Source organism: Nicotiana sylvestris, chromosome 5, assembly GCF_000393655.2.
Source record: "Nicotiana sylvestris chromosome 5, ASM39365v2, whole genome shotgun sequence".
In the NCBI taxonomy this organism is placed as follows: domain Eukaryota; kingdom Viridiplantae; phylum Streptophyta; class Magnoliopsida; order Solanales; family Solanaceae; genus Nicotiana; species Nicotiana sylvestris.
The window spans coordinates 48,549,711-48,621,799 of record NC_091061.1 but is presented as its reverse complement, the minus strand read 5'-3'; the positions used below and the strand labels follow the sequence as shown (position 1 = coordinate 48,621,799).

At 37.7% G+C, this 72,089-nt stretch overlaps 2 protein-coding genes, 1 long non-coding RNA gene and 1 pseudogene across 3 annotated transcripts; 2 read left to right on the top strand and 2 right to left on the bottom strand.

Annotated features, from left to right (window-relative positions):
* Nucleotides 1–24,874: 24,874 nt before the first annotated feature.
* LOC138868622 (uncharacterized) lies at nucleotides 24,875–27,092 on the bottom strand. Its single transcript, XM_070146185.1, has 3 exons — nucleotides 26,718–27,092; nucleotides 25,496–25,591; nucleotides 24,875–25,324 (listed from the first exon to the last, which is right to left on the bottom strand). The coding sequence occupies exons 1-3, from the start codon at nucleotides 27,090–27,092 to the stop codon at nucleotides 24,875–24,877; spliced, it is 921 nt and encodes a 306-aa protein (XP_070002286.1).
* Nucleotides 27,093–30,514: 3,422 nt separating this feature from the next.
* LOC138868621 (uncharacterized) lies at nucleotides 30,515–37,595 on the top strand (annotated as a pseudogene).
* Nucleotides 37,596–47,139: 9,544 nt separating this feature from the next.
* Nucleotides 47,140–57,913, top strand: LOC104243056 (chromatin remodeling protein EBS-like). Its single transcript, XM_009798181.2, has 5 exons — nucleotides 47,140–47,525; nucleotides 51,318–51,660; nucleotides 51,782–51,850; nucleotides 52,993–53,119; nucleotides 57,602–57,913. The coding sequence occupies exons 1-5, from the start codon at nucleotides 47,453–47,455 to the stop codon at nucleotides 57,626–57,628; spliced, it is 639 nt and encodes a 212-aa protein (XP_009796483.1). The 5' UTR covers nucleotides 47,140–47,452; the 3' UTR covers nucleotides 57,629–57,913.
* Nucleotides 57,914–59,418: 1,505 nt separating this feature from the next.
* LOC104243055 (uncharacterized) lies at nucleotides 59,419–66,482 on the bottom strand. Its single transcript, XR_715124.2, has 2 exons — nucleotides 65,790–66,482; nucleotides 59,419–59,771 (listed from the first exon to the last, which is right to left on the bottom strand). It is a non-coding gene; the product is annotated as an uncharacterized lncRNA (long non-coding RNA).
* Nucleotides 66,483–72,089: the final 5,607 nt, after the last annotated feature.

Here is a 72,089-nt window from a genome sequence, read left to right as displayed (position 1 = left end):
CACGCTAGATGACGAGCATGGGGTCGTGCACCATTGGGGATTGTGACTTAGTCCATCCCGAATGACGGTTTACCGTGTATTTGATTGAAAACCGTTTTCTATCATCATGTTTTGGGTTGAATGCCATATTCGGGCCTCGTGCCAACTATTTGGACCCGTATGGGATTTTACTGATATTTTCTCACTGCTTTGACTTTATACTTGTACTCAGTCATGCTATTCTACTGTTTTCATAACCCATCCATGTTTAATCTGTTTTAACACATTAAATGATATTTTAAGTGATAGTTTGGGCTGAGCATCATGTTTTACTATTGCCCGAGTGGCTTATGAGATTTTGACCGAGTATGGTCGAGGGCCTGTGTTGTGAGGATATATTGATTTATGATTATGAGGCCGAGGGCCTGAGTTGTACGCCACAAGGTGGCTTGATATGATGCTGAGAGCCTATTTGATTACGCCACGAGATGGGTTGATATTGCGCTTGAGCCGTAAGGGGCCCCTCCCGGAGTCTGTACACCCCCAGTGAGCGCGGGTACCCTGAGTGAGTGATATATTAATTATACTACGAGAAGACTTGTTATTGAGCTTGGGTCGTAAGGGGCCCCTCCCAGAGTCTGTACACCTCCATTGAGCGTGGGTACCTAGTATGAGATGTGATATAGCCCGAAAGGCTAATGTTGTTCCATGTTCTTTCCCGAAGGGTGGTTCTTGATTTATGTTATGCCTGAGGGGCTGATTACGAGTGGTTGTGAGGTAGCCCGAGGGGCTGGTTCTATTGATATTATGCTTGAGGGGCGGTTTATGGTACATGTTTTGCCCGAGAGGCTGTTTATGTTTCCATCCTTTTTACTCACTATTTTATCACTCGTTTGAAACTATTGAAAGTTGTTTTAAAAGGTTTTGCGGAAACTAAGCCTGATTTACGACATAAATGATTTCTGTATAGTTTTGGAAAGGTACTGCATTTGTTGTAGTGTTACGTTGTGTTTTACATGTTTTCTTACTGCTCAGCTTTCATTTACCTTTATTACTTACTGAGTTGGAGTACTCACATTACTCCCTGCACCTTGTGTGCAGATTCAGGTATATTATGAACCCGGTAGCGGGTGTCAATTGCTTAGAGGCAGAGTCATCGGAGTTTAGCAAGGTAGCTGCCCGACGTTCGCAGCACAGCATTTCTCCCTCTTGCTTTCATTAGACTGTATTTAGTATATTTTCAGACTTTTCCGTTGTATTCAGACCTTAGTAGATGCTCCTGACTTGTGACATCCCGATGTCGGGCTTGTATATTATTTCTGCATTATTCATTTAGACTTATATTATGAAATATCTGTTTAAATTAAAGGCTTAAACATGATTCTTATTGATAAATGGTTAATTTGGGAGTTGTGTCGGCTGGCCTAGTTTCACGATAAGCACCATCACGTCCGGGTCGGTTTTAGGGTCGTGACAATGTGCATAATAACTAAATAAATAAAGAAGCTCTCGTAAAAATCCTCAATCATAAGTCAATAATTCAACTTAAAATTTATTTCAGTTTAATAATGTTATAACTTTAATTTCACAAGTTATCACGCTTCCGTTTTCAGTTTCAGCAAGAACAAGTCCTTAAAAACCTAAATATTGCTGAAGGATAACTTAAAATATATAATCAGTTAACTAATAATCTACAACTTTCATATGATCAAAAAATCAAATTAAATAGCAATGAAAAAAAATACATTTAAAAGGATACTAAAGCAAGCTTGCGAGAGAATTTATAATTGAAAGAAGACTTTTCCATGACATATTAACTCCAGAGTCCAGAGAATGACTTAGAATTAGAATTAAAAAAAGGTAATCCGGTGCATAAGTCATCTCGCATAATTTAAGTAAATAATTTATATAAAGTAAACTTTTAATATTTTAAAGTTCTAAGTATTAGAAAGTTTAGTCCAAATAATAAAAAACTAATACATAAAAGTTTTATTAATCTTAAACTTATAAAAATTATAAAAATAATTAAATGAAGTATTTTTATATATAATAATTAACATTAATTTGGAGGGACTTCAAATTTTCTTTTTTGCTTATAAAGATCAAGTTTAAAATGGAAAAAAACGTTAGTTTTAAATTTTAGTCTTTTATTGTAGGTATTTTATTAAATAATCTAGAATTGAAAATATAATGAGCACATTATCTCTTATTAATAAAAGAAATGGAAAACCAAACGTGATAAAAGTAAGTCCTATAAATTAGGATTCATATCTATTTTAAACAAGGAAGTATTTAATATACAAAATATAGTTAAGTTCGAAGCCCTAAATTTTAGGCAAATAACTTAAATTACTATTTTATTCAATATATAATATATTTTTAAAGGGAAAAAAAGGCAAACAAAATTTCGCTAAGGATCTTCGTGCTTTTAATATAGTATAGATAGATATAAATATAGATAAAAGTTTCAGTTTCTCAAAAAAAAAATCAACTGAATTAGCTTGATACCATAATAAGATTGAAAAATCTAGAGAAAGAGTCTTAAAGAAAAACTCAAATTTCTTCTTGTCTTCTGATTTGTACGCATAAACAGTACAATACATACATATATATATATATAATAATAATACATACATATATATATATATATATATATATATGGTTTATAATTTATAACTAATCTAGGAATACTACGTTCCTTTTCTGCAGTATTATTAACATAAAAAATAGAACATGACCAAGGAGATTTTGAGGGTTTTATCAAACCCTTTTGTAACAAGCTGTCAATCTCGTTTTTGCAGAATTCGACCAATTCAGCATTCATCTGGCAAGGTCGAGACTTAGTAGGGATATCATCTTCGGAGAAGTTTTCTTCATAAAGAAGAGTTCCAATATGCCTTTTTCAATTCCAAAAGGCACTAGGGTGATCACCGCAGACATCAACAGTCATCTGTTCAGCAATCAATTTAATCTTTTGCTGAACCTTAGCAGATTATAAAGTATCTAATATATTCATGTTCAATATTTCTGATTGTAATGAATTAACATGCCTTTGTTTCATATTAATCAAGGCGTTAATATCTCTAGTTACGGGATCTGTAACAAAAGAATAACTTATCTCTCTATCTTGATAAGTAGCAGAAAAACCCTGTGCATCTATGTTATTAAAAGGGTAAATAGCATTAATAAAAGGGGTTCCGAGTATAATCGGAGGGTATAACTGGTTTTTTACCAAAAAGAAGAAATGAGGAATACAAACTCTATTTTGGCAAATACGAGTATTTGGTAATTTATACTCTATATCTAAAGCATGACCAGAAGCAGATTTTACCAAATGAGTGGTCTTTTGAAAATATTTAGTAGGAACAAGACCCTCTTGAATACAACTTACATCTGCTCCACTATCAATCATTGCTACATCAGTTAGAGAGAAAGTATTATCAATCAAGATAGTATATTTAATGTACCACTTATGAGCCGTAACAACCTGCATCATTCCTAAAAACATATCAGAATTTTCATTAATCGAATCAATCTGATCAGAAATTTCTTTTCCCTTTTCATTTGACGATTCGAAAATTCCTTTAGCCGAAAAATCAGTTGGAAAATCAGTTAGAGAATTATTTTTCTCAATTTGAGTAATCCGGTGATCACAAATCATTTTATTTTGTTTAAGAGACTTAATATCTTTTTTCAAATTCTCAATTTCGATTTTCAAACCATCAAAAGAAGCATCTCTGCTAGTTGCTATCTAGATTATATGACGCCAATATATTTTCAAAATTCGATTTAAAATCTGGATATTGGCAAATTCAAATTTTTAAGGAGCATACTTATAGAACTGCTTTTAATGTTCCATTTGGGCAATATGAATGGAATGTCATGCCATTTGGTTTAAAAAATGCCCCTTCTGAATTTCAGAAAATTATGAATGATATTTTTAACCCTTATCTAGATTTTATCATCGTTTATATTGACGACATATTAGTATTTTCTAAAACATTAGAGATGCATATTAAGCATCTTGATATTTTTAAGAAAATTGTAATACAAAACGGTTTAGTAATTTCTAAACCAAAAATGAGTCTATTCCAAACAAATGTTCGATTTTTAGGTCATAATATTTGCCAAGGAAAAATTACCCCGATACAAAGATCGATTGATTTTGCCTCAAAATTTCCTGATGTTATTACTGACAGGACTCAATTACAAAGATTTTTGGGAAGTTTGAATTATATATCTCCTTTCTACAAAAGTTTATCTCGTGATCTAGCCCCTCTATACGACAGGCTGAAAAAGGATCATAAGAAGCCTTGGACTGACCAGCATACTACGTTAGTCAAAAATATTAAACAGCGTGTTAAGTCTTTACCTTGCTTAACACTTGCTAATCCTACATGGCAAAAAATTATTGAGACTGATGCGTCTAACATTGGCTACGGTGGGATTTTAAAACAAGTGAATCCCAACAATAAGAGTGAATACCTGATAAGATTTCACTCTGGTAAATGGACCGAAGCCCAGAAGAAATATGCTACTGTGGCTCATGAAATGTTGACTATTGTTAAATGTGTTTTAAAATTTCAAGACGATTTATATAATCAAAAGTTTTTAATAAAAACTGATGCTCAATCTGTTAAATATATGTTTGACAAAGATTTCAAACATGATGCGTCTAAATTAATATTTGCTAGATGGCAAGCTCAACTGGCGCCTTTTGATTTTGAAATTCAATACAAAAAAATAATTGATAATTTCCTTCCGGATTTCTTATCCCGAGAATACCTTGATTAATTATGAATTTTTATACAACTTTTTTAGAGGAAGAATAGTTAATTACTATCCTGAAAGTGGTTAGATTAAATCGAGATCTACAAAGTCTCATAATTGATTTGATAATTGAAGATATCGTTGATAACCTGATTGAAAATCATAATCATGTTGAAATTGTTAGGAATTCATACCTATACTAAAATTATTAGGGATGATATGCTGGAATATTACTTCTCAGAATAAATTGACTTGTTATTTGTGCAGAATAGACCCTTCATGGGCCACCAGAGGCAGAGGTAGGGGAAGATCTTCCCTTAGTAGATCATATTCTCAAGGATCGTCATACGGATCCTCATCAAATTCTCCAGTGATACAAGCAGGAAAAAGGAGTTTAATAAACTCAAAGATTTTTCATAAAGGAGATTCTTCATCAGGTCCATCTATACATCTGGATGATATTCCAGAAGATGATCCATTATCTGGTCATCTACAGGCATATTTGGCTTCGAAAAAGCAAAGTAATACATTTGCTTCAATCGCTAGAGAAGACGACAACGATGATATTAAGTCTTACGAAAAATTACCAAAGAAAAAAATAATATTTCTCCTAGAAAACTCTGAGATTCAGCGAAAAGATGAACCATGGAAGATATTCTAGAGATACCTGATTAATGGATTATACTACCCGGGTGAATCATATAAAACCCGCACTTATTATGAGACTATTCTAATCAGTACAGGTAGTGCAGAATTCCAGCACTTTTCGGGTTATAACACAAATGAGAACGTTTATAACTTCTCAAAAATCATTATCAAACAGATTATATCTGTTGAAGAATGGGGTATTTCAACAATGAAAGAAAGGCATATAAGCCTTAATAAATCACCCATAAATTTTACTTATTGGGATTATATCCAAGCATTTGATAGAGTGCTTTATTATAACAATGAGAGACATAAACATACTTGGTTTATTAAAGTATGTGCAAAAATATTTACAGGACCTATCCCCAACTGGTTTTAAAATTGGTGGTCATATCACGGTCCCACAACGAAAATCCTGCCTGAGCCATTCCTTAAGTTATACAAAGAATGGGCAAAAATTTCACCATTCCTAACCGAGTTATATCACGCAGATCATATCTGTTGCCTAGAAAAAATTGATCAAATTTATTTCTTTATTGAATTCTCTATCCCATGGATTCATAAATGGACTCCTGAATTAGGTTTTACGGAGGAACAAATCTCTTGCTTATACAGGGTATTTTACAATAATTGTTGGGACAAATTGATGAAGAATGATCCCAAAACAAAAATGTTATATGGACAAGAATTATTGGATTCTATTAAAACAAAAATCCAAGTATACTCGTCCACTCCACAGAAGAAAATATTTGATGACAGCTCCGTCAAACATATTGCTCGAAGAATCTCTGTTCAAGACGGAGATAAAACCGAATTAGTAAATAAATATCTGGAAGAAGTAAAAAGAAATTTACTTCAAAATTTGATTCAATGTGAAAGATCAGACACATCAATGCACAGTGAAACAAGTGGCGATGATATCGCAGAAGAAGATTCACAGCCGATACAGCCAGAAATAATATTATCTGACAAAGAGAGTAAAAAGGTGGAAAATTTCCTCCAACAAATGAACGATTTAGACAAAAGAGGACTTTGACTAAAGCCGCCGAAGACCCCACACAACAGTAGATACACTATACCCAACAGTAGAAACACTGTATAAGGGACCCAGATACGCTATTCCCAACAGTAAAAAAACTGTATATGGACCCAGATGTGGGACCCAATCTACTATTTAAAGATTCTTTATGTTTTTTTTCCTTCTTTAAATATAGGACCTCTTCATTTGAAGAGGCAGGTCGTGAGAATCCCCCCTCTCTCTAATATCTCTCTCTAAACTCTCTCCTTCTTGTAAAGCTTTTAGCTTATTAGTTTTGTAAATCAGTTGAAGATTAATAAAAGTTTTGAAGTTCAGTTCATCTTCAGGGCCTTGCTTCTCGGCCTTAAAGGTATTTATTTTATTTTATTATATAGTATTTTTTATACTTAGTTTCTCTCCACATCCGTGACTATGTCCGGCTAAACGGATTCATATCTATGTTGAAAAACTAATTTCTCTTGCATATTAACCATGAATAATCCAGACTCTTTCAAAATATAAATGAATTTTAATATAGTTTCTTGGCTTGGTTCCAAGATTGTGGTACAGTCGACTCTGGTACTACTCTTATTGATTTTGCCTTAGTGGCTACGTCTAGCCAGCTGTGACATTAAAGCCCACTGAAGTTGTCAAAAGGGCTATCCCTTTCACAGTTAGAACTGCTAGATACATGGGCTCAATAAGAGTATGTATCGGACATAGACAGGCCCCTTGGTTGGGTAAAAGGATAGATCCTTCCATACAGTCATTAAAACTATAATAAAATTCTCGTATATTTCGAATCATTACTGGTCGCGCAGACTACCGCCAACCTTCAAAGGTACTGAAACAGCTAGATCTGGATGGCCGTGCGGACTACCGCCCGCCTACCCTGATCCTGGTGAAAATGGTATCAGAGCCTAGGAATTTTCGTGGTAAATATGTAATAGATATGAAATATTCAACATGGATATGAAGCTTTTGGAATGGATCTGGGAGAAACAAGTACTAAAAGTACTAGACTTGAAGAGGTAGATATACCTCAAAACCTTGATTTATTAATAAATGGACAATTCCTAAAGTTTCTATAAAAACCATTTATGATTATGGTTGGTTTGATAAACTTTCTTATAAACAATTGGTAAAAACGACTGAACAGTCTTTGGCATTAAATTCATCTGAACAGACTATTCATTTGTTAAACAAACACGATATAGATTTATATAAACATCATTATCATTATCTGCATATTGGTATGGTTCAAATTACGTTTAAACCATTAACCCTTAAAGGATTACCAGAGACCTTTTTAGCAGCTCTTAGAGATGCTAGAAATCTGAACTTTAGACAGTCTCTGATGGGTTTGATTGAATCTATTGTGGCCTATGGTCCAGTATATTTTAATACTCAACCCAATCTGCAACTATCTCTTTCTGATGTTAATATTCTTGATGCCTTGACTTTAAATGTGAAAATGCATCGTTATAATTATGTGCCTGGTTCTGAACTTATATGTCTGTCTTATAGAATTTATTTTAAATTATTATCTACTTTGAATCCTAGATGTAAGTTATATGATACATCAGATCAGACCATACTGGTAGAAACCAACTTTGCAAGGTCCAAGGTCACCACTAGGAGACCTATTAGGTGGGAAGAAATTAATTTCCCAACTACTTGGACTTTAAATTCGGTTATATCCCCAAGTCAGATTACTAACGACCTGTCGAATACTGAATTTTCGCATGTTACTCAAAATCCGGATGGTAGGATTTGTATTCAATTTGATGATAAGTCTACTATTTATAATAGACATTCGTTTTCTAATCATAGACTTCTACCTGCTATTTAACATATTTCTTCTGTTGAACCAGTCTACGGTCCAGCTCGCAATCGTGCAGCCTCTTTACACACTATTACTAGTAAAGTTAGTAATAAGCCTGTCGAAAGGGTTGAAAGGGTTAAAGTTAACCCTCAAACAAATATTGTTCAGGACAATGACAATATTTCAGATAAGGATATTCCTTCTGTATCCGAGATGGATTTCGACCCCAATAGTACTTAATGATTCCACACCAAATTGATTTTAGCCCCGGTTCTCGGGCACGAAAATATATTCAAAAGGAATTTTTTAGTGATAAATGGAGCCAGTTTAAAACTGGTTTTTGATGCTTATAGCAAAGATGATTTGAATAGTATTTCTCAAGAATTTTATGAAACTTGTGCTTTGCATAATCAAATTATGTATTTTGTTCCTTGGTTTATAACAACTTATTTGCCTCTTTATATAAAGGTACTAGAAAGATCTTATAAAGATGGGAGTGATAATATTACTAAAGCCATTTATCCTCCTCAGGCCCCCTTTATTTTACCTAATAATACTGGTATTACCTTCACTGCCTTTCAAAAATTTATTGATGATAACGTTGCAGTTATTAGTATCGTAGAAATTAATAAATTGATTTCTCAAAACAATTATTTGGGTTTATATGTAAAGATTTTAGGAGAACATATCGGTTCTCTTGATAAAATACTTGATGATTTGACTGTTTTAATAAAAGAAATGAGTACTAAGAGAGGACCAATTGATATTGCCTCCACTTCAGGAAGTAAAATAGTTGATCAAGCTATTCTTACTCATATTCAAAGACCTCCTGAGATTCAGGATTTTAAATTTAAATCTCTTGATGACTTAGCACAACTCCACGATAAAAAGCTTTCTGGTTTGAATGTTAGACCAATTGATTTATCTAAAAATTTTGCTGATAGAATTGTGACCGTTTCTGATTATAAAACTGAGACATGGTCAGAGTTTAATAAACTCAAAGGTATAGTTAAACCCAATAGTGTCACGACCCAAAATCCCAACCCGGTCGTGATGACGCCTCTTGTGAGGACAAGGCCAGCCAATCAACAAAACAGTACATCTCTTTATAATAACTTAGCAGGAATAAGTCTAAATCATGGGCAATATAATCTTAAATGCGAAATATTTTACAAGGCAATATAATCTTACGTGATAGAACAAGGAAAACCCTCCCAACTCAGCCCGAAATCGGGGTGTCACAAGTCATGAGCTACTATAGAGTTTACTAATATTTTACAAAGTCTGGAATTATCATAAATAACAAAGATAAGGGAGAAAACGGGGCTGCGGACGTCAACAGCTACCTCGTTACTCCTAGTCACCGCCTGGTCTGGAAAGAATCAGCGCTCAGGAGCGAACTCAGCTCTGCCTGTATCTGCACACATGGTGCAGGGAGTAATGTGAGTACTCCGACCCAGTGAGTAATAAAAATAAATAACGACTGAAAACATGAAATCTCATAACGGCACAATATAGCGCTATCCCAAGCAGTAAAATCAGTTATACAGTAAAATAGTGAGTATCAGATAATTCTTCTTTTAAAACAGTAAAGACAAATAATTTCCACAGTAAGGATAAATCAAAAGCTTGCCCCTCGGGCTCAATATGTAAATCTCAGTATAGTATCAGCCCCTCGGGCTCACTCCCAACTCACCAGCACACAACATCAGCCCCTCGGGCTCACTCCCAACTCACCACACACAAGCAACGGCCTCTCGGGCCCACTCCCAACTCACCTGGGTACCCTGCGCTCACTGGGGGTGTGTACAGACTCCGGAGGGGCTCCTACAGCCCAAGCGCAATATCAATAGGCCTGAAAGCCTTCACACATCACACACGAGGCCTGAAAGCCTCCTCATATAACACTCGAGGCCTGAAAGCCTCCTCACATCACTCAACATATCCTCACGTATGGCCCTCGGCCTCAATCAGTCCAGAAAATAATCATAAGCCTCTTGGGCATCAGTAAAACAATAGTGCTCAGCTCAACAGCATTATAAATATCATTAAATCTCGAGTTGAGTATAAATGTAGCTGAGTTCACAAAATAATATAATTCAATTGGACTGAGTTCAAATAATATTTCAATTCGTGAGGAAAATAGTGATGTAAATTCACAAAAGATTTCAGATAATTGGCATGAAGCCCAAATATGATAATAAGCCCAATCATAGTGAAAAACAATAAATCTTTATCAATTAAGCGGTAAAAATATCAACTGGGATGGACCAAATCACAATCCCCAATAGTAAATGACACCGCGCTCGTCATACAACGCGTGTCTCATCTCAACATAGCAGTATGTTGTGCAATCCGGGGTTTCAAACCCTCAGTGCATCATTTAAAATCATTTCTCACCTCAAGACGGTCCAACGTCTACTCCGCTATGCCCTTGCCTCTCGAATTTACCTCTTCGCGCATCGAATCTGGGCAAAACCACAATGAATACATTACAATAGGCTAAGGAAATATAACCCGATCGAAAAGACTCAAAAAATATCGAAATTCACGAAATTCGCAAAACCCGAACCCCGAACCCACTTCTCGAAAAATTATGAAAGTAACATCACTGGATTCCTCGTCTCACCACGAGTCCGTACATATAAAATTTACCAAAATCGGAGTTCAAATGACCCTTCAAATCTTCAAATCTTATTTTCAAATCCCTAAGCCTAAATCTTCAATTTACTCCTCAAAAACATGTAATCTAGTCGGATTATTCGATGATAATTCAATATTATGGAGTAGAAATAATCACAAGTGACTTACCTCAAGATTTCCCAAGATTTCTTGCTAAAAATCGCCCAAAATCCGAGCTTGGAAGTCAAAACAAATGACCAAACTCGGACTGCTGGACATTAAATCTGTCCAGAAATTTTCGGTATTGTTCACGCGGGGGGCACTGTTCATGCGCGTGAGGTCTCTGTTCACTGTTCACCCGCGCGGTTACTGTTCATGCGCGGGTACTGTTCACTGCTGCAGAAAATACAGCAGCTTTTAAGAAATTTGCAGCACAGCCATTTTTCACTAAAATGGCTCTATCTCCATCATACGAACTCGGAATTAGACGATTCTTGTTCCTATGAGTCACAAATAATAATACGAACACAACACTTCAATTAAAACTCAATTCGGAGCTTGTTTTCCTAGTTCAATACCCATTTCGCTCGTTAAATAATTAACTCACATTTCAAGTAAAAAACCAAATCGCGACTTGATGAAATTAAACCAAAATTTCCAGATCAGTCCTATAATTAATGATTTAAATTCTAGAAGTCTCGAAATCAAATTTGTATCTCTAGAACTAAAAATGAACCTTTAGATCATTACATTTATGCTCAAAACGGCAAAAATCTTCCAAAAATGACCCGTTGGGCATCTGAAACACACCCGAGGCCCCCGGGACCCCGACCAATAATAACAACCAGTCCCAAAATACATTACGGACTTACTCGAGGCCTCAAATCACATCAAACAACGCTAAAATCATGAATCAACCTCCAATCCAAGTTTTATGAACTTTAGAATTTCCAACTTCTATTTCCGATGCCGAAACCTATCAAAACGCGTCCGATTGGCTTCAAATTTTGCACAAAAGTCCAAAATGACATAACGAAGCTATAGAAATTCTCGGAATTCCATTCCGACTGTCGGATCAAAATTTCACCTATTAACCGGAAATCGCCAAAATACTAACTTCGCCAAAATGAGCTAATTTCTTCACCGGACCTCCAAAATTAATTCCGATTGCGCTCCTAGGCCTTAAATCATCCCCCAAACTAACCGAATCATCGGAATTCATTTCCGATCCCTCTAACTCACACATCAACGTCCGGTTGACTTTTCCAAACTAATTCTTCCTTAAAGATACTAATTGTCCCATTTTATACCAAACTCGATCCGAATTGACTCAAATTCACCAAGTACACATACTGAAACATGAATAAGCATTTAACGGGGAATACGGGACGAAAATACAGGAAACAACAGTTCGGTTCGTTACATTCTCCCCAACTAAAACAAACGCTCGTCCTCGAGCGAGTTAAGAAACATACCTGGAGTTTCAAATAGGTGTGGGTACCTGCTCCGCATCTCCTGTTCGGTCTCCCAAGTAGCCTCCTCCACGGGCCAACCTCTCCACTGTACTTTCACTGATGCTATATCTTTTGATCTCAATTTTTGAACCTATCGACTCAAAATAGCCAATTGCTTCACATTATAAGTCAAATTTTCATCTAACTGTACTGTACTGAAATCTAAAATATGAGACGGGTCCCCAATGTACTTCTGGAGCATGGACACATGGAATACCGGATGAACACCCGACAATCTAGGCGGCAAAGCAAGCTCGTAAGCCACCTCTCCAATCCTCCTAAGTACCTCAAATGGTCCAATAAACCGCGGACTCAACTTCCCTTTCTTTCCGAACCTCATAACACCCTTCATCGGCGAAACCTTCAGCAAAACCTTCTCGCCCTCCATAAATGACACATCTCGGACCTTCCGATCCGTATAACTCTTCTGACGCGACGGAGCTATGCGAAGTCTTTCCTGAATCACCTTCACCTTTTCTAAGGCATCCTGGACCAAATTTGTCCCCAAAACCTAGCCTCACCGGGCTCAAACCAATCCACTAGAGTTCTACACCGCCTCCCATATAAGGCCTCATACGGTGCCATCTGAATACTGGACTGATAGTTGTTGTTGTAGGCAAACTCTGCAAGTGGTAAAAATTCAACCCAAGAACCTCCAAAATCAATCACGCAGGCACGCAACATATCCTCCAATATCTGAATAGTACGCTCGAACTGTCCGTCCGTCTGAGGATGAAATGTTGAACTCAACTCCACCTGAGTGCCCAACTCGTGCTGAAAAGTCCTCCAAAACTGAGAAGTGAACTCAGTACCTCTATCCGAGATAATAGTAGCTGGAACACCATGCAACCGCACAATCTCCTGAATAAAGATCCTAGCCAGCCGCTCCGCAGAATATGTGGTACACACCGGAATGAAATGCGCTGACTTGGTCAGCCTATCCACAACGACCCAAATCGAATCAAAATTCTTCAAAGTTCGAGGAAGGCCACTCACGAAATCCATAGTAACTCTCTCCCATTTCCACTTAGGAATAATCATCTGCTGAAGCAAACCGCCCGGTCTCTCATGCTCATATTTCACCTGCTGACAGTTGAGACACCGAGTCACATATCCCACAATGTCTTTCCTCATTCTCCTCCACCAGTAATGTTGTCTCAAGTCCTGATACATCTTCACAGCACCCAGATGGATGGAATACCGCGAACTGTGGGCCTCCTCAAGAATCAAATCTCTAAGCCCATCAACATCGGGTACACAAATACGGCCCTGCATCCTCAATACGCCATCATCACCTATAGTCACATCTTTGGCATTATCATGCTGAACTCTGTCCTTAAGGACAAGCAAATGTGGATCATCATACTGGTGCTCTCTGATGCGATCATATAAGGAAGATCGAGAAACCACACTAGCCAATACTCGACTAGGCTCAGAAATATCTAACCGCTCCAACTGATTGGCCAAGGTCTGAACATCAACTGCAAGAGGCCTCTCCCCAACTGGGATGTAAGCCAAACTCCCCATACTGACTGCCTTTCGGCTCAACGCATCGGCCACTACATTGGCCTTTCCCAGATGATATAGAATGGTAATATCATAGTCTTTAAGTAACTCAAGCCATCTCCGCTGCCTCAAATTAAGATCTTTTTGTTTAAATAAATGCTGAAGACTGCGATGATCAGTGAATACCTCACAAGATACGCCATATAAATAGTGCCTCCAAATTTTTAAGGCATGAACTATAGCAGCCAACTCCAAATCATGAACAGGGTAGTTCTTCTCATGGGGCTTCAACTGACGAGAAGCATAAGCAATAACTCTACCCTCCTGCATTAGCACACAACCAATCCCAACTCTGGAAGCATCACAATATACCGTGTATGAACCTGTAGCTGATGGTAACACCAACACTGTAGCTGTGGTCAGAAGTGCCTTGAGCTTCTAAAAGCTCTCCTCACAGTCGCCGGACCATACAAATGGGGCACCTTTCTGAGTCAACTTGGTCAAAGGCGATGCAATAGAAGAAAACCCCTGAACAAATCGGCGATAATAGCTTGCTAGCCCAAGAAAACTCCAATTCTCCGTGACTGAGGACGGTCTAGACCAACTCTGCACTGCTTTTATCTTCCTTGGATCAACCTGTATACCCTCGCTGGACACTATGTGTCCCAAAAATGCCACAGAACTTAGCCAAAATTCACATTTGGAGAATTTTGCATAAAGCTTCTCCTCTCTCAATCTCTGCAACACTACACGCAAATGCTGGGCATGCTCCTCCTGGCTACGCGAGTACACCAGGATATCATCAATGAATACAATAACAAATGCATCCAGATAAGGCTGAAATACACTGTTCATCAAATGCATGAACGCTGCTGGGGCATTGGTCAGCCCGAAAGACATAACCAAAAATTCATAGTGACCATATCTAGTCCTGAAGGCAGTCTTGGGAATATCCGACTCCCTGATTTTAAACTGGTGATAGCCCGAACGGAGATCAATCTTAGAAATTACCCTCGCTCCCTGAAGCTGATCAAATAAGTCATCAATGCGAGGCAAAGGATACTTGTTCTTCACTGTTACCTTATTCAACTGCCTATAATCAATGCACATTCTCATTGTGCCATCTTTCTTCTTCACAAATAAAACAGGTGCACCCCACGGGGACACGCTAGGCCGAATGAACCCCTTATCTAGGAGTTCCTGAAGCTGCTCCTTCAATTCTTTCAGCTCTACTGGTGCCATACGATATGGCGGAATAGAAATGGGCTGAGTGCCCGACACTAAGTCAATGCCAAAATCAATATCCCTGTCCGGCGGCATGCCCGGCAGGTCTGCAGGAAATATATCAGGAAAGTCCCTCACAACTGGGACAGAATCAATACTAGGAGTCTCAGCTCCAACATCCCGCAAAAAAGCCAGATATGATAGATAACCCTTCCCAACCATACGCTGGGCTTTCAAGAAAGAAATTACTCTGCTAGAAACATAATCAGTCATGCCACGCCACTCAATCCTCGGAACATCTGGAATAGCCAAAGTAATTGTCTTAGCATGACAGTCTAGAATAGCATGATATGGAGATAACCAATCCATGCCCAGAATAATATCAAAATCTACCATGCTCAACAGCAATAGATCAACTCGGGTCTCCACACCCTCAATAATCACAACACATGACCGGTACACACGGTCCACAACAACAGTATCGCCCACCGAGGTAGATACATGAACAGGTAAAGAAGGAAACTCTCGGGGCATACCCAAATAATGAGCAAAATATGAGGACACATAAGAATAGGCGGAACCGGGATCGAATAATACAGAGGCATATCTGTGGCAGACTGGACAATTCCTGTAATGACATCATTTGAAACAATAACATAAAAAATAATAGGCCCGTCCACCGCCTGATCGACCTTAATCCCCGTAAGCAATAACCGACTCACTAACACGCCTCAAACTGGAACCAATATAGCACAAAATCGTGCAATCAACTTATTTAATAGAAAACTCCCCAACTTGGCTCAAAGAAATAGATCAAAACGCACTCAATAAATCATAACGCACATACTCTATTATTGTCGTAATACCATAGTGAGATTGAACTCACTCCTTCATAAGCCTGTGGAAACACAAATCATCTAGAATTTAAATTCTTCTACAATTCTTGCATTCACTCACATAACAGTTAAGCCCACACTCTAGGCGACCAAATTTAGATTTCAACGCATATTCTTTACTTGTAAATGAGATCTTCTAATAGACAGTATAAGAATCGCACCACCTTAGAACACTCCGCAGGAGATAACCCATATGTTTCACTTCTAATTAATATTTTTGTATACTTTCCACCGTCATTCACATTACACAATCACTTAGTCTTCCTGAGTCTAAACTCATACCGTAATATGAAATTTACTTCACTCCAAACAGGAGACATGAAAAGATTCTTCACGCGCCCATAACTCGGGGCTACACATCAAATCACAATGAAAATCAAACACTTAATAGTTCATCTATTATCCTGACGCCCTTCCTCGTCACCTCCAAGTCATATAGATATATCTCGCAGTACTAACATACTCCTCACGTGGCTATCCAACCATCATTCCCACTAATAGGGACAATACCGGACATATAATTTCAAAACTCTTGCTCGCACAATCAGCACTTCGGTGCTCAAGCCATAGGCAAGGATCCAGCCTCAAGTCCTCCAGACTGGCCTAACATCAAACTCATAGCGATTACGTCTCTCCCTTCATCTGGGGAATTACAAGCCATCAAGGCACATCTAATACTGAGCGCTCGTTCGCGCATACGAACACGTGGATGGAATTGTAAGAGTTACTTTTTTTCCAGCTGAATCAAGGACGCACGATAAGAATTCAAGAATATGAAGTTTTCCTAAAGGTTCTGCAGCCTCTCGAGGATAAATACAGACGTCTCCGTACCGATCCGCGAGACTCTACTAAACTTGCTTATGACTAGCGAGACCTAGTAACCTAAGCTCTGATACCAACTTGTCACGACCCAAAATCCCAACCCGGTCGTGATGGCGCCTCTCGTGAGGACAAGGCCAGCCAATCAACAAAACAGTACATCTCTTTATAATTACTTAGCAGGAATAAGTCTAAATCATGGGCAATATAATCTTAAATGCGAAATAAACGTGATAGAACAAGGAAAACCCTCCCAACTCAGCCCGAAATCGGGGTGTCACAAGTCATGAGCTACTATAGAGTTTACTAATATTTTACATAGTCTGGAATTATCATAAATAACAAAGATAAGGGGGAAAATAGGGCTGCGGACGTCAACAGCTACCTCGTTACTCCTAGTCACCGCCTGGTCTGGAAAGAATCAGCGCTCAGGAGTGAACTCAACTCTGCCTGTATCTGCACACATGGTGCAGGGAGTAATGTGAGTACTCCGACCCAGTGAGTAATAAAAATAAATAACGACTGAAAGCATAAAATCTCATAACGGCACAATATAGCGCTATCCCAAGCAGTAAAATCAGTTAAACAGTAAAATAGTGAGTATTAGATAATTCTTCTTTTAAAATAGTAAAGAAAAATAATTTCCACAGAAAGGATAAATCAAAAGCTTGCCCCTCTGGCTCAATATGTAAATATCAGTATAGTATCAGCCCCTCGGGCTCACTCCCAACTCACCACACACAAGCAACGGCCTCTCGGGCCCACTCCCAACTCACTTGGGTACCCTGCGCTCACTGGGGGTGTGTACAGACTCCAGAGGGGCTCCTACAGCCCAAGCGCAATATCAATAGGCCTGAAAGCCTTCACACATCACATATGAGGCCTGAAAACCTCCTCATATAACACTCGAGGCCTGAAAACCTCCTCACATCACTCAACATATCCTCACGTATGGCCCTCAGCCTCAATCAGTCCAGAAAATAATCATAAGCCTCTTGGGCATCAGTAAAACAATAGTGCTTAGCTCAACAGCATTATAAATATCATTAAATCTCGAGTTGAGTATAAATGTAGCTGAGTTCACAAAATAATATAATTCAATTGGACTGAGTTCAAATAATATTTCAATTCGTGAGGAAAATAGTGATGTAAATTCACAAAAGATTTCAGATAATTGGCACGAAGCCCAAATATGGCAATAAGCCCAATCATAGTGAAAAACAATAAATCTTTATCAATTACGCGGTAAAAATATCAACTGGGATGGACCAAGTCACAATCCCCAATAGTAAATGACCCCGCGCTCGTCATACAACGCGTGTCTCATCTCAACATAGCAGTATGTTGTGCAATCCGGGGTTTCAAACCCTCAGTGCATCATTTAAAATCATTACTCACCTCAAGACGGTCCAACGTCTACTCCGCTATGCCCTTGCCTCTCGAATTTACCTCTTCGCGCATCGAATCTGGGCAAAACCACAACGAATACATTACAATAGCCTAAGGGAATATAACCCGATCGAAAAGACTCGAAAAATATCGAAATTCACGAAATTCGCAAAACCCGAACCCCGAACCCACTTCTCGAAAAATTACGAAAGTTACATCACCGGATTCCTCGTCGTTCCACGAGTCCGTACATATAAAATTTACCAAAATCAGAATTCAAATGACCCCTCAAATCTTCAAATCTTATTTTCAAATCCCTAGGCATAAATCTTCAATTTACTCCTCAAAAACATGTAATCTAGTCGGATTATTCGATGATAATTCAATATTATTGGAGTAGAAATAATCACAAGTGACTTACCTCAAGATTTCCCAAGATTTCTTGCTAAAAATCGCCCAAAATTCGATACCTCAAGATTTTACGCGCGGGTACTATTCACTGCTGCAGAAAATACAGCAGCTTTTAAGAAATTTGCAGCACAGCCATTTTTCACTAAAATGGCTCTAACTCCATCATACGAACTCGGTAGATGATTCTTGTTCCTATGAGTCACAAATAATAATACGAACACAACCCTTCAATAGAAACTCAATTCGGAGCTTGTTTGCCCAGTTCAATACCCATTTCGCTCGTTAAATAATTAACTCACATTTCACGTCAAAAACCCAATCGCGACTTGGTGAAATTAAACCAAAATTTCTAGATCAGTCCTATAATTCATAATTTAAATTTTAGAAGTCTCGAAATCAAATTTGTATCTCTAGAACTAAAAATGAACCTTTAGATCATTACATTTATGCTCAAAACGGCAAAAATCTTCCAAAAATGACCCGTTGGGCATCTGAAACACACCCTAGGCCCCCGGGACCCCGACCAATAATACCAACCAGTCCCAAAATACATTACGGACTTACTCGAGGCCTCAAATCACATCAAACAACGCTAAAATCATGAATCAACCTCCAATCCAAGTTTTATGAACTTTAGAATTTCCAACTTCTATTTCCGATGCCGAAACCTATCAAATCGCGTTCGATTGGCTTCAAATTTTGCACAGAAGTCCAAAATGACATAACGAAGCTACATAAATTCTCTCAATTCCATTCCGACCGTCGGATCAAAATTTCACCTATCAACCGGAAATCGCCAAAATACTAATTTCGCCAAAATGAGCTAATTTCTTCACCGGACCTCCAAAATTAATTCCGATTGTGCTCTTAGGCCTTAAATCATCTCCCGAAACTAACCGAATCATCAGAATTCAATTTCGAGCCCTCTAACTCACAAGTCAACGTCTGGTTGACTTTTCCAAACTAATTCTTCCTTAAAGAGACTAATTGTCCCATTTTATACCAAACTCGATCCGAAGTGACTCAAATTCACCAAGTACACATATTGAAACATGAATAAGCATTTAACAGGGAATACGGGACGAAAATACAGGAAACAACGGTTCGGATCGTTACAAATAGTAGGTATGCTCACAAACCAAGGATGCAAACTTACTATTATCCCCGTCCTACTCCTCAAGATGTGTTGATTGAGGAACGCGATTGGAATCAGACTAATACGTCTTATAGCGGTTCCAAAATTTATGAATGGAATCTTAATGGTTTAACTGATAGACAATTAACCATTCTCGTACATAGAATGCTTATGTATTCGGCTATCTGCAAAAGTGTTAAAAATACGGATAGAACTATTTGCAAAATGATTATTGCAGGCTTTACTGGCCAACTTCGTGGTTGGTGGGATAATTATTTATCTGTTGAAGAAAAGGCTTTCGTTATTAATGATACAGCCGTAGACGATGGTGTTGATAATATAGGTATGGCTCTAGTTAAGGGTAGAGAAGATGCAGTGTATACCCTTATCCTTACAATTTTAGAGCATTTCAATGGTAGATTTATCTCAAATCATGAGACCATCAGAACCTTACTTAATGGGCTTAGATGTAAGACCCTTAGTGAATTTAGATGGTATAAAGATACTTTTATGAGTAGGGTTATGGAACTACCCGAGAATAAATATGAGCATTGGAAAGCTAAGTTTATAGACGGCCTCCCTTCCTTATTTGCTGAAAGGGTAAGGAAAGTATTAAGAGGTAGTTACAGTGAAATTTAGTATGGTTATTATACCTACAAAAGTTTATCACGTGATCTAGCCCCTCTATACGACAGGCTGAAAAAGGATCATAAGAAGCCTTGGACTGACCAGCATACTACGTTAGTCAAAAATATTAAACAACGTGTTAAGTCTTTACCTTGCTTAACTCTTGCTAATCCTACATGGCAAAAAATTATTGAGACTGATGCGTCCAACATTGGCTACGGTGGGATTTTAAAACAAGTGAATCCCAACAATAAGAGTGAATACCTGATAAGATTTCACTCTGGTAAATGGACCGAAGCCCAGAAGAAATATGCTACTGTGGCTCATGAAATGTTGACTATTGTTAAATGTGTTTTAAAATTTCAAGACGATTTATATAATCAAAAGTTTTTAATAAAAACTGATGCTCAATCTGTTAAATATATGTTTGACAAAGATTTCAAACATGATGCATCTAAATTAATTTTTGCTAGATGGCAAGCTCAACTGGCGCCTTTTGATTTTGAAATTCAATACAAAAAAGGAATTGATAATTCCCTTCCGGATTTCTTATCCCGAGAATACCTTGATTAATTATGAATTTCTATACAACTTTTTTAGAGGAAGAATTGTTAATTACTATCCTGAAAGTGGTTAGATTAAATCGAGATCTACAAAGTCTCAAAATTGATTTGATAATTGAAGATATCGTTGATATCTTGATTGAAAATCATAATCATGTTGAAATTGTTAGGAATTCATACCTATACTAAAATTTTTAGGGATGATATGCTGGATTATTACTTCTCAGAATAAATTGACTTGTTATTTGTGCAGAATGAACCCTTCATGGGCCACCAGAGGCAGAGGTAGGGGAAGATATTCCCCTAGTAGATCATATTCTCAAGGATCGTCATACGGATCCTCATCAAATTCTCCAGTGATACAAGCAGGAAAAGGGAGTTTAATAAACTCAAAGATTTTTCATAAAGGAGATTCTTCATCAGGTCCGTCTATACAGCTGGATGATATTCTAGAAGATGATCCATTATATGGTCATCTACAGGCATATTTGGCTTCCAAAAAGCAAAGTAATACATTTGCTTCAATCGCTAGAGAAGAAGACAACGATGATATTAAGTCTTACGAAAAATTACCAAAGAAAGAAATAATATTTCTCCTAGAAAACTCTGAGATTCAGCGAAAAGATGAACCATGGAAGATATTCCAGAGATATCTGATTAATGGATTATACTACCCGGGTGAATTATATAAAACTCGCACTTATTATGAGACTATTCTAATCAGTACAGGTAGTGCAGAATTCCAGCACTTTTCGGGTTATAACACAAATGAGAACGTTTATAACTTCTCAAAAATCATTATCAAACAGATTATATCTGTTGAAGAATGGGGGATTTCAACAATGAAAGAAAGGCAGATAAGACTTAATAAATCACCCATGAATTTTAATTATTGGGATTATATCCAAGCATTTGATAGAGTGCTTTATTATAACAACGAGAGGCATAAACATACTTGGTTTATTAAAGTATGTGCAAAAATATTTACAGGACCTATCCCCAACTGATTTTTAAATTGGTGGTCATATCACGGTCCCACAACGAAAATCCTGCCTGAGCCCCTTAAGTTATACAAAGAATGGGCAAAAATTTCACCATTCCTAACCGAGTTATATCACGCAGATCATATCTGTTGCCTAGAAAAAATTGATCAAATTTGTTTCTTTATTGAATTCTCTATCCCATGGATTCATAAATGGACTCCTGAATTAGGTTTTACGGAGGAATAAATCCCTTGCTTATACAGGGTATTTTACAATAATTTTTGGGACAAATTGATGAAGAATGATCCCAAAACAAAAATGTTATATGGACAAGAATTATTGGATTCTTTTAAAATACAAATCCAAGTATACTCGTCCACTCCACAGAAGAAAATATTTGATGACAGCTCTGTCAAACATATTGCTCGAAGAATCTCTGTTCAAGACGAAGATAAAACCGAATTAGTAAATAAATATCTGGAAGAAGTAAAAAGAAATTTACTTCAAACTTTGAATCAATGTGAAAGATCAGACACATTAATGCACAGTGAAACAAGTGGCGATGATATCGCAGAAGAAGATTCACAGCCGATGCAGCCAGAAAAAATATTATCTGACAAAGAGAGAGAAAAGGTGGAAAATTACGTCCAAGAAATGAACGATTTAGACAAAAGAGGACTTTGACTAAAGTCGCCGAAGACCCCACAGAACAGTAGATACACTGTTCCCAACAGTAGAAACACTGTATAAGGGACTCAGATACGCTATTCCCAACAGTAGAAAAACTGTATAGGGACCTAGTTGTGGGACCCAATCTACTATTTAAAGATTATTTATGTTTTTTTTTCCTTCTTTAAATAGAGGACCTCTTCATTTGAAGAGGCATGTTGTGAGAACCCCCTCTCTCTCTAATCTCTCTCTCTCTAAACTCTCTCCTTCTTGTAAAGCTTTTAGCTTATTAGTTTTGTAAATCAGTTGAAGATTAATAAAAGTTTTGAACTTCAGTTCATCTTCAGGGCCTTGCTTCTCGACCTTAAAGGTATTTATTTTATTTTATTATATAGTATTTTTTATACTTAGTTTCTCTCCCCAGCCGTGACTATGTCCGGCTAAACAGATTCATATCTATGTTGAAAAACTAATTTCTCTTGCATATTAACCATGAAGAATCCAGACTCTTTCAAAATATAAAGGAATTTTAATATAGTTTCTTGGCTTGGTTCCAAGATTGTGGTACAGTCGACTCTGGTACTACTCTTATTGGCTTTGCCTTAGTGGCTACGTCTAGCCAGCTGTGACATTAAAGCCCGTTGAAGCTGTCAAAAGGGCTATCCCTTTCACAGTTAGAAATGCTAGACACATGGGCTCAATAAGAGTATGTATCGGACCTAGACAGGCCCCTTTCTTGGGTAAAATGATAGATCCTTCCATACAGTCATTAAAACTATAATAAAATTCCCGTATATTTCGAATCTTTACTGGTCGCGTGGACTACCGCCCGCCTACCCTGATCCTGGTGAAAATGGTATCATAGCCTAGGAATTTTCGTGGTAAATATGTAATAGATATGAAATATTCAACATAGATATGAAGCTTTTGGAATGGATCTGGGAGAAACAAGTACTAAAAGTACTAGACTTGAAGAGGTAGATATACCTCAAAACCTTGATTTATTAAATAAATGGACAATTCCTAAAGTTTCTATAAAAACCATTTATGATTATGGTTGGTTTGATAAACTTTCTTCTAAACAATTGATAAAAACGACTGAACAGTCTTTGGCATTAAATTCGTCTGAACAGACTATTCGTTTGTTAAACAAACACGATATAGATTTATATAAACATCATTATCATTATCTGCATATTGGTATGGTTCAAATTGCGTTTAAACCGTTAACCCTTAAAGGATTACCAGAGACCTTTTTAGCAGCTCTTAGAGATGCTAGAAATCTGAACTTCAGACAGTCTCTGATGGGTTCGATTGAATCTACTGTGGCCTATGGTCCAGTATATTTTAATACTCAACCCAATCTGCAACTATCTCTTTCTGATGTTAATATTCTTGATGCCTTGACTTTAAATGTGAAAATGCATGGTTATAATTATGCGCCTGGTTTTGAACTTATATGTCTGTCTTATAGGATTTATTTTAAATTATTATCTACTTTGAATCCTAGATGTAAGTTATATGATACATCAGATCAGACCATACTGGTAGAAACCAACTTTGCAAGGTCCAAGGTCACCACTAGGAGACCTATTAGGTGGGAAGAAATTAATTTCCCAACTACTTGGACTTTAAATTCGGTTATATCCCCAAGTCAGATTACTAACGACTTGTCGAATACTGAATTTTCGCATGTTACTCAAAATTCGGATGGTAGGATTTGTATTCAATTTGATGATAAGTCTACTATTTATAATAGACATTCGTTTTCTAATCATAGACTTCTACCTGCTATTCAACATATTTATCCTATTGAACCAGTCTACGGTCCAGCTCGCAATCGTGCAACCTCTTTACACACTATTACTAGTAAAGTTAGTAATAAACCTGTCGAAAGGGTTGAAAGGGTTAAAGTTAACTCTCAAACAAATATTGTTCAGGACAATGACAATATTTCAGATAAGGATATTCCTTCTGTATCCGAGATGGATTTCGACCCCAATAGTACTTAATGATTCCACACCAAATTGATTTTAACCCCGGTTCTCGGGCACGAATATATATTCAAAAAGAATTTTTTAGTGATAAATGGAGCCAGTTTAAAACGTGGTTTTTTGATGCTTATAGCAAAGATGATTTGAATAGTATTTCTCAAGAATTTTATGAAACTTGTGCTTTGCATAATCAAATTATGTATTTTGTTCCTTTTCTGCAGCATTATTAACATAAAAGGCAGAACATGACCAAGGAGATTTTGAGGGTTTTATCAAACCCTTTTATAACAAGTTGTCAATCTCGTTCTTGCAGAATTCGACCAATTCAGCATTCATCTGGTAAGGTCGAGACTTAGTAGGGATATCATCTTCGGAGAAGTTTTCTTCAAAAGGAAGAGTTACAATATGCCTTTTTCGGTTCCAAAAGGAACTAGGGTGATCGGCACAGACATCAACAGCCATCTGTTTAGCAATCAATTTATTTTTTTGCTGAACCTTAGCAGATTGTAAAGTATCGAATATATTCATGCTCAATATTTCTGATTGTAATGAATTAACATGCATTTGTTTCATATTAGTCAAGGCGTTAATATCTCTAGTTACGGGATCTGTAACAAAAGAATAACTTATCTCTCTATCTTGATAAGTAGCATAAAAACCCTGTGCATCTATGTTATTAAAAGGGTAAATAGCATTAATAAAAGGGGTTCCGAGTATAATCAGAGGGTATAACTGGTTTTTTACCGAAAAGAAGAAATGAGGAATACAAACTCTATTTTGGCAAATACGAGTATTTGGTAATTTATACTCTATATCTAAAGCATGACCAGAAGCAGAATTTACCAAATGAGTGGTCTTTTGAAAATATTTAGTAGGAACAAGACCCTCTCGAATACAACTTACATCTGCTCCACTATCAATCATTGCTACATCAGTTAGAGAGAAAGTATTATCAATCAAGCTAGTACATTTAATGTACCACTTATGATCCGTAACAACCTGCATCATTCCTAAAAACATATTAGAATTTTCATTAATCGAATCAATCTGATCATAAATTTCTTTTCCCTTTTCATTTGACGATTCGGAAATTCCTTTAGCCGAAAAATCAGTTGGAAAATCAGTTAGAGAATTATTTTTCTCAATTTGAGTAATCCGGTGATCACAAATCATTTGATTTTGTTTAAGAGACTTAATTTCTTTTTCAAATTCTCAATTTCGATTTTCAAATCATCAAAAGAAGCATCTCTGCTAGGTGTACTGGACTTATGAAGTCGTTTATTAATTTCAGACAAAGAATAAGGCACAAAATGTTCAAATTCGTTCTTATATTTTTCAAAAGGTTTTGAACTACTAAAACTAGAACTTGCAGCTAGATTAATAATTTTTTCACAAAGTTTTTCATCAGTAACTTCTTTTAAAAGTTCTATTACATTATCTGATGTAATAGTTTTCATATTTAAATCATGAAATTGTGATTGAAATTTATAAAATTTGTCATCATCAAAAGTACAAATATCACCTTTGCAAGCAGTGCAAGAAGTCCAACATTTTTATCACTATCAGATAAATCAATTAAATCAACTTCATCTTCAGATTCAGTTTCAGAGTAATAGTCAGATTCTGATCCTGAAATGTATAACAAGCCATAAACCTTATCGCGTAACTCATCATCGAGTTCTAAGGTTTTCAGCTTTTGAAGCTTGCAATTTGGAGAAATATGACCAAACTTTCCACACTTATAACACTTAATATCAGCGAGATCTCTCTTTGATCTATTCTTCGTAAATCGAGTAGATTTCCGATGCTCTTTTCTAATATCACGCTCTTCCTTAGACCTATATCTAGACCTCTTTTTCTTATACGGGCTATCCGGGTTAGGATACCTATGATATCTATGTTTCTTCTTCTTCCTACTTTGAGTAGAGGTTCTGGGTAAACCGAACTGGGTACAAAAGTCTCCTAATTGGGATTTCTCTTTAAGCTTATCAATCTTAAGCTGTCTAGAAAGCTTTAGCTCATTACACAAGTTTAATCCTTCTTGTGTACACACTCCTATAAGTTTGCCACAGGTATAATTACCATACTGAATTTCACCGTAACTACCTCTTAATACTTTCCTTACCCTTTCAGCAAATAAGGAAGGGAGGCCGTTTATAAACTTAACTTTCCAATGCTCATATTTATTCTCGGATAGTTCCATAACCCTACTCATAAAAGTATCTTTATACCATCTAAATTCACTAAGGGTCTTACATCTAAGCCCATTAAGTAAGGTTCTGATGGTCTCATGATTTGAGGTAAATCTACCATTGAAATGCTCTAAAATTGTATGGATAAGGGTATACACTACATCTTCTCTACCCTTAACTAGAGCCATACCTATATTATCAACACCCTCGTCTACGGCTGTAGCATTAATAACGAAAGCCTTTTCTTCAACAGATAAATAATTATCCCACCAGCCACGAAGTTGGCCAGTAAAGCCTGCAATAATCATTTTGCAAATAGTTCTATCCGTATTTTTAACACTTTTGCAGATAGTCGAATACAAAAGCATTCTATGTACGAGAATGGTTAATTGTCTATCAGTTAAACCATCAAGATTCCATTCATAAATATCGGAACCGCTATAAGACGTATTAGTCTGATTCCAATCGCGTTCCTCAATCAACACATCTTGAGGAGTAGGACGGGGATAATAGTAAGTTTGCATCCTTGGTTTGTTAGCATACCTACTATTGGGTTTAACTATACCTTGAGTTTATTAAACTCTGACCATGTCTCAGTTTTATAATCAGAAATGGTCTCAATTCTATCAGCAAATTTTTCAGATAAATCAATTGTTCTAACATTCAAACCAGAAAGCTTTTTATGGAGGAGTTGTGCTAAGTCATCAAGAGATTTAAATTTAAAATCCTGAATCTCAGTAGGTCTTTGAATATGAGTAAGAATAGCTTGATCAACTATTTTACTTCCTGAAGTGGAGGCAATATCAGTTGGTCCTCTCTTAGTACTCATTTCTTTTATTAAAACAGTCAAATCATCAAGTTTTTTATCAAGAGAACCGATATGTTCTCCTAAAATCTTTACATATAAACCCAAATAATTGTTTTGAGAAATCAATTTATTAATTTCTACGATACTAATAGCTGCAACGTTATCAGCAATAAATTTTTGAAAGGCAGTGAAGGTAATACCAGTATTATTAGGTAAAATAAAGGGGGCCTGAGGAGGATAAATGGCTTTAGTAATATTATCATTCCCATCTTTATAAGATCTTTCTAGTACCTTTATATAAAGAGGCAAATAAGTTGTTATAAACCAAGGAACAAAATACATAATTTGATTATGCAAAGCACAAGTTTCATAAAATTCTTGAGAAATACTATTCAAATCATTTTTGCTATAAGCATCAAAACCCACGTTTTAAACTGGCTACATGTATCACTAAAAAATTCCTTTTGAATATATTTTCGTGCCCGAGAACCGGGGCTAAAATCAATTTGGTGTGGAATCATTAAGTACTATTGGGGTCGAAATCCATCTCGGATACAGAAGGAATATCCTTATCTGAAATATTGTCATTGTCCTGAACAACATTTGTTTGAGGGTTAACTTTAACCCTTTCAACCCTTTCGACAGGCTTATTACTAACTTTACTAGTAATAGTGTGTAAAGAGATTGCACGATTGCGAGCTGGACCGTATACTGGTTCAACAGGAGAAATATGTTGAATAGCAGGTAGAAGTCTATGATTAGAAAACGAATGTCTATTATAAATAGTAGACTTATCATCAAATTGAATACAAATCCTACCATCCGGATTTTGAGTAACATGCGAAAATTCAGTATTCGACAAGTCGTTAGTAATCTGACTTGGGGATATAACCGAATTTAAAGTCCAAGTAGTTGGGAAATTAATTTCTTCCCACCTAATAGGTCTCCTAGTGGTGACCTTGGACCTTGCAAAGTTGGTTTCTACCAGTATGGTCTGATCTGATGTATCATATAACTTACATCTAGGATTCAAAGTAGATAATAATTTAAAATAAATCCTATAAGATAGACATATAAGTTCAGAACCAGGCGCATAATTATAACCATGCGTTTTCACATTTAAAGTCAAGGCATCAAGAATATTAACATCAGAAAGAGATAGTTGCAGATTGGGTTGAGTATTAAAATATACTGGACCATAGGCCACAGTAGATTCAATCGAACCCATCAGAGACTGTCTGAAGTTCAGATTTCTAGCATCTCTAAGAGCTGCTAAAAAGGTCTCTGGTAATCCTTTAAGGGTTAACGGTTTAAACGCAATTTGAACCATACCAATATGCAGATAATGATAATGATGTTTATATAAATCTATATCGTGTTTGTTTAGAAAACGAATAGTCTGTTCAGACGAATTTAATGCCAAAGACTGTTCAGTCGTTTTTATCAATTGTTTAGAAGAAAGTTTATCAAACCAACCATAATCATAAATGGTTTTTATAGAAACTTTAGGAATTGTCCATTTATTTAATAAATCAAGGTTTTGAGGTATATCTACCTCTTCAAGTCTAGTACTTTTAGTACTTGTTTCTCCCAGATCCATTCCAAAAGCTTCATATCTATGTTGAATCTTTCATATCTATTACACAATTACCATGAAAATTCCTAGGCTCTGATACCATTTTACACCAGGATCTAGGTAGGCGGGCGGTAGTCCGCACGGCTTTCTAATCATAGACTTCTACCTGCTATTCAACATATTTCTCCTGTTGAACCAGTCTACGGTCCAGCTTGCAATCGTGCAGCCTCTTTACACACTATTACTAGTAAAGTTAGTAATAAGCCTGTCGAAAGGGTTTAAAGGGTTAAAGTTAACCCTCAAACAAATATTGTTCAGGACAATGACAATATTTCAGATAAGGATATTCCTTCTGTATCCGAGATGGATTTCGACCCCAATAGTACTTAATGATTCCACACCAAATTGATTTTAGCCCCGGTTCTCGGGCACGAAAATATATTCAAAAGGAATTTTTTAGTGATAAATGGAGCCAGTTTAAAACGTGGTTTTTTTATGCTTATAGCAAAGATGATTTGAATAGTATTTCTCAAGAATTTTATGAAACTTGTGCTTTGCATTCAAATTATGTATTTTGTTCTTTGGTTTATAACAACTTATTTGCCTACTATTTAAAGATTCTTTATTTTTTTTTCTTCTTTAAATAGTGGACTTCTTCATTTGAAGAGGCAGGTCGTGAGAACCACCTCTCTCTCTAATCTCTCTCTCTAAACTCTCTCCTTCTTGTAAAGCTTTTAGCTTATTAGTTTTGTAAATCAGTTGAAGATTAATAAAAGTTTTGAAGTTCAGTTCATCTTCAGGGCCTTGCTTCTCGGCTTTAAAGGTATTTATTTTATTTTATTATATAGTATTTTTTATACTTAGTTTCTCTCCCAAGTCATGACTATGTCCGGCAACCGAGTTATATCACGCAGATCATATCTGTTGCCTAGAAAAAATTGATCAAATTTGTTTGTTTATTGAATTCTCTATCCCATTTGGTTTAAAAAATGCCCCTTCTGAATTTCAGAAAATTATGAATGATATTTTTAACCCTTATCTAGATTTTATCATCGTTTATATTGACGACATATTAGTATTTTCTAAAACATTAGAGATGCATATTAAGCATCTTGATATTTTTAAGAAAATTGTAATACAAAACGGTTTAGTAATTTCTAAACCAAAAATGAGTCTATTCCAAACAAATGTTCGATTTTTAGGTCATAATATTTGCCAAGGAAAAATTACCCCGATACAAAGATCGATTGATTTTTCCTCAAAATTTCCTGATGTTATTACTAACAGGACTCAATTACAAAGATATTTGCCTCTTTAAATAAAGGTACTAGAAAGATCTTATAAAGATGAGAGTGATAATATTACTAAAGCCACTTATCCTCCTCAGGCCCCCTTTATTTTACCTAATAATACTGGTATTACATTCACTGCCTTTCAAAAATTTATTGATGATAACATTGCAGCTATTAGTATCGTAGAAATTAAAAAATTGATTTCTCAAAACAATTATTTAGGTTTATATGTAAAGATTTTAGGAGAACGTATCAGTTCTCTTGATAAAAAACTTGATGATTTGACTGTTTTAATAAAAGAAATGAGTACTAAGAGAGGACCAACTGATATTGCCTCCACTTCAGGAAGTAAAACAGTTGATCAAGCTATTCTTACTCATATTCAAAGACCTCCTGAGATTCAGGATTTTAAATTTAAATCTCTTGATGACTTAGCACAACTCCTTGATAAAAAGCTTTTTGGTTTGAATGTTAGACCAATTGATTTATCTAAAAAATTTGCTGATAGAATTGAGACCGTTTCTGATTATAAAACTGAGACATGGTCAGAGTTTAATAAACTCAAAGGTATAGTTAAACCCAATAGTAGGTATGTTGACAAACCAAGGATGCAAACTTACTATTATCCCCGTCCTACTCCTCAAGATGTGTTGATTGAGGAACGCGATTGGAATCAGACTAATACGTCTTATAGCGGTTCCGAAATTTATGAATGGAATCTTGATGGTTTAACTGATAGACAATTAACCATTCTCGTACATAGAATGCTTATGTATTCGACTATCTGCAAAAGTGTTAAAAATACGGATAGAACTATTTGCAAAATCGACCATTATTCAACACTTAACCCAATTTATCAAAAATAGCGGAAAGAAATATCAATTAAGCAAGATTAAAGTACTGAAGAATTTAACAAAATACACAATATAATCTCACTAGGACCCGGTGTCACGAATCTGAGCCTCTAGAATACAGAATATCATCCTAATACATGGTATATCCAAAGTCTGATAATGCAAAAATAAAGAGATAGGATAGGAGGGAGAAGATCAATGGCTGCGAACGTCGTGCAGCTACCTCGATACTCCCAGAAGCTGGATCTGCTGATCAACTAGATCTACTAAGCCTGAGACTGCCCTGGATCTGCACACAAGGTGCAGGGAGTAAAGTGAGTACTCCGACCCAGTGAGTAATAAAAGTAACTACAGTCCGAAGAAAAGAAAATCCAGTAAATACACAAAGTAAGCTAAAATCCAAATATACAGCAACATATGGAACTGAGCAGCTAAATAACAGTATAAATAGAAATACATGAATGCAATGCAATGCATATGATGGTGCATTCCAGTACCCACTGCGGCGTGCAGCCCGAGCCATCCATATTTATTTATCGTCGACGCCGCTCATTGGGGGTGTGTACAGACTCCGGAGGGGCTCCTACAGCCCAAGCGCAATATCTTGGTCAGTCATTGTTACCTGACCGGTCAGCCATTGTTACCTGACCAATTTATATCATACAGTGTCATTGTTACCACTGTTCAAGTATATCATCCAGTGTCATTGTTACCACTATTTCAATTATATCACACAGTGTCATTGTTACTACTGTTTCAAGTATATCACACAGTGTCATTGTTACTACTGTTTCAAGTATATCACACAGTGTCATTGTTACCACTGTTTCAAGTCACTTTATAATCAGTCCAGAAAATAATATAATAAGCCCCTTGGGCATTTACAAAACAGGAGTTCCCAGCCCGGAATACATTTAAAAATATCATTTAAGTTTTCAACACTTAGAATTATGGCTGAGTTTGCAAAACAGCACTTAAAACCTTGGACTGAAATTAAATGATATGCAAATCATGCTAAGCAGTAATATCAATCCTCGAAGGATTTTACAAATCGGCACAAGGCCCCAAACATGGCATCAAGCCCCATAATATCAATGAAGTATGTGTATCAATCACCAATATAGTATAAACATCACACAGGATGGACCAAGTCACAATCCCCAATAGTATCCGACCCCGCACTCGCCATAGAGTGCGTGTCACACCTTAATATAGCGTTACGATGTGAAAGTCCGGGGTTTCAAACCCTCAGAACAGCATTTACATCTATTACTCACCTCAAGACGGCCAAAAGTCTACTCCGCGATGCCCTTTCCTTTCGAATCGACCTCCTCGCGCTTCGAATCTTGCCAAAACCACAAGGAATATATTATAATAGGCTAAGGAAATATAACTCAATCGAAAAGACTCGAAAAATATCGAAAATCACGAAATTTGCAAAACCCGAGCCCCGGGCCCACTTCTCGAAAAATTACGAAAGTCACATCATCGGATTCCTCGTCTCGCCACGAGTCCGTAGATATAAAATTTACCAAAATCGGAGTTCAAATGACCCCTCAAATCTTTATTTTAGAATTTCAATCTCAAGCCATAATTTCTTATAATTTTGCTATGTTTTCATGGATTTCAAGGATGATTCTTCAATAAAATCATGTATTTAACTCATAAAACTTACCTCCAATCGATCTCAGTTGAAACTCCCTTCAATCCCCGTCCAAAAGCTCTCAAAATGACTGAAAATGATGGAAAAATGACCCAAAATCGGATATAAACTCACTGCCCAGATTTTTCGCAATTACTGTTCACCCACGCGGTACTGTTCACGAGCGGGGTACTGTTCACTGCTGCTAAAAAAATGCACTAGCATCCAATTTAAATTGCAGCACAGCCATTTTTCACTAAAATGGCTCTAACTCCATCATACGAACTCAGAATTAGACGATTCTTGTTCCTATGAGTCACAAATAATAATACGAACACAACCCTTCAATCAAAACTCAATTCGGAGCTCATTTGCCCAGTGCGATATCCATTTCGCTCGTTAAACAATTACTCATGTTTCGCGTCAAAAACCTAATCGCGACTTGCTGAAATTAGACCAAAATTTCCAGATCAGTTCTATAATTCATTATCAAAATTCCGGAAGTCTCGGAATCAAATTTGGATCTCTAGAACTAAAAATGAACCTTTAGATCATTACATTTATGCTCAAAACGGCAAAACTCTTCCAAAATTTGTCCGAGCCTCATGGGATCCCAACAAAGTATACTAACAAGTCCCATAATATGACACAAACTTAGTTGTTCCTTCGAAACACCAAAAACAACGCAAAAATACTAAATTCACCACGGATTCAAGCCTATGAACTTTGAAACTTTAAATTTTCACATCCTATGTCGAAACACGTCAAAACTAGTCCGAATGATCTCAAATTTTGCAGACAAGTCCAAAATGACATAACGAAGCTACAGCAACTCTCGGAATTCTATTCTGAGCCTCGGATCAAAATCTTACCTATCAACTGGAATTCGCCAAAATACTAACTTTGCCGATTCAAGCTTAATTCTACACCGGTCATCACAAAAATATTCCGGACATACTCCTAAGTCCCAAATCACCTAACAAAGTTATCCGAACCATAAAATTCGCATTTCGAGCGCTCTAACGCATAAGTCAATATCCGGTTGACTTTTCCAACTTAAGCTTCCTTAAAAGAGACTAAGTGTCTCAAACCTTACCAAAATCATTCAGGAATAAGTTCAAATTTTGCACACAAGTCACATTCGACATTACGGACTTGCCCCAACTTTCGAAATCGCATTCCGACCCCGATATCAAAATTTTCACTTCCGGTCGAATTTTCTCAAAAACCTTCAAATTTCTATATTTAGCCAAACGGCTCCAAAATGACCTACGGACCTCCAAATTCACTTCCGATCGCGCTCCCAAATCCAGAATCACCATACGGAGCTACTCCCAGTCTCGGAATTCCAAACGGACATCAAAACACTGAAATGCATTTTAAGCCAAACTGATGCAATTTCTTCTAAAATGCTATCTTCCACAATATGCGCCAAAACGCTCCCGGGTTATCCAAAACCCGATCCGGGCATACGCCCAAGTACGAAATCATCATACGAACCTGCTGGAACCTTCGGATCCCAATATCGAGGTCTTTTACTCAAAATTCCAATCCTAGTTCATTTCTTCAATTTTAAGCTTTCAAAATGGGAATTTCCATTTAGATTTGACTCCAAACTTCCTGAATTTTAATTCTGACCATACACTCAAGTCAATATACCTGAGATGAAGCTGCTCATGGCCTCAAACTTCTGAATGATGCGCCGGAGCTCAAAACACCGATCGGGTCGTTACAATATTCGACTATCTGCAAAAGTGTTAAAAATACGGATAGAACTATTTGCAAATTGATTATTGTAGGCTTTACTGGCCAACTTCGTGGCTGGTGGGATAATTATTTATCTGTTGAAGAAAAGGCTTTCGTTATTAATGCTACAGCCATAGACGAGGGTGTTGATAATATAGGTATGGCTCTAGTTAAGGGTAGAGAAGATGCAGTGTATACCCTTATCCTTACAATTTTAGAGCATTTCAATGGTAGATTTACCTCAAATCATGAGACCATCAGAACCTTACTTAATGGGCTTAGATGTAAGACCCTTAGTGAATTTAGATGGTATAAAGATACTTTTATGAGTAGGGTTATGGAACTACCCGAGAATAAATATGAGCATTGGAAAGCTAAGTTTATAGACGGCCTCCCTTCCTTATTTGCTGAAAGGGTAAGGAAAGTATTAAGAGGTAGTTACGGTGAAATTTAGTATGGTTATTATACCTATGGTAAACTTATAGGAGTGTGTACACAAGAAGGATTAAACTTGTGTAATGAGCTAAAACTTTCTAGACAGCTTAAGATTGATAAGCTTAAAGAGAAATCCCAATTAGGTGACTTTTGTACCCAGTTCGATTTACCCGGAACCTCTACTCAAAGTAGGAAGAAGAAGAAACACAGATATCATAGGTATCCTAACCCGGATAGCTTGTATAAGAAAAAGAGGTCTAGATATAGGTCTAAGGAAGAGCGTGATATTAGAAAAGAGCATCGGAAATCTACTTGATTTACGAAGAATAGATCAAAGAGAGATCTCGCTGATATTAAGTGTTATAAGTGTGGAAAGTTTGGTCATATTTCTCCAAATTGCAAGCTTCAAAAGCTGAAAACCTTAGAACTCGATGATGAGTTACGCGATAAGGTTTATGGCTTGTTATACACTTCAGGATCAGAATCTGACTATTACTCTGAAACTGAATCTGAAGATGAAGTTGATTTAATTGATTTATCTGATAGTGATAAAAATGTTGATACTTCTTGCACTGCTTGCAAAGGTGATATTTGTACTTGTGATGATGACGAATTTTATAAATTGCAATCACAATTTCATGATTTAAATATGAAAACTATTACATCTGATAATGTAATAGAACTTTTAAAAGAAGTTACCGATGAAAAATTAAAAATTATTAATCTAGCTGCAAGTTCTAGTTTTAGTAGTTCAAAACCTTTTGAAAAATATAAGAACGAATTTGAACATTTTGCGCCTTATTCTTTGTCTGAAATTAATAAACGACTTCATAAGTCCAGTACACCTAGAAGAGATGCTTCTTTTGATGATTTGAAAATCGAAATTGAGAATTTGAAAAAAGATATTAAGTCTCTTAAACAAAATCACATAATTTGTGATCACCGAATTACTCAAATTGAGAAAAATAATCCTCTTACTGATTTTCCAACTGATTTTTCGGCTAAAGGAATTTCAGAATCGTCAAATGAAAAGGGAAAAGAAATTTCTGATCAGATTGATTCGATTAATAAAAATTCTGATATATTTTTAGGAATGATGCAGGTTGTTATGGCTCATAAGTGGTACATTAAATGTACTATCTTGATTGATAATACTTTCTCTCTAACTGATGTAGCAATGATTGATAGTGGAGCAGATATAAGTTGTATTCAAGAGGGTCTTGTTCTTACTAAATATTTTCAAAAGACCACTCATTTGGTAAAATCTGCTTCTGGTCATGCTTTAGATATAGAGTATAAATTACCAAATACTCGTATTTGCCAAAATAGAGTTTGTATTCCTCATTTCTTCTTTTTGGTAAAAAAACCAGTTATACCCTCCGATTATACTCGGAACCCCTTTTATTAATGCTATTTACCCTTTTAATAACATAAATGCACAGGGTTTTTCTGCTACTTATCAAGATAGAGAGATAAGTTATTCTTTTGTTACAGATCCCGTAACTAGAGATATTAACGCCTTGATTAATATGAAACAAACGCATGTTAATTCATTACAATCAGAAATATTGAGCATGAATATATTCGATACTTTACAATCTACTAAGGTTCAGCAAAAGATTAAATTGATTGTTGAACAGATGGTTGTTGATGTCTGCGTCGATCACCCTAGTGCCTTTTGGAATCGAAAAAGGCATATTGTAACTCTTCCTTATGAAGAAAACTTCTCCGAAGATGATATCCCTACTAAGTCTCGACCTTGCCCAGATGAATGCTGAATTGGTCGAATTCTGCAAAAACGAGATTGACAGCTTGTTACAAAAGGGTTTGATAAAACCCTCAAAATCTCCTTGGTCATGTTCTGCCTTTTATATTAATAATGTTTCAGAAAAGGAACGTGGTATTCCTAGATTAGTTATAAATTATAAACCATTGAATAAACATCTAAAATGGATTAGATATCCTATCCCCAATAAAAGGGACTTGCTATCTAGATTATATGACGCCAATATATTTTCAAAATTCGATTTAAAATCTGGATATTGGCAAATTCAAATTTTTAAGGAGCATACTTATAGAACTGCTTTTAATGTTCCATTTGGGCAATATGAATGGAATGTCATGCCATTTGGTTTAAAAAATGCCCCTTCTGAATTTCAGAAAATTATGAATGATATTTTTAACCCTTATCTAGATTTTATCATCGTTTATATTGACGACATATTAGTATTTTCTAAAACATTAGAGATGCATATTAAGCATCTTGATATTTTTAAGAAAATTGTAATACAAAACGGTTTAGTAATTTCTAAACCAAAAATGAGTCTATTCCAAACAAATGTTCGATTTTTAGGTCATAATATTTGCCAAGGAAAAATTACCCCGATACAAAGATCGATTGATTTTGCCTCAAAATTTCCTGATGTTATTACTGACAGGACTCAATTACAAAGATTTTTGGGAAGTTTGAATTATATATCTCCTTTCTACAAAAGTTTATCAACAGACTACCAAATAAACCTATGCCATATAGCGTACAAAAATAATAGAAAGCAGATAACAACGATGGCAACAATGATCAACCAGTGAGATAAATAGCAGGCAACAAGAACACCATAAATGTTTCTCAACAAATAATAAATACAAGTGCAATCAATTAATCAAGTCCTTCAAATATAAATATCTTTCAGATAAGCATCTTTCGAATATAATTCTTTCGAGTAAACGTCACCTTGTGACACCTCATTTCAAAATCATAAATAATATAGGTCTCAACCCACTTTCATATTTTCACAACACCTCGTGCCCATATTTATGTCACAACCGCATTGACAACTCACGTGCCATTAAATAAAACCATAATATTTTCCCCGGCACCTTGTGCCCACATATTTCTGTCTCACATTGCACAACAATATAATGTTACTCAGCTCGTAGGTTCCATAACCCAATACAATTAAGAATGTTCAAGGAGCCTCATTCACTTAACATAAAGTAGAGTACAACTTCCAACCCAATTAGGAAATCAACAAGAAAAGATGAAGTTATTTTTAGAAATCATTTGATAAAGAAAATACCATTTTCAATTAAAGTACAATATCGAAGGAATCATTACCTTTAATACGAAAAATTAATAAATCAAAACATAGTAGAAATTCCTTTTTAAGTAAAGTACAACCTCAAACAGTTTAAGGAAACTTTAGTTGAGAAATCAATTGAGTTAAGAATGTAAAAATTCTTGAAATTTGAAGTATTGAACATATTAAAATAATAAGGCGAAGTATTGTAAACAATATGGATTCCAACACAAAGGATTACAACAGTTAAGGGATCTAAACAGTTAATACATTTGAATTGTTAATAACAAGTAAACACAGCAAACAGAAAATACACGTCGTCACCCTTCGTGCTTTAACACTCTTCCTCACCCAAACAACAATCACAAGGAATAAGGGCAAGAAAATAAATGAAATCACAATAAAATCCCGGCAAGGAAACAATAGTACAACAATCAAATCCCGGCAAGGGAAAACAACATCAAAACAATAACATCCCAGCAAGGGAACAATAATACCAAACAAACATCCCGACAAGGGAACAATAATCTCAAACAAACATCCCGGCAAGGGAACAATGTTGATAATAACATAGGAAGCGCAATAAATCACAACGAAGTCAAAACAATTATAATACAAAGTAAAGCTGGGAGGGGACATGCTATCGGGGAGTAACAGATAAAAATGAAGTATCGAAAATAAACAGAAGAAACTCCGGTTTCCATAATATATATATATATAGTGGACGGCGTGCCACACGATCCCATAATATCATATATAAGTGGACGGCGTGTCACACGATCCCATAATATCATATATAAGTGGACGGCGTGCCACACGATCCATAATATCATATATAAGTGGACGGCGTGCCACACGATCCCATAATATCATATATAAGTGGATGGCGTGCCACACGATCCCATAATATCATATATAAGTGGACGGCGTGCCACACGATCCCATAATATCATATATAAGTGGACGGCGTGCCACACGATCCCATAATATCTGACTTCATATAGTAGACCCCTTCAGAGGAGGATAACAACTCAATACCTTTAACCCGACAAGGGTGCAGCTAACAGCCCAAAAAATCCCGAAAAGGGAGAGTATATATCAGTCTACACATCCCGGCAAGAGAGTACTCACAACACATTCTCTTTTTAAATCACTTCTTCCTCAACTAACGCATTCATGTTCGAGCTAACGCTCCTAAAGTACACCAATCACAATTCTACCTCAATCGTTCACATTATGTGAAACTCATCAAGTAAACAAGGAGATTGTATCACATTATTCGAATTAAAAGCAATTAAGACCCACGGTCATGCTAGACTCCGGTGCATAGATAACCGTCACCATGCCTATACACCGTACTCCACATTAGCAAGTAGCAAATAACATCCTAATCCTATTCCCTCAAGCCAAAGTTAGAACAAACACTTACCTCGAACTTTCACGGCCAACTCAAGCCTCAAACACCGCTTTTGCCACGAGTATCAGACTCCAAATGGCCCAAATCTAGTCAATTCAATTTCATAATGTAAATAACACTTCGAGTAACTGATTCTACAATTAAATTCTAAGCTAATATGCAAAATTATGTAAAACGACCAAAATGCCCCTCGGGCCCACATCTCAGAATCGGGTAAATTACATTTTCAGAATCCTCATACCCTCACGAGTCTAACCATACCAAAATTACTCAATTTCGACCACAACTCGGCCTTCAAATTCTCAATTCAAGTCTATGGAATTTTCTACCATTTTTTTTAACCCAAAACACTAATTTGTTGATAAAAACAATAATAGATTCGTGTAATTTAACCACATTTGAGTTTAAATCATTTACCCCAATCTATATGGTGATTCCTAATTTAATTTCTCACTATTCATCTTCTTCCTTCCCTAAAAATAGCATTTTCAAGACTCACCCTTAGGATTCATACAATATCTCATTACAACTTCAAATAAAACTCATAAACATGTCATCCATACTCCAATATTACATATATATGAAGCTCAAGTGAAGGGATTATCTTTTGGTGGAGGAATCTTATTTTTTTCTCTTTTTGGTGTTCTTGAAGATTCAACCCATTTCCTATGGATTTGATCCATAATAATGTTAGTATTCTCACTTAGTGATGTTATATAATCATCTTTATGCCAAAATAACTTACCTTGAAGTGTATCCATGGTGGAAGAGCTCCTCCTTCTCTCTAAAATTCATTCCAAGTTGAAGAACTAACTCATTCTCTCTCTAAACCCACGTTTTCAGCTCTTTAAAAAAATCAACTCTAGTTCTGCGTAGCCTCCTTGTGTAGCCTACGCATGAAACCTACGCATGAGGCTTTCAATTTGGCCAGATTCTGATTTTGGCTACGCATGTTGCGTAGCCTGCTCTGCTACCTTTAGTAAAACGGTCATAACTTTCTGTATACACCTCCAAATGACAAACGGTTTGATGTTATGGAAACTAGACTCATAGAGCTTTAATTTTATAGGTTATGCCTTACACAAATCATTATATATATGTAGATATTATCGTCCAAAGTGAGGTCTTGTGCGTACTCATTTGTAACTTTAGTCTATTATGAAATTTTCCAACTTGGCTTAGACTTAGGACTTTCCTTAGACTCCATGTCTCTTCTAATATGCCTCGTACACCTATTATCATATCTAATTGGTATCCATCATATTAATAGACCTCTTCCACATATAAAATAATATAATTAGAACACGTCAACTTTCTTACTTCGCCAAAATGCGCCGAATTGTCTTATGGACTTCCGAATCCAAATTAGGACACACGTCTAAGCCCGAAATTATCATACGAAGCTATGGACCGTTTAGTAAAATTCCACGGTCTTACCCAAAATAAATACGCTAGTCGCTTTAGGCGCGCCTTTAATAATTTAATTTCCTTAAACTCGGGTGCACATTGATGTGACCCAAATCCAAATCTCAACGGAGTCAAAGTGTGTCGACGACCACGGGTACATTGATTGTAACGCGGTTCGAGATACATTTTCACAACGTTGCAATTCCTTGTAAAAAATAATAATAATAATTATGAAAGCGGTAAAAAGTTAAAATTTGCACATAAGTTCATATTTGTATAAAATCAGATAATCAAGCCGAATATAACAGTTGAGCGACCGTGCTAGAACCACGGAACTCGGGAATGCCTAACACCTTCTCCCGGGTTAACAGAATTCCTTATCCGGATTTTTGGTTCGCGGACTGTAATACAGAGTCATTCTTTTCCTCGATTCGGGATTAAATTGGTGACTTGGGACACCCTAAATCTCCCAAGTGGCGACTCTAAAATAAATAAACAAATCCCGTTTCGATTGTCCTTTAATTGGAAAAAACTCCTTCACCCCTCTCGCGGGGCGGAAAAGGAGGTGTGACAAGTTGTATGCTAAATTTTCGAAGTGTGAGTTCTGGTTGAGCTCAGTTGCATTCTTGGGTCATGTTGATTAGCAGAGGCTATTCAGGTAGATCCGAAGAAGATAGAGGCAGTCAAGAACTGGCCTAGACCAATATCAGCTATAGAGATCCGGAGTTTCTTGGATTTGGCAGGCTATTATCGTCGGTTTGTGGAGGGGTTTTCATATATCGCATCCCCGATGACCAGGTTAACCCAGAAGGGTGCCTAGTTCAAGTGGTCGGACGAGTGTGAGGCGAGCTTTCAGAAGCTCAAGACAACTTTGACTACGGTGCCAGTGTTGGTTTTGCCCATAGGTTCAGGGCCATATACAGTTTATTGTGACGCATCTCGTATCGAACTTGGTGCGGTGTTGATGTAGGATGACAAGGTTATTGAATATGCTTCGCATCAGTTAAAGATTCATGATAAGAACTATCTGGTTCATGATTTGGAGTTAGCAGCCATTGTTCACGCGTTGAAGATTTGGAGGCATTATCTATATGGCGTGTCATGTGAGGTGTTCACGGATCACAAGAGTTTGCAATACTTGTTCAAGCAGAAGGAGCTGAATTTGAGGCAAAGAATGTGGTTGGAGCTATTAAAGGACTATGATATCACCATCTTATATCATCCGGGAAAGGTCAATGTGGTGGCTGATGCTTTGAGTAGGAAGTCAGCCAGTATGGGCAGTCTTGCGTATATTTTGGTCGGTGAGAGACTGCTTTCTTTGGATGTTCAGGCTTTGGCCAATCAGTTCGTGAGGTTGGATGTTTCTGAGCCCAGCCGTGTGTTAGCTTGCACCGTTGCTCGTTCTTCTTTATTGGAGCGTATCCGAGATCGGCAGTATGATGATCATCATTTGTGTGTCCTTAGAGACACGGTGCAGCACGGAGGTGCCAAGCAGGTTACATTAGGAGATGATGGAGTTTTGAGACTGCAGGGTCGAGTTTGTGTGCCTAATGTGGATGGGCTCCGGGAGTTAATTTTAGAGGAGGCCCATAATTCCCAGTACTCTATTCATCCGGGTGCCACTAAGATGTATCAGTATTTGCGGCAGCATTATTGGTGGAGAAGAATGAAAAAGGATATTGTTGCATATGTGGCTCGGTGTTTGAATTATCAGCAGGTTAAGTACGAGCATCAGAAACCTGGTGGTCCATTCCAGAAGATTGAGATTCCTGAGTGGAAGTGGGAGCGTATCACTATGGACTTCATTGTTGGACTCCCACAGACTCAAAGGAAGTTCGACGCAGTATGGGTTATTGTGGATAGGCTGACCAAGTCAGCACATTTCATTCCGGTGGCAGTCTCCTATTCTTCCGAGAGGTTAGCTGAGATCTATATCCGGGAGATTGTTCGTCTTCATGGTGTGCCCGTGTCTATAATTTCGGACCGAGGTACGCAGTTTTCCTCACATTTCTGGAGAGCAGTTCAGCTAGAGTTAGGCACACAGGTTGAGTTGAGCACAGCGTTTCATCCTCAGACGGACGGGCAGTCCGAGCGAACTATTCAAATTTTAGAGGATATGCTCCGAGCTTGTATCATTGACTTTGGAGGCTCGTGGGATCAATTTTTGCCTCTAGCAGAATTAGCCTACAACAACAGCTAACAATCGAGAATCTAGATGGCTCCTTATGAGGCTTTATATGGTAGGCGGTATAGGTCGCCGGTTGGATGGTTTGAGCCGGAAAAAGGCTCAGTTGTTGGGTACAGATCTAGTATAGGATGCCTTGTACAAGGTCAGGATCATTCGGGATAGACTTCATATAGCTCAATTCAGGCAAAAGAGTTATGCCGACCGTAAGGTTCATGATTTGGCATTCATGGTCGGTGAGCGGGTATTGCTTCGGGTGTCGCCTATGAAGAGCATGATGAGATTTGGAAAGAAGGGCAAGCTTAGCCCTAGGTTCATTGGCCTGTTTGAGATTCTTGATCGAGTGGGAGGGGTGGCTTACAGACTTGCGTTGCCGCCGAGCTTATCAATCGCGCATCCAGTGTTTCATGTGTCCATGCTTTGGAAGTATCATGGCAATCCATCCCACGTGTTAGATTTCAGCACTATCCAGTTGGACAAAGACTTGTCCTATGAGGAGGAGCTGGTAGCTATTCTAGACCGACAAGTTCGTCAGTTGAGATTGAAAAGTGTTCCTTCTGTTCGTGTTTAGTGGCGAGGTCAGCCTGCTGAGACATCGACCTGGGAGTCCGAGTCCGATATGCGGAGCCATTATCCCCATCTTTTCCCCGACTCAAGTACTTCCTTCTTATGTCCGTTCGAGGACGAACGATTGTTTTAGAGGTGGAGGATGTGATGACTGTTTTAGAAATAAATTCCGTGTTCTAAGGCCTTAAAAACCTCTTTCTGTCTCACCTCGATTTGTGTGCGCAGTCTGGGCGCGAAGCCGAAAAGCCATTATGAGAAAATCTGTGAAAAATGATAAATTTTGCCTTTAAAATGAATTTAAGTTGACTTCGGTCAATATTTTGGGTAAATGGACCCCGGACCCGTGATTTGACGGTCCCGGAGGGCCCGTAGAAAGATATGGGATTTGGGCGTATGCCCAAAATCAAATTCTGAGGTCCCAAGCCCGAGAAATGAATTTTTAAGGAAAATTATTTTCTGGAATATATATGAGTTTTTGAAAATAAAATATGTTTGAATTTGATAGTATCGGGCCAGTATTTTGGTTTTGGAGCCCGAAACAAGTTCGAAATAATAATTTGGTTGAATCTTTAAAATTTGGTAAAGATCGGGATTGGTATGGTATAAAATGGACTTAAAGTTGAGAAATTGGAATTTTGGGTGTTCTTGGATGATTTCATGAATTTGGGGTTCAATTCATAGTTATTGATGTTATTTTAGTAATTTGATTGCACGAGCAAGTCCGTATGATATTTTTAGGTTAGTGTGCATGTTTGGTTTGGAGCCCCGAGGGCTCGGGTGAGTTTTGGATAGGCCACGGAGTGAAATTGAACTTAGGAAGTTGTAGGTTTTCAGCTGGTATGTTGCAGCAATGCAAAGCCTAGCTTGCAAATGCGAGAAATCATCGCAAATGCGATATCCAACTTGGGTTGCCTTGGTCGCAAATGCGACTTCTTTATTGCAAATGCGGCATCACATTTGCGAATGGTCCCTTGCAAATGCGAAGGTGGCCGGAAATAAGCTGGGTCGCAAATGCGACAAAAGCTTTGCATTTGCGAAGTTAGCAGTCTGAGGGGTTCGCAATTGCGACATCTGCAGCCTACAAAATCATAACTTAGATGTATTTCAACCATTTTTTTCAAACCCTTTCAAAACCAAAACACTCTTGAGCGATTTTTTAAAGACAAGTACTCTTCCAAATCGATTATACTAGCGAATTGGTGGTAGAATCAAGAGGTAAAGCGATAGTTGAGACTTGAATTGTGTTCGTGGCATCGAGGTAAGTGTTTGGTCTAACCTTAGCTTGAGGGATTAAGAGTTGTGTCCTATTTGCTATATGTTATTTATTGAGTACGACGTATAGACATGGTGACGAGTATCTATACGTTGGTGGCAAGCATGCCCGTGAGTCTTATACTATGATTAATGTGACTCCGTTTGTATTGTTCATGCCTTATGTGATGATTTCAATGGTTGAGCAAAGCTTGTGGAAGTAATAATGGTATTTGAATATTGAAGAACGTTGGCTCAAGTTGTATAATGAATTGTGGGAGTATAATTGACAATTGAACTTTATAGAGCATTAGGCTCAAGTTGTGAAGTGAGTTGTGAAGTAAATGTGAAAAGGAGAAGAGGATTATTATATTGTCTCCCTTGCCGGAATGTTGTTGCTTTTAATGCTATCTCCCTTGCCGGGATGTTAATGCCTTTGATATTGTTTCCTTGCCGGGATTTGATTGTTGAACTATTGTTCCCTTGCCAGAATTTTATTGTTATTTTATTTATTTCCTTGCCCTTATTGCTTGTGATTCTTGTTTGGGTGAGGAAGAGCGTTAAAGCATGAAGGGTGATGTCGTGCATTGTTTTGATGAGAGAGTGTTAAAGCACGGAAGGTGATGTCGTGTATGATTTTGTGAGGAAGAGTGTAAAAGCACGAAGGGTGATGCCGTGCCGCACGATGTACAATTCCGTGCTGATTATATTGATTTTTATGGTGAGAACGAGAGTAAAAGCACGAAGGATGATGCCGTGCAGATTATATTGATTCTTATGGTGAGGACGAGAGTAAAAGCACGAATGGTGATGTCGTGCACTTGTTTCATTTCTTATTCTTGTTGATAATTGAGTTATGATGTTCCTTATATTTACCTGTTGTCCTTCTGTTATCATTTGATGTTTCCCCGCAGCATGTTTTCCCCCTCCCATCCTTAACTGTACATTCCTGTTTTTATTTTCTGTTGTATATGATTTACCTGCATAGGTTTATTTGGTAGTCTGGTCCTAGCCTCGTCACTACTTCGCCGAGGTTAGGCTAGGCACTTACCAGCACATGGGGTCAGTTGTGCTGATACTACACTCTGCACTGTGTGCAGATCCCGGTACTGGAGCATACGAACCGTAGATTTGGGTTGCTGCCTTCAGACCATTCGGAGATCCAAGGTAGTCCTGCAGGCGTCCGCAGGCCTGGCGTCTCCCTCTATCCTTGCATCCCGTTTCACTTATGTATTTCAAAAATAGTATCGTATTTATTTTTCGGACCTTGTTTGTAGTATTCCTAGACCGTCTGTGAAGTTGTGACACTAGTTCTGGGTAGTATTTGTTTAAGAAATTATATTGGAAATATTTAAATGGTTTTATTTGTTTTTTCCGCTTGTTTAAATTCCGTTGTTTATAAACTATTGGTTCATAATTGTTAAGGATTAAAAATGGGAAAAAGGTAAATTGTTTAAACGGTTGGCTTGCCTAACTTCCACTACTAGGCACCATCACGACTTCCGAGAGCGGAAAATCCGGGTCGTGACATGAAGGCACTAATAATGGATTGAGAGCCTTTTAAGGTGAAATGTATATATTTTGTAAACAAAATTTGTGTAGGTAGGGTAATTTACTAAACATGAACATTTAGGGTAATAAAGTTTCCAATAGTGTATAAGAATGAAAAAATCCCAATAAAAAATCACCAAAAAGAAAGAAGAAAAACCAAAACACCTTGAATTAGTTAAAAATTAGTTACAAACAAGAATGAACTAAAATCAAACAAATCAAATAAACCTGCTACGTGCTTCTAACTAAACACCGCTAAGTTCTCATGTAATTAGCTTCTAGAACACTCCGAACATTACACTCCTTTCAGCTTCATTATCTGGGAATGTTTTATCGTCTTGCTTCGCTACGTGATCCATGAATAACCTCGAATGTGAGCACATTCAATTTTTGTGAAGTTAAAATAAAATTATAGCAGCAAGTAAAGATAAATACAAGAGTCATCCTAATTATTACACTGTGTTTAACATCTAACTTATAATTAAATACTTAATTAATCTCCCAGCTGTACTTAATTATTTATATTCTTACTTAATTTACTAATCATGATTAACCTAATTCATATGGTTGGAACTTGGGACAGATATGTTTCGTTGGTTACAAGTTGTACCACTGTAACCATTGGAACAAAACCTCTTTCTTCTTTCCCTCTGTTCGACCTCCAGTTTTCAGCTACTAGGGTTTCTGCTTCTCCACTGTCTACGACAAGCTAAGCAAGTGTTACCATCGGAGGATTTCGACAACTGGGTCACTATATTTTCGTGAAAAAAACTCAATAGAAAAGCAAAAGAAGTATTGTAACCCGTAGAAGGAAGTTTGTGGGTCTTGAGTCTTGACTCTTGACCGGTGAGGGAGAATTGATGGCAAAGACTAAACCAGGGAAGAAGGACCTTGATTCTTACACTATCAAGGGTACCAACAAAGTCGTAAGACGTAATAATGCTTTTTTCCTTTTATTAATTCATCTTTGGATTTTGATTTTTACGTTAAATAAATGCTTTGTTGTGTGTGTATATGGAGGCAAATACACATTCTTATTTTTCATTTTTTTGAAATAGGAATTTATCTCTCATTTGCTTATTTTTATGTGAGTGTTTGATTGACACGGAGCTTAACAACAAATTTATTGTTTTGTAATGTATTATGTTGTTAAGACTTTGTTTGGATAGATTGTATGATTTGTTTGTTGTTTCACAAGTTTCACCTTTTTTTTTTATGACCGAGAAATTCGTTTGGGCCGATCCTTTGCACCAACCGTAGCCTTCGAAACTCGGTGGATAATAGGCCCACCCCTCTACCCTTCTCCACTTAAATACCAGGCTTTGCTTTGCATGGTGTGGGGGCTTGAACCTGTGACCTAAGACACAAATCCACCACCTTTGCCACTTGAGCTAGGCCTTGGGGGCTTCACAAGTTTCACTTTTTTTGGTTTGATTTGTTTGTATTGTATATCAACAAACAACAACAAACCCAGTGAGTTCCCACAAGTAGGGTCTTGGGAGAGTAATGTGTACGCAGACCTTTCACGTACCTTGGGAGGGAAGAAAGACTGTTTGTATAGACCCTCAGTTAGAGAATAGATGAAAAGAAGCATAGGCCACAAGTAGTAACAACAACAACAGGAAATTAAGAAAACCAAAGCGAAAGATATCAATCAAACAGTAGGTAAAGATAGCAATCTACAAGTAACAGTGATACCATACTAATACTAATGCTACCGGTCCGAGAAAGAAAAAGCAAAGCGCTCGACTACCTACTAGTCTTCTATCCTAATCCTCGACCGCCACACCCTTCTATCTAGGAACATGTCCTCGGTAAGCTCCAGCTGCGCCATATACTGCCCAATCATCTTTCCGCAATACTTCTTAGGCCTACCTCTGCCCCTCTTCATACCCCCTAAGGTCAACCTCTCACGCCTCCTAACCGGGACATCAATGCTTCTCCTCTTCACATGTCTGAATCATCTCAGCCTCGCCTCTCGCATCTTGTCCTCCACGGGGGTCACTCCCATCTTTTCCCGAATAACCTCATTCTTGATCTTGTCAAATCTAGAATGCCCGCACATCCATCTCAACATCCTCGTTTGAACTACTTTTATCTTCTGGACATGAGAATTCTTGACTGGCCAACACTCTGCCACATACAACATAACCACCACTTTATAGAACTTACCTTTAAGTTTAAGTGGCGCCTTCCTATCACACAATACACCGGAAGCGAGCTTCCATTTCATTCACCCTGCTCCGATACGATGTGTAACATCCTCATCAATTTTCAATTCCTTATATTACTGACCCAAGGTACGTAAACTTTCTCTCTTGCGAATGACTTGTGTATCGAGCCTCACCTCCATGTCTTCTTCCTAGGTTACGTTGCAAACTTGCACTCCAAGTATTCCATCTTGGTCCTGCTCAACTTGAAACCTTTAGACTCTAAGGTCCTCCTCCAAACCTCCAGCCTCTTGTTAACACCACCCCGCATCTCGGAAATTAGAACTATGTCATCAGCAAATAACATACACCATGGTACCTTCCCTTGAATGTGTCGAGTCAGTGCGTCCATCACTAAGGAAAATAAAAATGGGCTAAGAGCTGATCCTTGGTGCAACCCCATCACCACCGGAAAGTGCCCCGAGTCTCCTCCAATTGTCCTCACCCGAATCTTAACACCATCATACATGTCTTGAATCACCCTAATATAGGCTACCTGGACTCCTTTAGCCTCCAAGCATCTCCATAGCACCTCTTTCGGGACTTTGTCGTATGCTTTGTCTAGGTCAATGAACATCATATGCAGGTCCTTCTTTGTCCCCTATACTGCTCCACCAATCTCCTTACAAATTCACTAAAATATCCTTTATTACAATGGATATTGAATTTATCAATAATTCAACGCTCAAAAAAAAAAAAAAACAGAGAGGAAGAAGGATGATTACATACTAGAAGGAGTAGTAGTAATGGGGAAGGTCTGCTAAAATATGATTATAGAAAAAGGTGGAGTTACATGGCAAAATAGGGTATAAGATAAAATGCGATTATTACATAGTAGTTAGGCAATTGGACAGAGAAATAACGTAGCTATTTCAGCACACCAAAATTGGTTGTTACGTAAAATGGATCTTTTCATTGTTAGCTAACAATGGATTTCACAATACAATAATTTTTTTGTTGAGAGTGAACGGTACAATAAACTTTGAGCAACAATCATGACAAACATTGTATTTAATGTAACAATAAAATTCAATATAACAAGAATACACAATCCAAAACAGCTTGTATGATGTTGATTTGACTTATATAGGAGTATTATACTAGTGAGAGTGTAAGAATCGCTAAAGCAGTAGCTGAAAAGTTAGTCTAATAGCTCCCAAGTCCCAAGGATTTTATTCTTATGGTAAGAGCACAGCGCGTGATGTGTGGGCTAAGTGGACGCTAAAGTTTGGTTTTTAAGTAGAGAAGGGTAAAGAGGCTGGTGTCTTATCCACCGAGTTTTGAACTGTGCCCTATGGTCCTCGGGGATTCTCATTTATCAAAAAGAAGTTGTAGTGATCCCAATATTCAGAACAATTCAGAAGAAGGACTATTCCATTGATATTCAACTTAATTACAATTATGATGGTGCCAAAGGAAATGAAATACAATAACACTCTTAAACTTTGTGGTTGCCTCAATCCTAAACTAGTTAGGTTCGGCACTAATGAGGAATATATTCTCTTGGTTATATATTCCGTATCTACAAGATTCTCTTATACCAAATATACAACCAAGTGAATGTATTCATACCAAATACACAACCAAGAGAATATATTCTATTTAAATATATAACCAAGAGGATATATTCCTACGAAATATACAAGAGAAAATGTTCCTCATAGGTACTCGGCTATATGAATCTTCACAGATCATGTCGCTCCATTTAGACTCGTGGGAAAAAGGTAATGAAATACAAAGTGGAAAAAAGGGAAAGTGGAAATTAGACTATGCTGAAATGGACACGACAAAGCACTTGCAACTAGCTCTAGCAGGGATTTAGATGTAAGCTTCAGCGAAGGAGAAGAGTACATTGAGAAGAGATGAAAGAAAAGGAGGAGGAAGTAGATAGTGCAGAGAGAAGAGAGAGAGATCGGAGAGAAAGACAGAATAGAGAAAAATGTTTTCTTTCCTGATTGATACTTCACACCTCTACCTTCATGTTTTTATCTAATGTATCAGGTAACTAAGTCATTGTTAACCATTTGGTTCTTAACCGAACCCATGTACCTCTTAACTGATGGAGATAAAAAAAATTGAATAGATAAATGAATTTGAATTCTTGAAAGTTTGCAAGTTCTATAGAACTTTGTTATTGGTGTTAGACCATTTGGAATGCTGCAAAATGAAAAAAATGCCATAAAACTTGGAATGGAAGACTGTCTTTTGTAATGGATTCCTTTGTAGTTCATTGGGCTTTGTCTCCCTAAATTATTCAAATGCGTTTTTAGCTTGCACTATCTCTCTAACAATCAATGTGGACATTTTGTTGTCCCGAGACAAAATAAACACGCATTCATTCATGTACCATACACTTCAATGAATCTGCTGAAATTTGGGGCATTGTTTTCTCTTTGCACTATCAGCTTTTTTTGCTTTTGTTTTGGGAAAAAGGAAGGGGGGGGGGGGGAGTCTGAAGAAGTGTTTGATTGGAGCTTACAGGAGATTAAGATTTTTACTTTTGTTTCTGTTTCAGCTGGTGATTATGTGTTGATGAAACCATCTGATTCTGATAAGCCCCCATATGTGGCAAGAGTGGAGAAAATTGAGGCTGACCACCGTAACAATGTGAAGGTTCGAGTTCGATGGTATTACCGCCCTGAGGAGTCTATTGGTGGCCGCAGACAGTTCCACGGGGCCAAGGAGCTGTTCTTGTCAGATCACTACGATTTGCAGAGTGCACACACCATCGAGGGGAAGTGCATTGTGCACTCTTTCAAGAACTACACCAAACTGGAGAATGTGGGCCCTGAGGATTACTTTTGTAGGTTCGAGTACAAAGCTGCCACAGGAGGATTTACTCCTGACCGTGTTGCTGTGTGAGTTGCTCATAGCTTTACTGTGAAATTTGAAAATTGCTCTTTTTTTTGGTGGAATGTTAGAGTTGTGCTTGTATTGTTTGTTAACATGCTGATATCTCCGAATGTTTTGATTTTAAAGGTATTGTAAGTGTGAGATGCCCTATAACCCGGATGATCTCATGGTGCAGTGTGAAGGATGCAAAGACTGGTATATATATTACTGAATTCATTCCTTTACATATTAGCATGTCTTTTTTACTTGTATTCATGGAAACCAACAAGCAAGCTTGGTGTTCTAAACTTTAGGTTAAAAATATAAAATGAGAGAGAAAGGATATGTCTAAATGGAGTTATTTTAATTCATATATAAATAATAACAAAGACAGATAAATGGTCACATGACCAACATCTGAGGACATAAAGTATGAAAATGCAAAAGAGGTTTGTCATATCCCTCTGCCTCTATGTTGTCTCTATATGCACAACTTTTATTCTTTAATACACGATCTTCTGAAATTTGTTCTTGGAGTAGTCATATCATTGTTGTTGTCCGCTATTCATATTGTACTATAACAATTAGGGAAAAACTGCTCTAGAATTGCATCTTTTGTACCTTTTTTTGCCCTTATCCCCTTATTTATGCATTTAAAATTTGTAATACAAATTGATAGCTTTTATCATTATTTTGCTATATTCTTCAAACTCTTCCAATAAGTTAAAACAATGCTGTGACAGGAACTGGAACCCTCTGTATGGGTATAGTTTGGATTTGAAGGCAATATGTATCTAGGTGTTTATAAGAGAGAATGAGTCTAATAGATAAATATTGCCGAGCATCTGAGAATGATTGGTGTATTAGGTTGAATTGGATCGATAGATGGCTAAGTTCCTTTGAAGGCAATCATGAGAGATATATGATGGATATTAGCAATCAGCTAAAAGTGAGTTGGATGTAAGGTCGAACAGTGAAATAAAAAAAAGGGTTGACACAATAAAGGATTATCTAAATAATCTTCTTGTTAAGTGGGAAAATATGATTAAATAAAAAGATGAGTCTAAGTGTTGGTATTCAGCTGAGCTCATAGGAACTTGAAATGAGGAAACAGAAGGCCAGAGTAGTGTGGAGTGGATGTTTGAAAATCCTTTTGTCTGTAATTGCCTCTACTGGTGTTGAGTGCAATTTTTTCTGTGTTATTCAGCATCCTGTATATTAGGGAGGTCTGAGTCAGTCATGGAGTTCTATTAAGCTTTCTGTGTTATGATTGTTGGATGCTATGTTTTCAAGAACTTTTCAAAAGATATCTATGTTTGTAAGAAGGTCTTTTCATCTTTTGTACTAATTTATTGCAGGTTCCATCCTTCTTGTATGGGTATGACTATTGAAGAAGCAAAGAAATTAGACCCTTTCTTGTGTTCTGACTGTTCATCGGAAGATGGCGCCAAACGACATTTGAGCTCGTTCCATGTTGAGCCAAAGGTAAGAATCTGTTCGCACACTTGTTAGACTTGGGGATCGTTTGGCTTGTGGGACAAGGGATAACAATTCCGGGATAAAATACGGAACAAGGGATAAGCAAACGGCCCCTTAGAGTTTTAGCAGTACTGCTATTAGCAAGTCAGTTAATGTCCTTATTATCACAAATATGATTTATTAAACGGCCTTTTCTAGAGATGGGATGGTGATGGTTGCTTTCTTACACTATGTTATTATATGTAGCTGGTTGTTAGGATCTTTTGTTCACCCCAAAGGAAGGGGAGGGATGGGGTTGAGTAAGAAGGGCAGAGTTGCATGCTTAGTCATGGCGATACCAAATGTCTCAGATTCCTTCATGGAAGGAGAAGGCTAGGACTGAGCAAAGGGTCAGTGTTTAAGTCACGATGATACCTAATGTATCATACTAATGATAATATCGACGACTAATGGCCAAACTAAGTTGGTGTTGGATTTCAAGTCGTTGATTGCTTGCAATTTGATAATATATCCCGTCACTCCCAGGTTGAAAGGAATTCCTTAGTTGTATAGATAGGAAGATGAATGTAAGTAAGCTCCGGTACATTGAAGAAGTAAAATGCGATTGCAAAATAAAAGTGTGGCCAGCAAAACTGGGCCAAACTTCAACTTGAGCTATTTGAATGTAAAGTGTGACTACAGAATCCAAAGTGTGGCAGCAAGATGGGCTTTCCGAAGGATACTTTTGGAAACTTGTCGCATTATAATTTAGGATGCTGATAAATAGTTAATTTTGAGGTCTTTTTCTTATCTTTGGTTTGAAAGCTGAGACGTGTTAGAGTATTTTCTACTTGGAGATCCAACACTTGGTGGACTCTAATCATTGAATCTGAATCATTTATCCTTAATTTCATCGACCCGTTGTGTTTACTTCATTAATTTGTGTTCTTATTTTCATTTTAAGAATGTCTAGTTAAACATCTAACTTGGGTTGTAGACCTAACTAATTTGTTTCTTAATGAGTTACTGATTATTTACCTGAAATTGCTTGGGATTACTGTTATCTAATTGATTTCATGCTTAAAAAATTGAGTGGTTACCAACACTTGAATAAGCCTTGAATGTCTTAGCTCTCATTTGGGAAAGGAGAATTAGAATCGGGTAAGAACTAAGGAGAATTAGGATTGTATAGCTCAAGCTAGGAATAACTAAATTTTTCCTTGAGTTTAACTCAATAGGGACTTGAAGCATCTCATTAGACTTGGGAAAATTTAATTAAGATAGATCCATTAATACTAGAAAATGTTTTGGTAATTAAGATTGAGCCATAATAATTAATCAAGTAATTAGGCAAATTAAGAAAATACCCACTAGCTAATGTAATTTAGGAAGGAGATACAACCCTAGTGCCTTCCTCTATCTGATTTTATTCAATTTTAGTTAATTGCTTTACTTGTTCACTTTTTGTAGTTGTTAAATAACTCATAAACCTAAAACTCATATAATGTATTAGTCTAGAAATCAATCCCACCAATCTATTGCTCCTTGTATATTCGCCCCCCCCCCCTTGTTAGGTAATTATATTTGGGACAACCGCTTATCCTTTTTAGGAGTAAGTTGGTTTAACCAAATTTTGGCGTTGTTGCTGGAGAGCAGTAGGTATTTAGGGATTACTAGTGTATTTGTATTACTATAGTTTGATTTGGTTGTCGTTCTCTTTTTAATTTTGCTTTCTCCAGTTAGGTACTTGCAATGGCTAATCCGACCGCTATTGTACCACCTTTGGGTGATGAGGATGAGCCAATCGATGTAATATGGTTGTGCTAATAACATAATTCTATCGCATATGGGAGTGGCGAACTTTGACGTTATATCCTTGATATTCCAAATGCTAGCCAAAAACGGGTTATTTGGTGGCCAACCGCATGAAGGCCCTTAGCTACATATTCACAACTTTTTGTTAGTTTGTGCTTTGTATAAGAAGACCAATGTATCTGAGGATGCCTTAAGATTGAGGTTTTTCCTATTCTCATTGCAAGGGGAAGCCTCAGTGTGGTTAGATGAGCTCCCTGTGTTGTCAATTTATAATTGGGAGGAGTTACCTGAGGTGTTCTTTGCCAAATTCTTTCCGGCAACTAGGATTGCAAAGTTGAGAACGGACATCCTAGGTTTTCAACAAAGGCCATTGAAACCTTATATGAGGTGAGGTGTCTGAAGGAGTGTCCCAGCATGGATCCTCACTTACCATTGTAACAAACCTTTTACCTAGCTTTGGACAAGGTCACAAGATCAGTAGTTGATAATGGCGAATGGCACAATCATGGACCTAACATTCCTGGAATGGCGAATGGCACAACCATGGACTTAACATTCCTCGAAGCTGGAGTAGTTTTAGACAAAGTAGTCTAGGATGCCCATGCATGGCACATGGGTAGTGATGCTACACCTATTACCTCAAGCAAACAAGTTTCAAGGAGAATGAAGCATGAGATAAAGCTATTGCACAGTTGACAACTCATATGTTCCCCATTTCAAAGCAAATTTCAGAATGAGGAGTGAAGAAAGTCCACGTGGTTGATACAATGAATGGACAGTTTTAGTTCATCCGCTATTGTTTGTCTCATGCGCATGTCAAGCAATGTTCAAAAACATTGTCACTATGTGCAAAATGAAGCGGCTAACTATGTGGGTAATTACCAAAGGAGAATGAATCGACAAAGAGGCAACTATCAAGGAGGCCCCAATCAAAGTCTAGGGAGGCTGCCCCAAAAATGGCTAAACTACCAAGGTTTAAACAACAACCATGGCAATCAAGGATGGAATTCTAATAGTCAAGGGGGAAATAGGCGAGTATGGTCCTCACAAACAACCAATGGTCAAAGGCCCCATCATATGTATCAACATAGCAACCATCCCCCCCCCCTTTCTTCCTACAATCAAGGGCAATCCTCAATTCCCCTAGGAGAATCTCAAAAACAACAAGCTTGCAAAGATTGAGAGATTGCTAGAGAAGATGTTGGGAGAGTGTGAGAAGACAGGCCACACTGCGTGATTTGAGTCAAGTGCAAAGTTCCCATTCTACAGCCATGAAGAAAATTGAGATACAATCGGGTCAAACCTCTTTGGCATTGACCACACGAACCCAGTAAGAAAGATGTCGGACTGAATGAATTAAACTTACATCTTCTCCTATGTTTGGTTTGGAAACAAAGTTAGCAGGAAAGCATTGAAAAAATGTCATTCGACAAATTTAGTGGAATTCACACTCTAACATCAGTTGTAAAACTACCAGGAGATATAATTTGATTCAAATTGGGTGAGAAGGCATGAGATGAAGTTTCATTTTATGTTAACAGATGGTTTAATGAAGATAAAATTAACTTTTTAATGAATCCAAACTTTAGTAAGTACATTTGGGGTGTCGTGTTACCTTATTGCATAGGTTGGTAGATGTTCCTATTGAGGAAAGTGGACATATTTCAAAACAATCTCATAAATCTAGGATAATTAGTTTGGGACCATCTCAAAAAAAAATCTATGATATTTAACTTGGACAGAGTAATATGTAAAAGTTTGTGGTGTCAGGTTCCAATTGGTTTCATCCCAGCTTACTCATTTCTGTATCTGATTCTTGTGCTAGAATCTCTAGTTTTTGTGTTGTCAGGTGTGATTTGACATTGACCATTTGATGTAATCATTGTCATAAAGAGAGAATTGCGGGAAGTGGCTCTACGGGTTGCAGGTAGTAGATGAATCGCTGTTGATGGGAGCTATGTTGCGCAGACTCTTCAAAATGTTGCTGCATCCGTGTCGGATCCTCCAAAATTGCACTGCTTTTGGAGGATCTGACATACATCCGGCAACATTTTCATATAATCCGAGCAACATAGGATGGGAGAATAAGAAGGGAGTGGGTTGGGAAATTTTGTTTGACATACAATAGACTGGTTTCTACTGGAAATAGCCTCTCTACCTGCATAAGGTAGGGGTAAGGTTGCGTACATAGTACCCTCCCCAAACCCCTTATTTGTGGGATACACGGTTTTTTTTTTTTTTTTTTTTTGTTGTTGTATTATACTATTGGTTCTGATTATTGATTGATATCTCCTGCCCATGGCAGTGGATGTTGGCTAAATGAAATTAATCGAGAATAAGATGGATAAAATGGTTGTTAGTTGGTTGTCATGCTGGGCTGGCTGTTAGGATTCTCAAAATCTTTTCAAGTACTCTTAGGATACTTAAAGTAGAAACAGAGGTGGGGTTGAGATGATTGGTTCTGGGATCTGGCTGAATGATAATAGGCTGTGATATTTATTCAATAGTGTACCTTATTTCTGATGTGTAGATGGGTATTCAGACTTGTGTATGCACATACATATTTCTGTGTGCTCTCAGGGAGCTGCATCATAAAATGCTATACTTGAAAGATAGGCTCTTATGAATCTTAGCCTCTAATTTATCTTTAGCCAGTAAACATTTTAGCTAAGCCGTCTCTTATTCAATTGCTAGGTGGAGTCGAAGCGCAGGAAGAGATAACAGCTTTGACCTTCATGCAGTATAAGGAGGTACACATTTTCTTCCGTACAAGCTCCAGTACTGTTGTGCTATCGAATTGTACAGCACTGAGAAGATAATGTGCTTTCAAAAGCCTGACACCCTTAATCTATTGTAACCACTTTTTCTATATATAAGAGCTTGTGTGCAACTGACTGGGTAAGTGAGTGACATTGTGTGTCCAACTGACTGCAATTTGTGTGACCTAAATGAGTTGTAACTGAACATTGCGGACTACTAATCTTAAATATTTAGGAGTTAAATCTATTTCCCATTTTTATATTTATTTTATAATGTGACGATCCTTCTGCATCTGGCACCTATTTTGGCTGAAAATGGAAGGATTGGTTGACCATCATATTTAAGAACTATAACTTACTTATCTAGAGTGACCATGTCTCTTGTTTATGGAGAGTATCGACAATATTACTTGCTCGGCTGTAGCCGGTGCATACAACAGTTCGTGACATGTCTGTTTTACATTAAATCTTTCACTTGATCATGATTAATTAATATGTATTCTCACCTCAAAGTTTCACCTTAATATGGTCAATAAACATGTTTTGGCGCATATGTTGTGTCCGGGAAAGTTTTTTCCTGGTGTACCAAGTTCAGGCTGTTTAAATTTGGTGGTTAAATTAGTTGTCAATTCATTCATCTAAATGTTATTTGCAATTTGTGTGCCAACATATATTTATAACCCTGTCGGTTTGTGTTTCCAATTACATATTCTTTTCAAGGTCCCAGGGAACATATTTTTCTCTTAGATAAATAGACAACTTGAATTCTTCTCAATTTGAGAGCTACTTAATAGTGAAAGGATGACTATTCTAGTGGCAGCAAGATTTGGGCATTCAAAAGCCATGAATTAGAAGCGAATTCAAAATTTAAGTTTTATGGGTTCAATCTTCAATCTCTAACTTCTTATTATTGAGTATGTTGCACAATTGAAATGATTGGTTCATAAATTAATATTTATTGAAAATTTAGTATTGGATGAAACAAGAGACTTCCTGTAAGAGTGTTATATATTTGGAAGGTTCTACTAACTAAAAAAATTGAAATAAGTATATGAAAATAAAATTAGATTCCGGTTGATAAAGCTTGCAAGGTCTATGCCCTACAAAAAATAAAGCAAACTAAATGGCGATCGAAATGAATTATACAATTACACATACATGTCTAAGCTGCCTGTTCGTCTTTGCCATGAATGGCGGCATACATACATTTTCCGCAAGTGTCTATTCTCTCAGGGCGGCCTCTGATTCTCACTACTCAGGGATGCGAACCACTATACACTGTTGCTCAAGGACGGCAATCCACCAATTTTACAAAGCAATGTTAAGCGGATCAGTTCAATTGCTTCTGCTGCAAAGCAATGTTAGGCAAATGTTAAGCGGCCTATGTTAGTTGAGGAGATGGATTGTTGTCCCCTTATTCGATTTGAGACAATCCTTGATCTAGATTTTGGAGTTAGGATAAAGGTTTATTTTCTTTAAGTGGTAAAAGGGGTAAACTCATCGCAATTCTTGGTTTACTCAATATTAGACCCCATATTATGTTATCCACTATCCAATTGTCCAATCTTGAACAAAGAGTAAGGTTAATGTCCCATATTGGTTGAGGAATGACCTATTATCTCCTTATATAATTTTGGATAATTCTCACCTAATGAGTTTGCTTTTGGGAATAGGTTAAGCCAATGTTAGGATGCCTCAAGGAACACATCAACGCACCCTCAAGGCTCAACATTTAGAGATCAATATCTGTTCGTGGTGGTAACTGCATTAGAATTGGCATAAAATGTGAAATAACTCAAGTTTCTGGATCACAACTGAATTGGCTAGGCCAGCTTGTTCTATTGTCTGGTCGAGATCAGCAAGTTCCTTGGGAGGAAACCCATTGTCTGCAGATGATAGCTCCTTGGTCCACCAGGCCTTGATGCATCAGTTAATCCTCGGATATCTCTAACTTTATGTTGGAAGTTGAACCTTAAAACCATTCGTGTGCCATCTGCCAATCTGATTTGAATCGAGGTTGAAGGTTGCATTTGATCAACAAATAGGCCGACCGATGGGATTGGAGCTGAGATGAATGTGTTTACCCTTAAGGATACGTGATCTCACTTGATACAAATTGAGAAATCAGATTAATATTGAAATTAATGATAGAAAAGTAAATATAAATCACACAAGTTGAACAATCTTGGCTTTGAAGTCTGATCACCCTCGAGTTAAAAATGCCTTAATCGATATCAGAACAGAGTGATGCGATAATAAGAACTAGTAATCAGCATATTGCTCTGGGATGCGTGTTATAATGTGTCTTGCAAATAATCAGACCCCCTTTATATAGTAGGGAAATCCTACTTTAGGTACAATTCTATAAAAGGTAAAAAATCTCATGATTTGCTAATTAACTGGTTTCTCATTGATACATGTCGAGATTCCCGCCGTGATATCTGGCCGATTACGGATATTTAGGCCTATCTGGTCCGACAACGTTACCTCGGGCTCATTCGAAATCGGGGTCGATTTTGCTCTTATGGACTCGGTAACGTCGAAGACGGGTTTTCTAACCTCGCATCTCGGTTCGATGGAACCCGAGGTTGATCTTCAATTCATCATATTTTAATCTCGATCTATCAAACAATAGATGAGCCCGATTTCGACCATATACAAATAGTCCCCTCATTTTTCGGAGTGTAAACGACGAGAAACGATATGAGCCCCCGATCCTCCTCTCGATACTTTGTGTCAGAAACGACAAAAATGGACGAAACGTCTCGTCAGTCATGTCTTAATGGCATTAAATGTTCGTCAGTTGCTGGTCGGCTACTACAGACTTTGAACCGTCGTTTGAAAACTATAAATACTCCATCCTTTATTCATTCAAACTTTACATCTAAACCTCTTCTACTCTTGTTCTTAACAAATCTTTGCACTCTCTAACACTTGTATCCAGATTCTTGAGGTTTTTGCAAGAACTCTCGCTTGTCTTCACTCCAAACCATTAAGCGTAATCTTTTAACTTTCTCTCCTCCATCTTTATTCAAAAGATAAAATGGCAAAGATTTCTAAGATAGTCCCACAAAAAGAAACTGCCTCTTCATCATGGTCGGCCGACGAGGAACCAACGACAGAACCTCCTCTTGAAGCGTTTATTCCAGGCCAGTGCTCGACCGGTGCTGATTTCAAGGTCGAGAAAACTTCCTCGATACCGGGTCAGTGTTAGCCGGTCTCGATATATATGCTCGGTCACCGACAGTCTCCTCTCCAAGGTCAATGAGGATTGCAACTGGGTTGGTAAGCACGTGGTGGTGCCTTCGCCCGAGGAAGCAATTACTACCCACGTGGAGAGTTTTTTAAGTGTTTACACTTATTCCTTCACGTTGGGCCCCTTGGACCCGGTCATTATCGCCTTCTGTAAGAGGTACGAGGTGACACTCGATCAAATCCATCCCTTTGTCTGGAGGATAGTAATTCTCCTCTGCTTCTTCATAAACAAAATTGAGGGGTGTCCCTTCACCATCGATCACCTCATGCGTTTGTATAGTCCCCGACTCTATCGAGAGGGATTAATAAAAATTACCCGTCGGGCCAGTAAGGCCCCATTCTCGAGTATAGACGAGGATAGGGACCGAGGCTGGTTGGGCTGATTTGTTCGAGTGAAGACCTCGGATTTAATCCCGGCCGAGGACATTCCATTTCCCGAGAAATGGAATATGAAACATAAGTATAACCTTGCCTTTAAGATTTCGTTTATTGCTTTTCCTTTTCTTCCCTTCTTATCGATGTTTTGTGGTGCAATTGTTGCTCGGATGCCTGATGCAGTTCCTCGACTCAAGGAGTGGGTCGAGGGCATCGTGTCACAGAAGCCCTATTTCGAGCACGCATGGCGCGAACTTTCGAAGGGCCGGTGGGAGGCTCGTTCCCGTGGTGAGTTTCCTTTTCTGAGTTAATAATACTTGATTTTTTCCTCGTGCTGTTAGTTCTTATTCGTTCCGTTTTCTTTTGCAGGTCTTTCCAAGGATGTTGCTATGAGGCCTCCATCCAGTGACGAGGATGTACCTGTCGAGTCCCCTGCTCTGAGGCAGGGTGATAAGAAGAAAATGAAGAGGGCCCAAAGTTCTCCGAGCTCGGAAAAGAAAAGAACAAAAAGAAGTCTGGTGCGTAAATCTAAGGGTAGAACCAGTGCTCAGGCGCTCTCTTCGCACTCACTCCACCGGCTGAGGGATGAGTCAGAAGAAGAAGAAGAAAAATCTGAACTGGTGGCCCGCATGCGGTCAGGTCTCAAGGTACGAGGGGCCTTCAAATCGGTGAGAGCTGAAACTGAATTGCCTCAACACGGGGAGGTCGATGAGGGAGCTTTAGCCGAAGTTTCCGAACCAGAAGGGGGCGAGGCCACTTTGCCTCGAGGTAGGAAGGCCGATAATGAGGTTGTAGCGGGTTCTTTTCGGGTAGCGGATAGTGCCCCGAAGGGCGTACTCGGAGTGATAGACCTTTCTGGTTCGCCTTTATTTATTGAGTCTATGTTTACAGAGGCTCAGACGTTGAAAGGACAACCCAACGAAGAGCCACAAGGGGCAGTAGACTCCTTTCATAACTTTTTTGATGGCGTAGACTCTACCGCTACCGAGGACGTCGCCGGGTTGGGTGATTTACCGGTGTCGAGAAAGAGTCCATCATTAGGGACGAGTGGATCCTGACCGGAAGCGGTCGATCGTTATATCCATCCCGAAAGACGCCTGGGTCCTTTCTGCCTCCATAGGGGTGGCTAGTTACCTTCGATGCTTGGTGACAGAGGAGGACGAGGCTAAGATGAATGAGGTGGAATCGCCTTTCCTATTCAATGAAGCTCAACAGGCGTTAAATCGGGTAACTTCAGATACTTCTTAATAATTTCTAGTTTATACTTAGATTAGTTTGTAGGTGATCATAACTCTTTTCTCTGTGTTTGTAGGCCTCGGTACTTCACCACGAGACATTACTCTGCCATTGGGAAGAGCTGGACCAGTACGGGGCCGAGATCCGAGGGCTCACTGAGAAAAGAGGTACCTACAAACTTCCCAGTGAGCAAAGAGAAGGGGAGGCTAAGAGCCTCGGGGCTGAGTTAGAGGTGTCTAGGAAAGAGCATGCCGACCTGGTTGAGCAGGTAAGAAGAGTTTCTGAAGTTAGTGACAACGAATAAGACATGGTGACTAACGGTCTAAACCCGTAGGTCCAACAGAAGATTGACAAGATCGGACAGCTCCGGAAAGAGGTAGATGCGATAAAGGCTGAGGCCGAAGAATGGAAAAAGAACATGGACTATCTGGCCTCAAAAAAGGAGACCGCCCGGGCCCAACTGGCTTCGGCTGAGATCCAGCTCCGAGGTATAAAGGAGAAATCCTTGGTACAAGCCAAGAAGATTGAGAAGCTCCAGTCCCAGTTGAATTTGGTTGTCTCTGATCGAGAAAATCTGGCCACAGAGCTTGAAACGGCCAAGTCGGAGGCCAAAGTGATTAAGGCTGATGCCGATGAGATGGTGGCCATCTATAAGGCCGATGATGAGACGGCTCAGGTTCGAGCAAAAGACATTATCGAGCATGCTAAATGGAAATATCGAAGGGAGGCCCTTGAGGAAATTCATGCTCGGGGTTTCAACCTATCAACTGAGATTGAGAGTGCCAAAAAGCTCGAAGCCAAGGCCAAAATATTAGCCTATCCCGAAGACGACGAGGAGCCCGAAGACTTGGGAGAGTCTGAGGATGGTGAAGATCCCGAGGGTGATGATGTTGCCCCCAACAAAGACCAGGCTACATAGGCCTTTAGATGTTTTTGTTTTTTGTATTTTTGTTGATGTCGTTCGGCCTTTGTAAAAAATTTCATCGTACCGCCTCGTAGTCTCAAATCATAAGAATAATTCACAATCTTTCCTTATATCACCGCGGGAGCCTTGCATTTAGTTTTTGAAAATTATTTTCCCAAAATAGCATCCCATGTTTTATCCTAGCTTATCACACCGCATGACTTCTAGTAGTTTTCCTACTAGCCACGCGTACACACCTTATCATACCGCATGTGTTTCAACCCCAAAACCTTATAACACCGCATGCATATCAATATCAAAACATAACACAAATCGCACCTCAAGTGCCTAATATCACAACTTGCCAAAGAAATCAACAATAACAATGTTTTCACAATAATGTTCCCATGGATCAACCACAATGTACACAAGAGTCTTAACAATAACAACCGGAAGTGAATAACTCAACAGAATAGTATTTCACAACTTAACACTTTTCCTCAATATGAATCGCGGCCTTTATAACTCAATATTGGTTTCATCAACCAGATATTCCAAGAATAATAGCCTCAAGTAAAGAATCCATAGTTAAATAATGAATAAGCAATAGAGGAAACAATGGCAACTTCAACTAAACATGTAGGGTAATTAACAAATAAGAGATAACACAAGTAGAACATGTAAAAATAGACTAGAAATGATGACTATAACATGTTAAGGTAACTCAATTAAGGAATGAAAGGAATCTACACAGCTAAAATCTGTGATTTTCCACATTTAGCTCGTGCACATACTCGTCTCCTTGTGTACACAACTTTTACACATCACAGTTATCAAAAACAACACCAATCCTAATGGATAATTCCCCCTACACAAAGTTAGGCAAGTCACTTACCTCAATTCACGCTAACTCAATCTACTACTAGGTCTCTCCCTCGTCCAACTCTAAATGGCTCAAGTCTAGCAGAAACAAATTCATTCTATAAATATAAACAATAGGAAACTATTTCGAACAATAAAATTATGATCTTTGCAAAGAAATAAAAAGTCAACTCAAAAGGTCAATGCGGGTTCGTGTCTCGGAACCCGACCAAATTATAAAATTCGAACACCCATTCGATAATGAGTCCAACCATATAAAAATTACTCAAATCCGACCTCAAATCGCCTTTCAAATCCCTAAATTTTAGCCTATGAAGTTTCATAAATTTCCAACTCAAATCACTAATTAAAAGATGAAATTAACAATAGATTCGTGTAAATTAATCAAAAGCGAGTTAGGATTTCTTACCTCAATGATTTCCGTGCAAATCACCCGAAAATCGCCACAAATCGAGCTCTCTAGGTCCAAAAATGGATTATGAAATCAAACCCCCATGTCACACTCCTTTTTTCGACCTCACTTAATCCTCTTAAAAATAATAAAAGAGATTTGTGAAGCTCAAAAAAGGTTTTTAATTAAAAAAGTCACAAAAATTGTGTTCAAAAGAATTTTTTTTAGAGTCGCTACCTGACATTGGTTTCGATGTGCCAGGTCACCGTTTTTAAAATAATTTTTCTTTTAAAACACTTTAGACCCCAAAACTAAGTCTGCACCAGAGATTCGGGTAAGGGGGTTCATTTGACTCGGGGAGAAGGTGTTAGGCACTCTCCAAGTCCCGTGAAAGTCACGATTGCGTACTCGATCTAGTTGGCTTTTAAAATATTCAAATTGAGGCAAAAACACAATTAAAAGAAAATAAACACACAAGAAGATCGAGGTTATTCCCCACCTAGATAAAGAAAAAAATAAAATAAGAGGAAAAATAGAGATACCGTACTACGCCTCCATGGTCATATCGTCTCCTCCTTGACCTTCATTTACATGTACCTCGGGTATTCCCCGGATATAAAATATTTACAAAGTCTATGTGACATTCCCTTGAATATAAGCTAAAGGGAACAACCTCTCACCTCAGCAAAGAAAATAAAAAAGATGACCTAAGATTTGTCTCCCCGAGTGTAATCGGCCTAAATATGCTTCTAACGAATAATATGAAAGTGATAAGGAAATAACATAAATAATAAAATATCTAAAGTTGAATTATGTGCATTTAACCCCAACCACCTATGATCCAGTTATCATCCAAAGTTGTAATCAAATCACAATTGTCTATTTTTCTAATACAGTAGTACTTTCAAATTTAAACAAATTGAATTTCTAGCGAAATCGTGAAATCATTTTCACTCACTCAAGTAGAAATCAAGAATTATTTACGCAGCAATCACAACGGAACAATTAAGATAAAAAAGATATTAGAAATAAGAAAACACAAATAGAAAAATCAAGTAGGATCAGTGAAGAGAATTGGACCTCGTTAAGCTTTCCTTTCTATTAACGAGAATTCAGTTACAGCGAACCCAACAATAGAAATCTGACTGAAAAATGCAACAGCAGCAAGAGATTGATCCGCGGACCATAAAAATAACCTCAAATGAATTTTTAGAACTTACAAGACCAACGGAGCCTCCTCGACTCCTCTGTTTCTGCTAAGACATAAGCAACCTACACCTCAAACTCACTGGATTCACTCAACTTACGGAAGCTTTTGATGGGAACAGAGCTTTGTTAATTTTTAAGGGATCTTTATAATAGCGAGAGAAAGAAAAAGAAAAAATATAAAGCTGTTGTTTTGTGAAAGAACAAAATGAAGCCGTAATTTAGGTAGAAGCGTCGGAGCTTGACTCAAATTGGAACTTGGATGGTCATTTTGGGTGACGCTGAATTTGGCTTTCCTTGCTCAAGATTCTTTCAATATTTTTTAATGAAGTTATGGGGACTGATCTGAAAAATGGAGCTCCAAAACATGAAGATGCAAAATCTGTGTAATTACAAATGAGTAAGTGAAGAAGAGAAGGGACTACGGCGGCTACCAATTTTCTCGCATCTCTCCGTTGCTATGTCTGTTCTTCTCCCTTTTCAATGTGTGTGCGTGTGCGTGTGTCTGGGTGTTCTAGAAGAGGATGTGAAGGCTTCCCTGACGAGATGAGAGCATTTTATACTAGGGTTTTTAAAATGTAGTCTTTTTATTATTCAAGACAAAAAGAAAATATATTAAATATATAGAAAATATAGAAAGCAAAATAAGGTATGCATTTTGAATCTGTTGAATGAAGAAGAACGTGCAAGTGTGCAAGGTGTGGGTGGGGTCCACATTTTTTTATTTTTGTTCTTTTGCATTTTGCTTCTTGCGTTCCTTTCCTTCTAATTTTGTTTCGTTGGTTTCTTTTTTTTGTTTTTCATTTGTCTTTTTTTTTTTTTCTGATGTTCCTTTAACTAAATCAGATGTAAGTACATAAAAACACTACTTCTAAATGACAAAAGGACTATTAAGGAAAACAAAATAACTATATCTTAAGATAGTAATAGCTATATTCTTAAAGTAGTATAAAATCTTTCAATCTACTGTTAGAAATTTAATTTAAGACTTACACTACATCAAAATAGACACAAATATATATATATATATATATATATATATATATATATATATAGTGGTGAGCTTCTCTCTATGCCTATTCTGCAGCGCCATACATGCACATACCCCTGCTACCTAGAGACTTAGTGGTGAGCTTCTCTCCATGCCTATTCTGCAGCGCCCCGAGTCTCTTCTTGTTGACTTTATTTTTCTGTCTATGTTACTCCAGACAGTAGCATAAGAGGTTTTGTATATTCTACTAGTTTGCTTGTGCACTTGTGACATCGGATTTTGGGAGATTCTAGTAGATATTTCATAGTTTTTGTTTATTAAATTCACTACTTTACTATTTCGTTTATTTCATGCTATGGATTATTACAATCACCTATTAATCGTTCTCTTATTAAATAAAACCAATGGCTTTAAAAATATTAAAATAAACAATTACATGAATAGTTCACCATTGGCTTGCCTAGCAACGACGTTGGGTGTCATCACGACCTATAGTGGGAATTGGGTCGTGACAGTCCAAAGAAAGCCTACAATCATCTTTCAAACCAACCAAACTCAAAATTTTGCTTTGAAGCACATTTGGGGCAAGTTCTAGACTATTCACTCAAGCACTTGGACTAGCAACAAAATTTCACCTCACCTCTCATGCAAATAGACCGTAAAAGAAGATAGAGTCTAAAACCCATAATAACTACAATCAAGTCAAGGATGTCTATGATCTACTCATCCACCTAATAATTGTCAAAGACAACTCAAGAGCCTCAAAGTTACTTTACTTCTCTCTCAAAAATGATTCACAACTACCTTGTCTCAAATCATAAGCATGCAGTTATGTATGTTGGTACTATATGAAGCATAAATAATTTGTTTTCGTAGAAAAGCTTTATTAGGGCTTTTATTCATTACTACTTACTACTACTACTACTACTACTACCTAAACATGCAATGGACTAATTCCCTTAAGAAAGTTGTCACACTATTCATCATTAGGAAAAGTCACCCGATTCACACAAGAGACCACCTTTGGAAAGAATTGTGGCATTAAAAAAACCAAAGACTTATTATAATTAACAAGAATTAAAAGAATAGTATTTACACTACCAAAACAAAACTATAGATTACTACCAAATGTATCAAACTACAAAAAATAAACAAATGAATCATTCAATTATTACATCCCAATATCATCAAATTTACTAATCAAATCAAATTCTCCTCCCCCAAGTTAAAAGTAAGCAACCTAATGCATACCAGAAGAAACTCTCTAAGCATCCTCAATCATCAAGGTATCACCAGTAGGTTGAGTTCGAGCTGGCTCAGCTAAATAGATAGTATCATCATCGTTCGTATGCAGCAGCAGTACCGGATGCATGCAGGGCTTCTCAGTGTGAGTGGTAGGGGCATCCTGAGAAGTCTAAGTGGTGTGTGACTGGGCGGGATTAATCAGCATGTCAAAGGGCTAGTTGTCTGCCTCAGCTATCGTAGTCACTTCAGCTCGCGGTGACTCAACTAACTTGCTGTTGGCCTGAGTCTTTCGCATCTTCTTCACCTGTTTGATCAACCTCTCGATCACTGCACCATGCTGAACCAATGTATACATGCTCATCTTCTGGTTGTCCAAGATCTAAGTAAGCTTCCCATAAGTGTCGGAAATGTCTGGTTGTGTAGAGAAATGCCCATAAACTACAGTAAAGAGCTCCGAAAACTTGGATGTAGTTGTTTGCATCCAGTTGTTGAGACTCACCGACGTCTAAAAAACTCGTAAGGTAGATAACAGGCCTAGTATGCATAGACACTAGCCTCAGAGTTGGTGTAGGCAGTGGAGCAAAGGATGATGGTGGATTAGAAGCAGTGTCCCTGGCATGAGTAGAAGGCTTAACTAAAGATGAGGGCATATCCGAGGGACCAAAAGATGCTACTACATGCTCATCAGACTGGCTAGTAGTAGTGGAAGGTTGGTTGCTCTTCTTTGACTTTAGTTCTTGGGGTATTGTAACTTGTACTATTCAAAGGGGCAGATTGGCTTAATCTTGGTGTCAAATGGTCTATACTCCACTTTGGCATATGTCAATTCTCCATTATGGTGTTGGGGTATGGGTAGGAAGTGTTTCCATGTTGTGCTACTATAGTGATATTGTCCGACATCAAGGCACACATATTAATTGGGTACCCGACCATGATAGAAGCAACACACACTACTCTCTCTAGAGGTAGGTTGTTTTCATCTAAGCACTGGTCAAGTCTTGTACAAACAAATGTCTACCATCCATTCGCCTTGAAGCTCAAGGTCTTGTGGAAGATTAGCACTCTGGCACCTATCCAAGAAGGGATAGGCCCAGGTGCAAGGATCTCAGCAAGCCATGGTTGGACCTCCTCCTTTTTAGCTAGTTTGGCCAGGTACTCCTTTGGCTCAACATCCTTAAGTCCAAGGCTGGAATTCAAAGTTCTTTGATCAAATTTTACCTTGAGGTTGTGCACTTTGGTAACCTTAGTCCCTTTTATAATGGGCACGCTATTGGTATAGAACTCCAGGACATGATGCTTTTTGAAATCAACAAACTCCTCAGTGAATTGCATCTAGGCTTTTCTTTTTATAAAATGTTCAAGGACTGTCGGATTGTACTTATCTAGGTCTTTGGTGAGGAATTGCCTTTCACGAGTCAGTGACCTTTCTTTCGACCCCCTTTTTAAGTCTGTGAATGCATTGCAGCTCAAGAACCAGTATTCTAGACTACCTTCTTCTTGGTCCTTTCTTTTCCATCCCTTACAACATTTCTTCCTTTTCTGTCATCAATGGAATCATCGGAATCAGGGTCTGGTGCAACTACATTAGACACATAGCTAGTGCTAGTTGTTCCCTAGGAGGTGTCCTGAGATGTATAAGGCTCGGCTCGGGGTTCAAACTGCCCCTGTGGTTGAGACTGCTCTTGATTGCGCTCTTCAGACTGAGATAATAAGTTGACTTCAGAGGCCTCCCTTGACGGGACATAGGAATCAGAATCTGATAGGCTTCAACCTCTCCCCCGATCGGCTATTTCTTCTTGGCAATCATTTTCTGCACACTGGGTGGCAAGGCGCCTCAACCTAAGCCTTTTTCCTTGGTTACCCCGACCTTTAGATGTTTTCGTCTTTCCTATTGATCATACCATTGTCTATTGACACACAAGGAGAGATGTAAGTTGTTATAAAAGTTATTGACATGAGGTACAAGGTAGTTATGAGTCACAATAGTAGTAGGAGAAAGCATAAAAGCAGGGGCAAGATCATTGTCAAGCATACAGAGGGCAGGGTGGAAGTGCGGTCTGCATAATTTCAACTACAGAATTCCAAGTGTGGCCGCACCTCTGCATTGAGGCATCAGACCTTCAGAAAAAAGTCTCTGAAAGTCAGTGATGACACATTTTTGCAACCGCAAAAATCAACTACGGTGTGCACAATTATTAGTGTGGTCCTCACTTACGTAAAAGTACTCAGGTCCTAGAGAAGAAGTTCTCAGAAGGACAATGCGAACCTCTCTTTGCAGCCGCAAAATTCCTACTGAAGTCCGTGCAATTAAGTTGTAGCCTCAGAACTTGGAAAATCAGCCAGGCTACCAAAATAATAATTGCTGACCGCAAAATTTCAAATGTAGTCCACACAATCAAGAATTTATGGGCATAGTTAAGAATGAAGCTCAATTTAGATTATGCAATTCTTGTGTTCAATCCAATTGGGTAACATACTAAATGCATGATATCAACAATCCTAACCCATTATAAGTATAATTTTACAAATATCCATTCTTAACCTACCCCGCATAATTTTACAAATATCCATTCTTAACCTACCCCACATGGGTCACAAATACGGTATCTAACATAAATGACCTAAAAAAATGTTAAAAATCAAAAAAAGAAATTCAAAAGAAAAAGTAAACAAGATCGAAGTATTGAATACTAGATTATTCTAGTGAAATTAGGATGATTGGAATGTGAATGTTGTATGTGGGAAAATATGTGTACAAAGGGTTCCTTTGTAAAAGCTCTGCTGATGAGGGAAATGGTGAAAAGCGTAAAGGAGCACCTCTGTTCTATTTATACTAGTTCGTGGGTCAGGCCAGAGAAAGAGTGAGTGCAGCCGAAAATTTCCAAATGCAGTATTCACTCTGTTACCTAGGCGGTAGAGAGCTTGTAGTTGTGCGATCGCACTTTTTCAAGTGCAGAAGCACTTCTATCTACCTATTTTCAGCGACCTCTCTGAAAGTGCTCTCATGTGACCGCAAAATTGTGTAATAGGCTGCAAAATTGGCTACGCACTATTGTGAGAAAAGTTCAGAGACTCCTCAATTTAGCACTTGGGTTGCGACTATAATTGGGTCCGCAGTCAGAATCTACGATAGCAGTCAAATTTTTGGTGCCCGCAGTCCATCTTGTGCCGCCGCACAGATAAATGTGTGGTCCACAGATTTCCATGAAAGGCCATATCTTGAACCATCTCTCAACATCTAACACTGATTACCGCAACACACTTCAAATCTAGTCAAAAACAATAAACAACATCTAAGCTAAAAAAGGAAGCGATCTTGGGTTTCCTCCAAGAAGCACCTTATTTAATTTCATGGCACGACGCAATGTCATAGCATCCTCAATTGAGGTTAAGAACCGCCACCACGTGGCTTTCACCAACTTTTCCCAAGTAATATTTCATTCGGTGACCATTGACTCAAAATATTTCGTTGTTCTTGTTCTTCAAGTCCAAAGCACCATAGGGTGTAACAATAACAATTTTAAATGGACCAGTCCACTTTAATATAAGTTTCTCGGGAAATATTCTCAATCTTGAGTTGAACAACAACAGTAGATCACCGACCTTGAACTCTTTAATCCAAATATACTTGTCATGAAGGTACTTCATCTTTTCTTTGTACGAGGATGAACTCTCATAAGCATGGTATTGAAACTCATCCAATTCATTCAAATTTGCAACCTACAAGTTAGCGGCTACATCCCAATCAAGGTTTAGTTTTTTCAAGGCCCACATTGCCTTGTGCTTTAATTCCACTAGAAGATGACAAGATTTTTCGAAGACAAATCGATATGGAGACATTCTGATAGGTATTTTGTAAGTCATTTTATATGCCCATAGATCATCATAAAGATCTTAGACCAATCCGACCGATTTGCATTCACCGTCTTGGACAAGAT

Coding starts and splice junctions, on each gene's coding strand:
- LOC138868622 (XM_070146185.1), bottom strand. CDS start 27,092: ATGATTATTGCAGGCTTTACTGGCCAACTTCGTGGCTGGTGGGATAAT. Junction 25,592..26,717: donor CTTCCTTATTTGCTGAAAGG/GTAAGGAAAGTA, acceptor GGAATGATGCAG/GTTGTTACGGATCATAAGTG. Junction 25,325..25,495: donor TGATTGATAGTGGAGCAGAT/GTAAGTTGTATT, acceptor GTAAAAAACCAG/TTATACCCTCTGATTATACT.
- LOC104243056 (XM_009798181.2), top strand. CDS start 47,453: ATGGCAAAGACTAAACCAGGGAAGAAGGACCTTGATTCTTACACTATC. Junction 51,851..52,992: donor TGTGAAGGATGCAAAGACTG/GTATATATATTA, acceptor AATTTATTGCAG/GTTCCATCCTTCTTGTATGG. Junction 53,120..57,601: donor CGTTCCATGTTGAGCCAAAG/GTAAGAATCTGT, acceptor TTCAATTGCTAG/GTGGAGTCGAAGCGCAGGAA.